Below are 60062 nucleotides of genomic sequence, written 5' to 3' on the forward strand. Positions count from 1 at the left end.
ACCCAATGACGTGTTGATAGAGCAATCTCTGAGGTTTGCCTTTAAAGCCAGCAATAATCAGGCGGAGTATGAGGCTTTGATCGCTGGTATCTTGTTGGCAAAGGAGATGGGAGCAAAGGTGCTGATAGCCAAGAGTGATTCGTTGTTGGTCACGGGCCAGGTAACCGGCGTGTTCCAGGCCAAAGATCCGCAGATGGCGGCTTACTTGGAGTATGTGCAGGAGTTGAGGAGGTCTTTTGTTTTGTTCGAAGTGGTGCATGTGCCAAGGGAGCAGAACGCCCGAGCTGACTTGCTAGCCAAGCTCGCCAGTTCGGGCAAGGGGGGCAGGCAGAGGATCGTCATACAAGAAACCCTGAAGACACCTCGAGCATTCGTAGCAGACCACCAGGTTCTTCAAGTTTGCAAGTCAATGGAAGGGACGGCGAGGGATCATAGATCTTTAACTCAGGAGACTTTAAGGACACCGAGAGTTAGAGCGCATCCAGTGGGAAAGACAAAGATGACGCAAGTTTGCGCTGTCCACGAGCCAGATACATGGATAACACCATACCAGCGCTACATGGCAGATGGCGTACTCCCAATGGACCCGACGGAGGCTAGAAAGGTAAAGAAGAACTCCAGCAAGTTCACCCTCATCAATGGCGAGTTGTACAGGTTTGGGTTTACACACCCTCTTTTAGTATGTGTGCATGGAGAGAAGTGCACGAGAATTATGGCCGAGCTCCATGAAGGGAATTGTGGGAGTCACATTAGAGGTCGAGCTTTGGCAACAAGAACTATCCGTGCAGGTTATTATTGGCCAACAATGAGGGAAGATTGCAAGAGATATGCCCAGCGTTGCAAGCAATGCCAGCAGCACGCCGATTGGCACAAGGCACCCCCAGAAGAGCTAAAGTCAATCTACAGCCCCTGGCCGTTCCATACGTGGGGAATCAATATTCTGGGACCCTTCCCATTGGCGATCAGGCAAATGAAGTATTTGGTTGTGGAGATCGAATACTTCACGAAGTGGATTGAAGCAGAACCAGTGGCCCAGATCACCGTGCACAAGATTCAGAGTTTTGTGTGGAAGAGTATTGTGTGTCGTTTTGGTGTGCCCAAGCGTTTAGTATCAAATAATGAGACTCAGTTTGCAAGTCACCTGTTGAAGAAGCTGTGCGAGGATATCGGAACACAACAGGTGTTCGCTTCTGTGGAGCACCCACAAACGAATGGGCAAGTGGAGTCAGCTAATCGGGTTTTGCTGAGAGGTTTGAAGAGGAGGTTGGAGAAGGCCAAGGGGTCTTGGGCTGAGGAAGTTCCCCGCATAATATGGGCATATCATACCACTGAGCAAACGGGAACCCATGAAACCCCGTTTAGCTTGGTGTATGGGTGCGATGCGATGATCCCAGTTGAAATCCAGGAAAGCTCGCCGAGATTCCAGAACTTCGTGGCGGAAGACTCGAATGCAAAAAGGAGAATGAACTTAGATTTGTTGGATGAGGTCAGGGAGGAAGCAAGGGTGAAGGCTGAAGCAGTAAAGAGAAGAGTTGAACGCAAGTACAACTCTAGGACAAGGCCAAGGCAATTCAGAGATGGCAACCTGGTGATGAGGAAGGCCCACCAGTATGAGATGAAGAACAAATTGTCACCCAAATGGACATGACCGTTTAGAATAACCGAAGCACTCGGGAACGGCGCCTACCGCTTGGAAACACTGGAAGGAGGGGCAATTCCTCGCACTTGGAACGCCACCCATCTCAAGTTTTATTACAGTTAAAGCATTGTAAGTAGCAATTAACTCGAATAGTTTGAGACGTTTAAGTTAAAATAGTTTTTCAAGGGGGCACTCTTTTTCCCTAAGGAGGGTTTTTTAACGAGATCACCCAATAAAGAAGGTTTCGAAAAGTTATCAAAGTTTCCCAATTATTAAGTTTGCATGCTCATCGTTTTTTAAGCTTTTGGAAAGAGACTTTATCGTCCTTGTGTAATTTAGGGAAAATTCAGATCGCATGCATTCAGTACAAAGTTTTAAAGCATAAAGTTTTAAGTCTTCATCGCCATCTGGCGATCGGAGGCGCAAGTATGATGTTTTTAGTTCTCGTCGCCGTGAGCGAGTGTAGGCGAGAAGAGATTAAAAAGTCCTCCTCGCTGTGAGCGAGTGTAGGCGAGAACAGATTGCAAGTCCTCAGTGCATCCGGGGAAGAGGAGATGTAACCCCTGGGCAAAGTTGAGGCACCAGAGAAAGTCCTCCTCGCCGTGAGCGAGTGTAGGCGAGAACAGATTGCAAGTCCTCAGTGCATCCGGGGGAAGATGAGATGTAACCCCTGGGCAAAGTTAAGGCACCAGGAAAAGTCCTCCTCACCCTCGAGTCAGTTCAGGCAAGAACAGATTGCAAGTCCTCAGTGCATCCGGGGGAAGAGGAGATGTAACCCCTGGGCAAAGTTGAGGCACCAGAGAAAGTCCTTCTCACCCTCGAGTGAGTTCAGGCAAGAACAAATTGCAAGTCCTCAGTGCATCCGGGGGAAGAGGAGATGTAACCCCTGGGCAAAGTTGAGGCACCAGAGAAAGTCCTCCTCACCCTCGAGTGAGTTCAGGCAAGAACAGTTTGAAAGTCCTCAGTGCATCCAGGGGAAGAGGAGATGTAACCCCTGGGCAAGTTGAGGCACCAGAGAAAGTCCTCCTCGCCTTGAGCGAGTTTAGGCAAGAACAGATTACAAAACCTCTTTGCTAGGCAAGAACAGATTACAAGACCTCTTTGCTTAAGCAAATTGAGGCAAGTTTGAAAGTCCTCAGTGCAGAACCAGGCCAGCAAAGTTTTAGGCGGTAACCTAGAAATACACATGTCACTTAGCAGATCAGGCAAACGAGATTTCAGATACTAAGAATAACCCACGCCTACTGCTCAGTAAGTGATTTCGTGTCAAATGTTATTGCTATAGACTAACCGTTTGTTCAAGTTAAGTTGATTACCAGAAAATTAAGCATCAGTTGTGCTAAGTTAATTGGGTTGAGTGAAAACCAACCAAGTTATCAGGTGATCGTGCAACGGATAAGTTAAAGCCACGTAGGTCGTCGAAAATGCAACCTCTTAGTCTTTTCGTTGAACAAGTCACAGCTTAAGACTGGGGGGCTTGTGTACCGATCAGGTCATCGGGTGTGATGACGTGGACAAGAGAAAGGCGGGTGTTCAAGAAGTCAAAATAGTCGCCGTTTCTAGAAGTGGCGCTCTGCAGTATACATAGTCGGTTGTCGCCGAGTTGGCGTCATCGCCGTGTTAGCTAACGGAAGATCAGGTGGTCTGGCATCGCCGCAAGAAGCATATCGCCGCAGTAAACTCAGTTGAAGTTGTTGGGGGTTCAGGCGAGGAAGTTCAAGCGTGTGAGTTTAGTAAAGACAAGAATGCCATGTGGATAATGGGCGAGGCCTTAGTCTTTTCGCTGAAACAAGTGTCAGCTCAAGACTGGGGGGCTTGTGTACCGTCCCGTTCCCGGGCGTTGACCAGAAGTCAAAGTCAACACATGGTGGGACCCCTCAAGGGACCCAAGGAAATGTCAACAGGTCGACCGCTCGAGGCATCGCCCGAGAGGAGACATCGCCCAAGTAAGACGTCGCCTAAGTAAGACATCGCCCAGAAAGACGTTGCCTAAGTAAGACATCGCCCAGAAAGACATCGGGCCTCGACAGTTCAAAACAGTAGCAAGGAGAAGAGAAAGGTGGCTTCGAGGCCATAAGTTCTAGTACCAGAAGGGGTAAACCTGACTCGTGAAGTATCCACGCCACTACTGGGAGACCCTGGGACAGATACGACCCATGAGAGGGCCATGACCAGGGGAGAACCACGTGCATGATACGAGAGAAAGGTAGATACACCCCCAGGGCAAGTGACTAGTGATTGGGGCGCATGAGTTGGCACCCAAAAATTCAAACCACGTGACAGAAGCACTTCGTAGAGAAGAGGGCTCACATGATGGAAAAACCCTAAGTTGGGTGGCGGCGCTGTGGGACCCTCTGCACATAATAACGATCAAGTCAAAGGGGCACGTGGCAATGCCCACGTGCTCATTAAAGGTTTCAGGGAAAGTTTGCCAAGGTACGTGTTAAGTAAGTTAAGATTCGTATATTCCAAGGAATGTTTTTATACGCTTTCAATGCGCTTTAATGCGTTTTAATGATGAGAGATGTATAAAAAGGGACCTTGGGAGCATTTGAAAAGGAGGAGAGTTTTAACCTAATTCTCACAGTTACACAGAGCATAGACATACAGAGCACAAACCCTAATTGTTCTTTACGGTGCACCCAGCTGTGAGCACAAGGAAATTAGGGCAACACAGTTTTAGCCCTTCAGTACAGTTTTCGATCACCCTCAGAGCATTCGTTCAAGTGTTCCGATACGGGGGTGTGTCACCTTTTGATGTTTCTCGCTAGTTGACTTGATCGTCGGAGTGCAAACGGCCGCGAGGGCGCCCCTTTGTTCACTTCTTTTCAGGTACTCACAGACAGAGCAAAACGAAGGTGCCCTAGCTCGCGAGGACAAGCCACGCACAAAGACGATCCCGGTCAACCGGCCGGAACAACAGCTAATGTTGGGCTGCGATTCAATACATGCACGGTCCAATTGACTGCTTTAGGCAAAAAACTATTTGGAAGTTTCTTTGCAGAAATCATACTACAAACCATATTCATAATAGTTATATTCTTTCGTTTCGCAACTCCGTTTTGTTGTGGTGTGTATGCAACTGTCAATTGTCTACGAATACCATTTACTTCACAAAAATTATTGAATTCTTGTGATGTAAACTCTCCTCCTCAATCAGAACGTAAGGCTCTAATAAATGAGTTTGTTTCCTTCTCAACACGGGCCTTAATTTTTAAAAAACAACAAAGGCTTTTGATTTCTCTATTAAAAAATAGACCCATGTTTTTCTACTAAAAGCATTAGTGAAAGTAATCAAATACCGTTTCTTGTTGTTTGAAATGGGTGTGATCGGTCCACAAATGTCAGCATGCACCAATTGGAGAAGTTGTGAAGCTCGCCAGGTGCTCTTGCTTGGAAACGAGTGTCGTTGTTTCTTACCCCCCAGGCAATCTTCACAAAGTCTTAAGGGAGACTTAAGTTGTGGTAATCCATTCACCATCTTCTTCTGTTGTAGAGTCTTCAAGCCTTTAAAGCTCAAGTGGCCATTGATGACTTTTTACGGCAAGTGCACCGCGTTTGTCAAAAGTAATAATTGTCCCTAAGGACGGATATCGATCCCACAAGGAACAGTGAATTATCAAGTACAATATTCGCTAAATATAACAACAGAACAATAAAAAGAGTGTTGAATTGAGTGTGTTGGCAATGATCAATAAGAAAACAAACAAAGCATTAGTTGCTTCAGTTGGAAAAATAGGGATTAGGTTTCACCTCTCTCACTCTCATGTATTTTGATTAGCATGTCAATATTAAGTTCTTTTATTGAAATTGATGCTCGTAGAAAATTCATTTATATCGATCTCTCGCATATAAAATTCCTAAGAATGTTTCCCAAAAATCGATCTCTCGCATACTTATAAAAACAACCTAGACATCACAATCAGAAGTTAATGGCAATTAACATTTCAAGTCTATCTCTAGCACTCAAATATGTTAAGTATTGATGTTTAGGTCTGAACCCTAAAAATACCTCTCGGTCATTAAAATTCTCAATTTGTCACGAAAAGTTAAAAGTAAAACAACAATACTAATAATCAATCAAGAACTGAATATTAATATATAAGATATCACCTCAATACATAAGAGTTTGAGCAGATTACTCCCAATCCCAAAGGGTAGAATTAGCCACACATACTTCTAGCACCTTCCATTCTCCCAATTGGGTTACAATTCACTCTATGGTGTTTTCCTCTCAATCTGGCACACTAGGGTTGAGCCTATAGCCCTCTATTTATCCTAGTTTTCTAGGATTAGGTTGCTTCCTGTGTCGCGCTAATGGACTAAATGATAAAAGATAAAAAAGGCCCAATCTTTCTTTGCATCTTTTTCCATTCTGGGACCTTCCAACTTTCTCTTTTTAGCTCAAATTATTCTCCTTTACTCTAAATCTTCAATCTTCCCTGGAAATCTTCAATTAACACCAAATTTTAGAATAAAAGGTTCTTATTCAAATAAATCTTATAAAAAATGTAAAAAGGTATAAATTCATAAATTAAGGATTATTTTATATGTAAATTAGCAATAAATCCTCATAAGTGCCTATATTTTAATATGAAATATTACTGAAATTAGGCACTTATCACTCTCCCCAACTTAGAATCTTGCTTGTCCTCAAGCAAAGTAAATGAATATATTTGAATTTAAATATCAAATAGATTAATTCACTAAACAACTAATCAAATTAGAAACTTATGATGCTTCCAAATTCAAATATATTAAAATATAGACACAAACAACTTCTAGGATCAAATCAAAACAAACAAATGACAATTCATCAAGGAATATCTTCTCATATTCTCACGGGTAAGTGTTTCTCTCTATTTTCACTGAATCATAACAAATCACAGTTGCTTTTTATTTCATCTTCAAATCACAAACATATTAGAAACATGAATCTTGAGGTCTTTTCCAGTGTTGTAATGAGGTCTAGCTTCCAAAAAATATTGGTTTTTCTTAAATAACAAAATGCACATCTTAAAGAAGAAGAACATACATACAATTCAATTATAGAGAACATATATGTTATCTAATTACCACTTTCTTTCGATGTCACCTTTTTCCTCTTTTTCTTTCTGACTTTTCATGATTTTCATGATGATTTTTTTTTCTATTTCTTTTTCTTCTTCTGTTTCTCTTTCTTTTTTTTCTTTTTTTTTTTCTTTCAATAATAGGAAAATATTCTTCCTACATTTTAACTTTTTGAGATTTCACAATAAGAACCAACCATTCCCTTTGGTATATGTATTTCATCTATGTTCTCCTTTCTTAAACATGCTCAAGGGTAGAAAAATATATCATCAAAGGTTAAGGTACAATAATAACAAAAATCTTGACCCAAAGGGGATACATAAAAAAAATGGAATTCTAATAAGATAAAGGTTGACTATTTGGTCCTGAGTTCCTAATTAACACAAACAAATGCCTCAATCATCTTCATGTTCTTTTATGATGTAACAAAAATAAAAATTAAGCAACCACAACTATCAATTCATCAACAAAACTCTCAAAACTATTTAAGGTTCACACACTCACTTGGTTTAATTGGCCTCATTCCTTTTTGTCCTGTCATTCTCTATCTTAATCAATCATCCTGTTAAATTTTCATGTATCATAATTTCAACTACATTTGAATAGGGATTCAATCTTTTTTTTTTCTAACCTGTGTCTAATTCATCTCATTATCTAATATTTAAACACAAATTCTTTTTTCCCACAATTCAAAATTAATATTCTAGTTTTTTTTTATTTGAGAAAAATAAATTAGAAAACAAACAAATTAAAACTGAAATTTATTTAAGAAAATTAATTCAAGACATAAAACTAACAAAACCAAATTTATTCAAATTACCAAATAAGAAAATAAAAAAAATAAATAGAAAACAAAATAACCGAAAAATAAAATAAAAACTAAACAGAAAATAAAATTCAAATAACTAAAAATAAAAGATAAAACCATATTTTTTTTTCAATCCTCTCTTCTTAAGAAATCATCCAGCTTTTTGTTAAAATCTTTATCTATAGTTTTGCTTCATTTGTTGGATCTGCCCCCTGAATAATAGAACATGTCCCAGGTCAAAATACATAACCTGCAAAATGATTACGAGGCATACAAGATTTTTTTATTTTTTATTTTTGAAAAATAAAATCAACAAAGGTAACAACATAAAACTAAAATGTGGACTGGGTTGCCTCCCAGTAAGAGCTCGTTTAACGTCATCTTGCTTGACACCTGTTTATTTCAAGGTGGAAATCTCTCTTTGATCCATCCTCTGTACACATTCTTCCCCTGCATTAAAATTTTTTAGACCACCAAAAAGATTTAAAGTTACCTCCTCACTTGAGTTCTAACTTGAAGTTCTCCTTTGTCAACATCAACTATGATTCTAGCAGTCTTCATAAAGGGTCTTCCAAGTATCAAGGGAACCTCCTCATCTTCTTTCATGTCCATCACAACAAAATCCACAAGGAATGTGAATTTATCCACCTTGACGAGAACATCTTCAACCACACCATATGGATACTTGATCAACTAACTTTAAAGTCATCTTGGTGGGTTTAATCTCCAAATCACATATTTTCTTCAGCATTGTCAAAGGAATTATATTTACGCTTGCTCCCAAATCCAATAAAGCATTGTCTACAAATAAAGCACCTACAGACACAGGAAGGTTAAAACTCCCTGGGTCCTTGAATTTTTTAGGCAAGCCTTTTCGAATAATAACATTGTATCTATCCTCCAACTCTATATTTCTTTCTTCAATATAGCTCATATTCTTTCAAAATCTTTCAAATGTTGAATCTTGCTTCAAATTTCTTGCAAAATAATTTTTAGGGAGCAATTTATCAAAGAATTTTCTTTCCTTCTCTTTTTTTAAAGGAGGATGAGGATATGATAAATTTTTTTCAAGAACACCTATCTCCTTATCACTTTTTTCTTCCTCACTTCTTTTCTTTTCTCTCTCTAACTCCTCAGTCTCATCTTCTTTTTCAGTTACTACATTATTGCAATGCTCTTTTGGGTTGGTTTGGTTGTCAACTGAAAACTGGCCACTTTGTATTTCTTCAAATTATTTGGCCACTTTTTCCATCTGGATCTCTATATTCCTAATCGTTGCCATGCTATTTTCTTCCATTATCACAAGTTTTGTTAGGGCGTCTTCAACTTTACTCATTTTTTCAAGCATGGATGGATCCTCAACTTCAGGTGAATTGTTCTGATAAGAACAGTGACCATTAGGATGATCACCTCCACAAAAATCACACCAGATTGATTGACTCTGGCTTTGAGATGAATGAACAACATATAAATGTTGGGGCAACTTATCCATTTGTGTGGTTAATTGCTCAATCTGTTGTGTCAGAATTTTATTTTGAGTCAAAAGTGCATCTTCTAACAACCCTTCCTTCTGAGTGTTTTGTCTATCATGTTGGGCTTGATAATCAGTTGACGTCAATGCAACAATAATCCTTGTCGCTTGTTCTACATCAAGAGTCATCATTGTGCCGCCAACTGCAGCATCTAGGAGCATCCCTGTGTCAGATCTGAGACCGGTGACAAATATGCTCAGTTGAGCAATATCTTCAAACCCATGATTTGGGCATTTTTTAAGTATCATTTTAAATCTTTCCCATGTCTCACAGAATGATTCATCTGCTCCTTGTCTGAACACAAAAATTTCAGACTTTACTTTGATGTAGCGAGAAATTGGAAAAAATCTTTGCAGAAATATTTCCTCTACATCCTTCCAACTAGTGATAGTGAGACTCTGATTTGGAAGTGATCTGAATCAATCCTTAGCCTTTCCTGCCAATGACAAAGAAAACAAGCGCATATAAACATTTTCAAGATCACCTGATTGAAAGCCCATTGTTCCCACTAATTCATAGAATGTAGACAAATGTGAACATGAATGTAGACAAATGTGAACATGAATCCTCATGATCCATTGCTTTGAATTGATGGGTAATGTTGAGAGTGAGAAAAGTGGGTTTTATTTCCAAGGCCTTGGCAGTAACAGGTATTGCAATACTAAAAAAATGCATTGGCCCTTAGTACATGACATAATCTCCAAGTGTCCTCCTTGGAGGTGATGCTTGTTCTGCTGCCATGTTGCTTTCTTCCTAAAACATATTAGTGTAGAGAAAAAAAAAAGTGTATTTTTTTTTCTTTTAAAAAAAATTCAAAAAAAATCTGAAGATAAAAATAAAACAAATTAAAAAAATCTGCAAAATAAAATAAAAATAAAACAAAAACAAAATAAAACACTAAAATGACTTTAGGAGAAAAATAACAAAAATATCCAGAGAGAAAAAAAATATAAATAATATAATAACTTACGTAAAATAAAAACTAAAAACAAGATAAAAGAAAACAAAAATAAATAAATAAATATAAAACAAAAAAAATAAAAACTTAAAAATACAATAAAATAACTAACTTAAACTAACAAATAAATACTATAAGTAAAATAAAAATAAAATAAAATAAAATAAAAAAAACCAAAACACAAAATTATAATTGCAATAACTAACTAAAATCATTTAAAAATAATGCAAACTTACGTAAAAATAAAACAGAAACTAGTAATAATAAATAACTAATTAATATAAATAAATAACCCTACGCAAACTCCAACTACTTAACTAAACGTAAAAACAAAAAAACTGAAATAAAATATAACAAAAAAATTAAAATAAAAATAAAATAAAATAAAAACAAACTAAAATAAATAACGTAAAGAAAAGGAAAAAAAACAACTTTCTTTTTAAAACAGAAAATCTATAAATTAAGATCAAATCAAATCTGTAATAAAATAAAATAAATAAAATCAAAACAAATCAAAATAATTAAAATATTTACAATATTTAGAAAATTATACTCCACAAATCAAAATTATTTCCAGCAACGACGCCAAAAACTTGATGACTTTTTACGACAAGTGCACCGCGTCGTTTGTCAGAAGTAATAATTGTCCCTAAGGACGAATATCAATCCCACAAGGAACAATGAATTATTGATCAATAAGAAAATAAACAAAGAATTAGTTGTTTCCATTGGAAAAATATGGATTAGGTTTTATCTCTCTCACCCTCAAATCCAAGTTGGAGATGCAAAACATCTACTCCCAATTTAAGATGATAAAGCCCAATAGTATTTTGTAATGGGCCTCTGTTGGGCCAGTTCTGCTTTTTGTAACCACCACAGTCTTAGGCATAGTTTACTTATATATACACCTACTTTTTGCTTTTTGCACCGTGTATTCATTTTCAAATCTTACGAAATACAATTCTCATATTTGCTTTTCATTCTCTTCTCTTTTTTCCTCTCTTTCCATTAGGATTCTTCGCGCTCAGTTCTTTCTTTCTTTATTACATCGCTTATACAGTTCTTGATATGTGAAACCTAGAATTCTCTTTGTCATCTCCGAGCAATCGTATTAATTATAGTTTTAGTAGTTATAAAAAAGTTAGAATTTTAAACAATTTTAAGTTAATATATTGTCTCCATGTTGTTTTTTTTTTCAAATAAAAGAGAATATGCTCTAAAATAATTTGATTTGTATAAAACACAGTGAAAAAGATTGGTGTTGACTCACCTTAAAAGCATCATAATTTTTTACAGAAAATTAAAAAAAACTATTATAATCTTTTTATTGTGTAAAAAAATTCAAGGAAACGAGGTCAAAGTAAGGAACTTATAACTTTAGAAAAATGCCATTTTCTCTTTCTCTCTCTCCACACACACACACACATATATATATATATATATATATCTCCTATTTTACCTAATTTTTTACAATTTTAGCACCTAGTTCATTTAGTACCCTGTTTAATTATATATAATTTTTTTAATTATACGATTCATGGTAAATAAAAAATATTATTATTATTTTGAGAAAAAACATTTTCCATTTGTGGTCAACAAGTAATGTAGAATGTAGAAAGTTTTTTTCATGCTTATTTGAATCAAGTGTGAAATATACAACATCAATTTAAAAAATGTGACATCTTTACTTTCAACACCTTTTTTTTTCTATGTTTACTTTCTACACCATTTTTTTCTATATAAGACATCCAACTGATATAGAATATTTAAAATAATTTATAATGTAAATAATATATTTTTTCTATTAATATCACGTGGAGATAACTTATTTATCCAATGCTTGTTAAATTGTTGTATATATAAACTTTATTCTTCATAAGAATTTGTACATATATTTTTACAATTTATTTATTATTTACGGTACAATTGTAGTCGAAATAAGATAAAAGAAAAGAGAACATGTTTAAAATTATAGGAAATGTTCATTTTTTTTCTTTCGGAATTTAGTAGGTATGTAAAACGATAAACTCCTCCTTTATTCCATACTTATAATCACTTAGATTAGTGAGAGTTACATTATGTTCTTCCATTAGATATTCAACGTTTAGGGTTTAGGGTTATCCCAGTTGCCACCACCAACAAACACCAGATTTTTGCGACATCACCTAATATAAGTTCCACATTCAAACGATTTTGAAAATTAAAATGGTTTATAAATGTTTGTCAGATATGAATAGTTACGACCTTGAACAGAATGTGTTTCATAGGATTATATTTCGTTATCCCATTGTTTTAAACAAAGTTTGTTAAATAAATTGGGACTTTGTAATTTGAGTTTCCTCTTAATGATGTTTATAGATGATTTTTTATAATTAAGTATACGATCAACCACATGGGTAAACCTTTTGATAACAACATCATGTTCTTGTTCTTCTATATAAAGATTTATAACTCTATCTTTATCTTGTAATTATTATACTTTCTGCACCATTTTTTCTACGTTTATTTTTTACACCATTTTTTTTTCTATACCAGGCACACAATTGATATAAAATATTTAAAATAATTTATTATGTTACAAATAATGTTTTTATTGAATGACATCTAAATTGTATATACATAATATTCTTTATTTTTCATAAGAAATTATACATATTTTGACATTTTATTTCTTATAAGCGGTAAAGTTGTTGTAGACAAGGGTGGGAAAAAAATCTGATTGAACCAAACTCCTCTATTTTTTTGCATTGTTTTGCTCCACTAAAAATTCATTTATCTAAAATCTGGTTTTTATTTTAATCCAAATTTTATAACATTCCTGATCAGATTTCCATTTTAGTTATACAGATTTAAAAAACGAAAATCTAAATTCCAATCCAAATTTTATTTGTTTGAATTAATCACGTTCTGATTTACTCTTCGTCTCTCGGCACAGATTACTTCTTACTCAGATTCTATAACAAAGCAATGCCCGTCATTTATTTTCTTTTTCCACGACATCACAGTGCCATTTCTATTTTTTTAGTACAGTACATGTTTTTATATAAGTTTAATATATATATATATATATATATATATATATATAAGGCAATTACAACCATTTTCAAAATTTCAAGTCAACTAAAGAAAGTAATTCAACTGAAATTTTTTGTTAAAATTAATCAAATTTAAATGAACATTTAAAGGTTCTAATTTTTAAAAAAATAAATTCAAGATTAATTAAAGTATTATAGGTAGATATAGTTAAGAATTTATGGAATATGTTATCTTTAAATTTTGGTATTATTAAATTATAATTTTATTATATTTATTTAATGTTTTTATAATATTAAAGTTTTTTACATATAACTATATTAATATTATGTTAATTTTTTTTTAAAAGATGAATTTGAATTTAAAATCTAATTTAATTTTTTTTTATAAAAATATGGATTTGGATTTTAAATCCATTCCAAATATTTAGATTTGGATTTATAAAAATCCAAATTAGTTTTATAAAAAGATATAGATTTGGATTTAAAATCTGATCCAAATATTTAGATTTAGATGACCACCTTAGTTGTAGTTGTAGAAATGAGATAAAAGGGGTGAAAATATTTAAAATTTTAGAATATAGTGATGTTTGATAAAAAATTTAATAAGAATTTTCAAATTTTGTTACTGTATAAACCTTTTTTTATTAAAAATTGTACCGAAACTCAACAACATAATGTTCTTATATAATATTTAACCTTAGACGAAACAACGTTATATCTAAGTTCTGTCTGAGGATATAAAGCTCTATTTTATAGGTAATTATTTTACTTTCTGCACCATTTTTTCTACGTTTATTCTATACACCATTTTTTTCTATACAAGACACAAAATTGCAATAGAATATCTAAAATAATTTATAAAGTAAACAATAATGTCTTTTTCTATTAATATCCAATGTAGATAACTTGATTTATCAAATGCCATCTAAATTGTTTGTATATGCATAATATTCTTTACTTTTCATAAGAACTTATACATATTTTAACATTTTATTTATCATATGCGGTAAAGTGGTAGAAGTTACATAAAAGAGGGGAGAAAATGTTTAAAATTTTAGGATATATTGATGTTTGGTAAAAAAATTAATAAGAATTTTCATTTCAATAACTTGATATTGAAACTATGCTTCCGATTTTTTATATACACTTAAAAAAATTAAATGTTTGCAAAATATTGATATGATGTAATATAAATTAAATAGGTGAAACATATAATATAAATAAAACATGGAAAAAGATAATATAATATAAATAAAACATGGGAAAAGATAATATAATATAAAGAAAACATTGAAAAAGTATAATTTAATTGAATATAATATAATGTGTAGTGTAAAAGTAAATTAAAAAACAAATAATATATAAAATGTATGCAAAATCTAAGGATATGTGGAACTAATATAAGTTTCACAAAAGATTTTGAAAACAAAAAGAGTTTATAAAAGCTTGTGAGATATCATTGGTTACGACCCTGAACATGATGTATTTCATAGGGTTGTACCCCGTTGTCCCATTGTTCTAAACAGAGTTTGTGGGATGAATTGTGACTTTGTGATCTGAGCTTCTACTAGTCTGCATGTTCAATCGGATATAGAGCTTTATCTTTATCTGTAATTATTTCTATACACCATTTTTTTCTATACAAGGCACATAATTGCTATAGAATATCTAAAATAATTTATAAAGTAAACAATAATGTCTTTTTCTATTAATATTCGATGTAGATAACTTGATTTATCAAATGTCATCTAAATTGTTTGTATATGCATAATATTCTTTAATTTTCATAAGAATTTATACATATTTTAACATTTTATTTATTATATGCGGTAAAGTGGTAGAAGTTACATAAAAGAGGGGAGAAAATGTTTAAAATTTTAGGATATATTGATGTTTGGTAAAAAAAATTAATAAGAAATTTCATATCAAGAACTCGACATTGAAACTATGCATCCGATTTTTTATATACACTTAAAAAAATTAAATGTTTGCAAAATATTGATATGATGTAATATAAATTAGATAGGTGAAACGTATAAAATAAATAAAACATGGAAAAATATAATATAATACAAATAAAACATGGAAAAACATAATACAATATAAATAAAACATTGAAAAAGTATAATTTAATTAAATGTAATATAATGTATGGTTTTAAAATAAAATAAAAAACAAATAATATAGAATTTATATGCAAAATCTATCTAAGGATATGTAGAACTAATATAAGTCCAACATCGAAAAGATTTTGAAAACAAAAAGGGCTTGTGAGATATCATTGGTTATGACCCTGAACATGGTTACGACTCTGAACAGGATGTGTTCCATAGAGTTGTACCCCAGTGTTTTAAACATAGTTTGTTGGATGAACTGTGACTTGGTGATCTGAGCTTCCTCATAGTGACATCTGTATCTGACAGACTCTGTAATTCTTTTTGTAAAACTTTTCAAGTTTTGTTACTTACGGTCAAATACATGGATAAACCTTTTGATAAAAAATTGTACCGAAACACACAACATGTTCTTAAATAATATGTATCCTTAGATTGGTAGAACACAATAATGTTTGTTTCTCTTAATATCCGGTGGAGATAACTTGATTTATCTAATGTCATCTAAATTGTTGTATATACATAATATTCTTCATTTTTTATAAGAATTTATACATATTTTGACATTTTATTTATTGTTTTTGCTCTCATGCTTGCTCTCTTCTTTTGTGACCCTTCATTATCTTCTTCGTGCCATTGTAAGTTCATTTCGAGCTCTCTTTCTTTTTCACCATTGGTTTATATATTTGTTTTGTTTCCCTTATTTGTTTGTTTTCTTGTATTGGCGAATGTCACCATTGCTCTGTCGTTGTTGCCTCCGTCATTGTTGCCTTAGGGTTTAGGGTTTAGAGTTTTAAGTTTTTTTTTTAAATAAAAAATTATATAAGAATGTGGCTATTTACCATAACAACATTTATAAATGGCATTTAAGAATGCGGCTAAATAGTCATCTTCTTATCTCTTGTATTTACGACTACGTGTACAAGAAATGCGACTATAAAGTCGTCATTTTAAATAAAAAAATAGTCGTCTTTTAATATTTTTGCACCAGTGATAATAAATAAAACATTAAAAACAGTATAGTTTAATTAAATATAATATAATGTATGGCGTAAAACTAAATTAAAAAACAAATAATATATAATATGTACACAAAATCTATCTAACGGTATGTGGAGCTAATATAAGTTTCACATCGAAAAGATTTTGAAAACGAAAAGGGTTTATAAAGACTTGTGAGATACTATTGGTTACGATCCTGAACAGAATGTGTTCCATAGGGTTGTACCCAATATTCTGTATGAGGATATAGAGCTTTATCTTTATGTGTAATTATTTTACTTTCTGCACCATTTTTTCTATGTTTATTCTCTATACCATTTTTTTTCTATACAAGGCACACAACTGATATAGAATATCTAAAATAATTTATAATGTAAACAATAATATTTTTTTCTCTTAATATCCGGTGGAGATAACTTAATTCATCCAATGCCATCTAAACTGTTGTATATGCATAATATTCTTCATGTTTCATAAGAATTTATACATGTTTAGACATTTTATTTATTATATGCGGTAGAGTGGTAAAGGTGATGTAAAAGAGGGGAAAAATGTTTAAAACTTTAGGATATATTGATGTTTGGTAACAAAATTAATAAAAATTTTCATTTCAAGAACTTGATATTGGAACTATGCTTCCGATTTTTTATTTACACTTAAAAAAAATTAAATGTTTGTAAAATATTGATATGATGTAATATAAATTAAATATGTGAAACATATAATATAAATAAAACATAGAAAAAGATAATAATATAAATAAAACATGGAAAAAGATAATATAATATAAATAAAACATTGAAAAAATATAATTTAATATAATATAATATAATATAATATAATATAATATAATATAAGAGGAATCTATATTGCACATATTTGGGGGATTTATCGAATGTCATCTATATTGTACATAAATTATACTTTTTTCCTTGTTTGATTTATATTATTTAGTTTAATATTTTTTTTTCACTTTTTAAAGTTAATATATATTTTTCTTAAATTTAGCGTCAATAAATTTTATTGACATTTTTCAACTGAATTACAAAGAATACATTATTTAATGTTTTAAAAAAAATTATTTAGGTTAATTTTAAAGGAAAAGAAGATGGTAGATGTGTTTTGGTACAAATTTTTATCCAACAAATTCTCTCGGTTTAGAATTCTGGAAAACATGGGTACAATCCCATGAATGGTAACCAATTATATCTAACAAACATTTATAAACTCTTTTTCTTTTCAAAATCTTTTCAATGTGGGACATACATTAGGTGTTGTCATTGGGAAAATCTTATGTTTGTTTGTGGTGGCAAGTGGGATGACCTCTTATACGCAGGGGTATGTTGAACAGAATGAACCTCAGAATGTAAGTGATTAGAAGTATGGAAGAAATGAGAAGTTTATCGTTTTGCATAATATAGGTTCAATTTGTGAGCTGTATAACAAAAGCAGTAATTGTTAAAGTAACTCTATACCTGCTGTACCGGACGATCGTGACGTGCACATTAAATAAATAAACATAGTTACACGTGGAAAATAAACAGTTATAACTTCCATTGAATGAGTCAAACACATTTTGTATAGCACTCCCTTGATATCAGGAAGCCACCAGACATGACCCAGAGACCACTAAGCATGTCTTTAGCATTCGGTTACTTGGCCCACACAGCCAAGGTCCATGTCAACCTACTAAAGGATCTTCTGAAAGGAGGAAAAAGTACGTTTTTCATACTATTAGAGAAACCTAACAAAACACTAGCACTGACTTGAGCGTTGGAGTGCAATCGAAGGTACCCCGCCGACCGGTCGAAGCACGCGAGAAGAAAGAAAGATTTGAAGAATTGGACAGCTAAGGACACGGAACCCATTGCGTATCGACGTGGATCAATATTACTCAGCCCCTAACATCCATACAGGTACAATTGGCGCCCACCGTGGGGTCAAATAATCACTTTTCCCAGGCCTAAGGATTCCAACAAGTGAAGATGGTTTCAACAGCAAACAATACCAACAATGACAACGCAGCGGAAGAACATAAGATGATGCTCCAAACACAGATGCAGGAGTTGCTTCAGAAAGGAGTTACTGACCAGTTGCGTCAGGAGGAGGAGAAGAAAAGACAGGAAGAAGAACGCCAACGGCATGCAGAAGAAATGGCTCAGTTAAAGGAGCAAAACAAAAGATTAATGGAAAGACTCGAACAGTCTGAACGTGAAGGACATTCACGTGCACCCACACCACCGCCACATCAATCTGGGGCAAGGGCAATAGCCTAGACAGTGCCTCACACATCACTCGTCCAACAAACCCACCAAAGTGTGAAGCAGGTAATCCCAAACAGAGTAGCAAACCCAAGGGGCCATCCGTTTACGGATGATATCATAGCCACACCTCTCACTAACAAATGGAGAGGTCTAACCATGAACCTCTATGATGGTTCCACGGATCCGAACGAGCACCTGAATATCTTCAAAACACAGATGACCCTCTACACGATTGATCGGACGGTGTGGTGCAAAGTCTTTCCTACATCTCTCAGGGAAGGGCCTCTCGGATGGTTTTTTGACCTTCCCCCTAATTCTATTGCCAGCGGTATGCCACAAATAGACCTCATCAGACGTCCTCCATGTCCCTTCTTAACGTCAAACAAGAAAGAGGAGAATCCCTAAGAGCTTTTATGGACAGGTTTAGTAAAGTTTGTATGGGCATACGCAATCTGAATCCAGATATAGCTATGCATCACTTAGTTTTCGGCCATGCTGCCCGGAAGGTTCATAGAAAGCCTTATCAAGCGACCATCGTACAATATGGACGAATTGAGAACAAGAGCGACAAAATTCATGCAAATTGAAGAGCATGTCGATTATCATCGAAAACGCATGTCGAGAACACAGACAGAAACAAGGGAGTTCGTCCTCCAATAGTACCGGCCGACTGAGACCGATATCACCCCAATAGGGGTCCCCACGTCCACAATTATACACCGTTGGTCGTACCCAGTGGAAAGATTTTGGATGAAGCACTACAAACTGAACTGATCCCAGCACTGAAACAGTCACAGACTCCTCCCAATGCCGATACGGGTAAACACTGTCAATACCATCGCAACTACGGTCATACGACCGAAGGTTGCCAAGCATTAAAAGATAAAATAGAAGAACTTGTCCAGGCCGATCATCTTCGCAAGTTTGTGAAGACAACAATAACCACACCCAGATCGCCCCAGCGCGATCCTGATTCCCGATAACGTTCGGGACGAAGTGAAACAGTCACCTACTACTCCCAATGCCGATACGGGTAAACACTGTCAATATCATCGCAACTACGGTCATACGATTGAAGGTTGCCAAGCATTAAAAGATAAAATAGAAGAACTTGTCCAGGCCGGTCATCTTCGCAAGTTTGTGAAGACAACAATAACCACACCCAGATCGCCCCAACGCGATCCTGATTCCCGAGAACGTTCGGGACGAAGAGACGGCCGAACCCGCTACGATCATCGACGCTCAAACATAAGGAAACGAAGTGAAAGTCCAGTCAGACGGACAAGACCCAAAAGTGAAAGTCCCGAGCGTAGAAGTCGAACTAAGCAGAAAGTTCGTGAAGTTATCAATACAATCGCCGGACCAGTGTCTCTCGGCGTACCTCCTCAAGAGGTTAGTTACATTGCAGGTGGTTTTGCAGGTGGAGGATGTTCCAATTCAGCAAGGAAGAAGCACTTAAGAGTGATCCAATCCGTCCATTTGGCCTCCACACATCGCCGACCGCACATACCGCCGATCACATTTACTGATGGCGATTTCACAGCAATTGATCCCGCTCAGGACGACCCCATGGTCATAACAGTGGAGATAGACAAGTTCGCAATCGCTAAGGTCTTGGTGGACCAAGGTAGCTCGGTCGACATCCTTTATTGGGAAACATTCAAGAAAATGCAGATTTCGGAGGCAGAGATACTGATGACATTGAGCTCTTCTCTTTTACGGTTTTTGTGGTGGTTTGCGGAAGCTTCAATGGGTTGTAGGTGGATCAAGGCTCTCCTAGGAGTATCCTCTCTGATAGAGGTCTTGGTCAATGAGTATGTATCGGGCGGCCTACTGTTTCATCGTTTTCTCCAAGTGCGGGTCACATACTCCTTCGGTTAGGTATTGCTTGATAGGGGTCATCCAGTTAAGCTGAGTATCGGTTGCCATGCATTCTTCGGCACCAACACTTGGTTTAACCAGGATCACGTGTATGACCGGTCGATGGACTCCTTTCTGTTTGACAGTAGCCAATCTTGATAGAGCGTCCGCCCGAGTGTTATTTTCCCTCCGGACGTGTTGGAACGAGATTTATTTGAACCTGCTTAAGAGATTTTTTACAAAGTGAAAATATTGTTGAAGCAAAGTCTCCCTTACCTCATATTCTTCAGTGAGCTGTCCGACGACTAGGCAGGAGTCGCTTTTGCAAATTAGAGTAGTTATCTCTAACTCGATTGTCAGGTGTAAACTTGCAATTATTGCTTCATACTCGGCCTGATTATTTGAAGTTTTAAATTCAAACTTCATGGCTTGTTCAATAACGATCTCTCGTGGTCTTTCGAGTACAACTCCCGCTCTGCACGAACGACTGTTTGAAGATCCATCTACGTACTATGTCCATCGAGATGTCTTCTCTTCGGTCGGATAAGGAGTGAGTTCTGCTGTGAAATCAACAAGTGCTTGGGACTTAATGGCCCCCCTAGGTTGGTATTCGATATGGAACTCTGACAATTCGACTGCCCAACCTATCATTCGTCCGGCTAGGTCAGGTTTTGTGAGGATCTTCATAATGGGATAGTTAGTTTTAACTATGACCCTATGATTCTGGAAATACATCCGCATCCGTCGTGCGGTAATGACCAAAGCTAGTGTGACTTTCTCTACCATTTGGTATCGGACTTCCGCGCCGTGCAAGACTTGGCTAACGAAGTATACCGGCCGTTCCTCCATTTTGATTTCCTGCACTAGAACAGAACTTACCGCTTCGTTGGAAATAGCTAGGTATACTATGATAGGCTCGCGTGTGTTGGGTTTCTAGATGATCGGTGGTGATGCCAGGAATGTCTTAAGCTGGAGGAAATTCTGCTCGCATTCATCTGTCCATTCAAACTTAGTTGTTTTCTTCAATAGTTTTATAATAGGTCTCATTCGTTCGACAAACTTAGGTACGAACCGAGACAATGACGTAAGACGACCAACCAACCGCTGAATCTCTTTAAGTCCACTGGGACTTCTCATTTCTGTGATTGCCTTGCATTTTTCTAGATTAACTTCTATGCCTCGATGGGTGAGCATGAAGCCTAGGAATTTTCCACCTTCTACGCTGAATGCGCACTTTCCCGGATTTAAGCGCATGCGATATTTGCGCAAGGCCTGGAAAACTTCTTTCTGATCGGAAATATGTTGTTCGCATGAATCTGATTTAACGACAATGTCGTCAACGTATACCTCCACGTTCTGTCCGATCATATCGTGGAAAACGTGATCCATTAATCGCTGGTATGTGGCTCCGACATTTTTGAGGCCGAACGACATGACCTCATAGAAAAAATTGTCGGAATCTGTTCTGAATGGTGTCTTCTCCCGGTCGCGATGGTACATTTGTATTTGATTATACCCTAAGTAAGCATCAAGGAAGCTTGAGATTTGGTGTCCGGCCACGCCGTCGACCAGTCGGTCGATAGTAGGTAGAGGATATGAGTCCTTCGGGCATGCCTTGTTAAGGTCTGTATAGTCTACACACATTCTCCATTTACCATTCGCCTTCTTGACCATTACAACATTGGCCAACCACGTTGTGTAATGGGCCTTCTGAATGAAACCAACTTGTACTAGTTTATCAGTTTCCTCTCGTGCGGCCTTACGCCGCTCTTCACCTAATTTTCTTTTCTTTTGGGCGATCGGCCTAGCTTCTTTGTAGACAGATAATCGGTGGGTGATAACATTTGATTTTACCCCTGGCATATCTGCAACGGTCCAAGCAAAAAGTTCAGCATTTTTGGTTAATGTCTTACCAATTGCTTCTCGATCGTCCGACTTGAGGGACGTTCCCATGTGCGTTTTGCGGTCTTTGTCACGGAGGAATATGGGTTGAAGATCTTCCCCTGGTTCCATCCGAGGATCATCCAGCCGGGGGTATAGGTCGACCAGAGCAACCAAGTGCCTTCTAGATCCTCTTCCTTTAGAACGTCTTTCCGACGATTGACCTCTCCGTTATGGGGATCGGTCGGTCGATGTGGTATAAAGCCTTCGGATTGGCTCTAGTTTCAGGCTAGCTACATAGCATTCTCGCGCTATCTTCTTATCTACATGCACTATGGCTATATTCCCATTGACCGAGGGGAATTTCATGGCTAAGTAAGAGGTTGAAACAATGGCTTTTAACCTGTTGATGGATGGACGACCGAGCAAGATATTGTAGGATGTATTAGCATTGACTAGCAGGTATCGTATGTTAATAGTCTTGCTGAGGTAGTCATCGTCGAATGTAGTGAATAGGTCAATGAATCATCTTGTATCTACCCTTTCTCCTGAAAACCCAACTATATGTTCGTTGTAAGGCTGTATCTCTGCCTCCGAAATCTGCATTTTCTTCAATGTTTCCCAATAAAGGATGTCAACCGAGCTACCTTGGTCCACCAGGACCTTAGCGATTGCGAACTTGTCTATCTCCACTGTTATGACCATGGGGTCGTCCTGAGCGGGATCAATTGCTGTGAAATCAGCATCAGTAAATGTGATCGGCGGTACGTGCGGTCGGCGATGTGTGAAGGCCGAATGGACGAATTGGATCGCTATTAAGTGCTTCTTCCTTGTCGAATTGGAACATCCTCCACCTGCAATGTAACTAACCTCTTGAGGAGGTACGCCGAGTGACATTGGTCCGACGATTGTATTGATAACTTCACGAATTTTCTGCTTAGTTCGACTTCTACGTTCGGGACTTTCACTTTTGGGTCTCGTCCGTCTGACTGGACTTTCACTTCGTTTCCTTATGTTAGAGCGACGATGATCGTCGCGGGTTCGGTTGTCTCTTCGTCCCGAACGTTCTCGGGAATCAGGATCGCGCTGGGGCGATCTGGGTGTGGTTATTGTTGTCTTCACAAACTTGCGAAGATGACCGGCCTGGACAAGTTCTTCTATTTTATCTTTTAATGCTTGGCAACCTTCGGTCGTATGACCGTAGTTGCGATGGTACTGACAGCGTTTACCCGTATCGGCATTGGGAGGAGTCTGTGACTGTTTCAGTGCTGGGATCAGTTCAGTTTGCTGTGCTTCATCCAAAATCTTTCTCCTGGGTACGACCAACGGTGTATAATTGTGGAAGCGGGGACCCCTATTGGGGCGATATCGGTCTCGGTCGGTCGGTACTATTGGAGGACAAACTCCCTTGTTTTTGTCTGTGTTCTCGACATGCGTTTTTCGATGATAATCGACATGCTCTTCAATTTGCATGAATTTTGTCGCTCTTGTTCTCAATTCGTCCATACTATATGGTGGCCGCTTGATAAGGCTTTCTGTGAAACTTCCTGGCAGCATGACCGAAGCCAAGTGATGCATAGCTATATCTGGATTCAAATTGTGTATGCCCATACAAACTTTACTAAACCTGTCCATAAAAGCTCTTAGGGATTCTCCTCTTTCTTGTCTAACGTTAAGAAGGGACATGGAGGACGTCCGATGAGGTCTACTTGTGGCATACTGAGTAGTAAACTTTAATTCCAAAGCATCAAAGCTGGCAATGGAATTAGGGGGAAGGTCAGAAAACCATCCGAGAGACCCTTCCTTGAGAGATGTAGGAAAGACTTTGCACCACACCGTCCGATCAATCGTGTAGAGGGTCATCTGTGTTTTGAAGATATTCAGGTGCTCATCCGGATCCGTGGAACCATCATAGAGGTTCATGGTTAAACCTCTCCATTTGTTAGTAAGAGGTGTGGCTATGATACCATCCGTAAACGGATGGCCCCTTGGGTTTGCTACTCTGTTTGTGATTACCTGCTTCACACTTTGGTGGGTTTGTTGGACGAGTGATGTGTGAGGCACTGTCTGGGCTATTGCTCTTGTCCCAGATTGATGTGGCGGTGGTGTGGGTGCACGTGAATGTCCTTCACGTTCAGACAATTAGAGTCTTTCCATTAATCTTTTGTTTTGCTCCTTTAACTGAGCCATTTCTTCAACGTGCAGTTGGCGTTCGTCTTCCTGTCTTTTCTTCTCCTCCTCCTGACGCAACTGGTCAGTAACTGCTTTCTGAAGCAACTCCTGCATCTGGGCTTGGAGAGTTTGGAGCATCATCCTATGTTCTTTCGCTGCGTTGTCATTGTTGGTATTGTTTGCTGTTGAAACCATCTTCACTTGTTGGAATCCTTAGGCCTGGGAAAAGTGATTACTCGGTCCCACGGTGGGCGCCAATTGTACCTGTATGGATGTTAGGGGCTGAGTAATATTGATCCACGTCGATACGCAATGGGTTCCGTGTATTTAGCTGTCCAATTCTTAAAATCTTTCTTCCTTCTCGCGTGCTTCGGCCGGTCGGCGGAGTACCTGCGATTGCACTCCGACGCTCAAGTCAGTACTAGTGTTTTGTTAGATTTCTCTGATAGTATGAAAAACATATATTTTCCCCCTTTCAGAAGTTCCTTTAGTAGGTTGACTTGGGTCTTGGCTGTGTGAGGCAAGTAACCGATTGCTAGAGACATGTTTAGTGGTCTCTGGGTCGTGCCTGGTGGCTTCCTAATATCAAGGGAGTACTATATAAAATGTGTTTGACTCATTCAATGGATTTATTTATTTATTTAAGTTATTTAATGTGCATGTCACAGTGCCCGACCGGTACAATGAAGAAAAGGAATTTTGCTCTACATTATATATTAACTTATCTAACCATGACAAATGATTAAGGCTTTCACTCATCATGGTTATATAGGGCACGGTTAAAACTTTTAGAAATTTAAATGTTTACCACATAAATAGCAGGACAGGGAACATGCTAGAAGGAGAAAGAAAGATTACATTCAAAGCATTAGTTGCTTTGTCCATTCATTAAATCAAGCTTTGTTTGTCAGCACTCCAAATGTCCTCTCACCTGGATTTATTTACATTCAAGGATTTCAGTGACAAATAATGACAAGAGCAAAGGTATAAACAAGTCATTATTCTACAGAAAAATTATATACCTGTGGGATCCACCTCCTTTGAAAGCTTAATAGTATTAGAAGTTGCTATGTCTTGGTTGAATTAGGCTGTCAAAGAATCAAGTATAGCAACAGTTAAAGTCCATATGTATCTTAACACCATCACCACTTGCTGACTAATATATAAATAAACATTTCAACAAGGTAATCAATTACCCATATCACCATAGAAACAGAGAAAGGAGAGGTAAAAGTACAAAACAAAAGAGTGCACTAAATGAAATAATAATGCAGCATCCAATCAAGTTATTCAATAGGAAGAGTGAGAAGAAATTAAGCAAACACAGAAAATTTCTTTTACCTTCTCAACAACGTAAGATCGAACCATATTTTCAATGTCTTCGACAATATCCTGGTGATCCATCTACATCACGACTGAGAACTTCCATACCTCTTTAATTGTGAATGATCATCTACAATATTATTAAGAGGAAACTTAGTTTCAGATCACAAATTCGCATTTCATCTAACAGATTTTGTTTAAAACTCTTGGATCACTGGAAGATGTTTCATTCGTCGTATACTTCTCGACTCCACCCTCCACACTCCTCAGCTTCCTCTAACTCTTCCCACATTCACCAAATTCACCAAAACCTACCCGAATACTTTTTTAACCCAAATCACACACCCGCCAGGCCCACCAACGATACAACAACGCCCAATTCAACAATGTGTATTTTCTTTTTGTATAGTCCAGAGCATCACCTATTTAATTTATATTACTTTATATCAATGTTTTCCAAACATTTAATATTTTAAGATTATATAAAAAATCAATATTCCCTAAATTTTTAAACATCTTCTCCCCTCTTTTATCTCACTTCCACCTCAACTATACCGTAAATAATAAATCAATTGTAAAAATATGTACAAATTCTTATGAAAAATAAAGAATATTATATATATATATATATATATATATAACATTTTAGTAAGCATGGGTTAAATCAAGTTAACTCCACGGACATTAATAAAAAAAAATTATTGTTTACATTATTAATTATTTTAGATATTTTATATCAGGGTATGCCTTATATAGAAACAAAAGAATGGTGTAGAAAGTAAATATATCTAATTTTTTAAATTGATGTTCTATATTTCACACTTGATTCAAATAAGCATGAAAACAACTTTCTACATTCAATATTAGTTGTTGACCAGATATAGAATTTTTTTTTCTTCAATAATAATAATAATATTTTTTATTTACCTTTAATCCTACTTATACAATTAAAAAATTATATATAATTAAACAGGGTAACAAATGAAATAAGTGCTAAAATTGTAAAACAAAATAGGTAAAATAAGAGCTTAATATATATATATATATATATAATGACATTTTTCTAAAGTTCTAAGTTTCTTCAATCTACTTTGTGACATCGTTTCCTTTAATTTTTGTACACAATAAAATAAATAATAATAGTTTTTTTTTCTGTAAAAAATTATGATGCTTTTAAGGTGAGACAATACCAATCTTTTTCGTTGTGTTTTATATAAATCAAATTATTTTAGAGCATATTCTCTTTTATTTGAAAAAAAAACAACATGGAGCCAATATATTAACTTAAAATTGTTCAAAATTCTAACTTTTTTACAATTACTAAAACTATAATTACAATATACAACCTAATTACCTGAAAGTGATAATGGATCACACAATGACAACAACTTGTAGTTCATGGCATAAGATCTTATCGGATTAGCGGAAGGATTGAAGATGGACGAGGAAGAATAAAAATAGACAAAGAAAAAGATGAACAAAGAATAATGAAAATAGACAAAGAAGAATAAAGGAGAAGGAGTTCATAAAAAGGTGAAGAAATTAAAAAGAGTGATTCATTAGTGTCCTAGAATTATAACAGTCATAATATTTATATTAATTAAAATCAATATGGTTTATGTGATAGTTAACATATGAGAGATAAGGCCATGTTGTTGAGGGGGAACTAAAGATGAAGTAGGTTATAAATGATAACAAAGAACGTTATCAAATAAATGACAACCTTAATTAAGTGTTGCTGGAATTATAGAAATTCACAGGGTTTAAATGAATTAAAAAAAGGGGTAAATATTATATATTAAATAGAATCTGATTAAAATTGAGAAAAACCTTTAGATTTAGACAACAGGAATTGTATTATTGTATAAGAATTTCAACATCTCTAAAATACTTCATTTTAATTTATTTTATTCTTTGCTGACAAAGAAAATAGTATCTAATGTAATAAAAATTTATAATTAAACACATGTTTAGTCTTGTGTTTGCTAAAAGAAAAAGTAACATTAATACATCAATGTGCAATTAACCTCATGTCTTTGCTAAAAAAAAAATAACATTAATACATTAATGTGCAATTAACCTTGAATGGGACATTTTATCCTTTATTTTATTTTTTTCTTTGTAAATTTTAAATGATTAATATTATTTTTAAGAGTTGATGGTTAAAGACATGAAAAGACACATGGGAAGAGTAACTTCCTCCAACATGTCACTTTCAAACCTATGTGATAGTTGCAACTACTTTCATATATCACTTTCAAGTGCATGTGAAAGTTGTAACTATTTCACATAGGGTTCCACTATGGGTCATACGACATAAGTTTTGAAATTTATGTCAAATCCTATGTGGTTCGACATAAAACTTTTTGTTTTATTTTCAAATTTGTCAACACACTTTTTTTTATGTTATGACTAAGGATGTCTGACATAAAAACTATGACGTAAATTACCCATTTCAACCAATGATAAGAATATTGTTGTATTCATTTAACAATCTTGAAAAATGTTTATACTTCATATACCTTGAAAAACGTTGATTCTCTTTATAGTGAATGAACCTTATGATAATTTAGATCACACCTTACAAACCTTGTTTGTTTAGTCGAAAGTCATTATATTCCAAAGAATACTCAGTTTTAACCACGAGTGGTTGTTGTAAAAAAATACTCTTGGTTTTTAATCAAGAGTGGTTGAGTTCCAATAAATAATCAAGTTATTAGTTAGGAGTGACTAAGTTCCAAATAATACTTAGGTTATTTTTAGTTAATAATAATTGAGTTCTAAATAATACTCGTGTTGTAACTTGCAGCGATAGTTTGCATAATGAAATTCAATCATTTGATTAGGAACTAAACATAGTTTGCACTATCAAACTAACTAGTATAAAATTTCCAACATAAATTTTTCTTTCCTTTATATAATGTTCATTACATATTATCACATTGCACTAACGAAAGAATGAGAGTTTAACAAACTAAGTTTTTCAACAAAATTTGATAGATCATATGCCATATAAAATTATTGTTTGAATATGCAACATACGACGATACATTGTGAAAAAATTAAATTTAAAATACACAATTCAACCCTCCCTTCTTGTGTATTTGATTAGTTTTCATAGCCAAACATCGAGGTTGGCATCATCAATATTGGGTTTGGGTGATTAACAAATCCTTCATCATCTTCCAAGGTCATCTACTCCTCATTTGGATATCCTTGACTATTACTAAGTCACCTTCACAACTGAATTTCATCAAATTTTCCTTAATCTAAAAGGTATTTGATGTAGAAGAATCACCTACCTAAGATCCTTGTTGAAGCTTACCTCATGTTGACCAAGACAAAACCTTTTGAACTTGTCAAGATTTTAGTTAGCCTTTTCTAGAGCCAACAACTCCTTATGATGAGCCAATTTCATTCAATTTTGCTTTGCTCTAAATCGTTTAACTTGACTTTGTTGTCCTTTTATTTATCTTCTGATTGCAGGAATCCAATCTTTCATAAGGACATCTCAGTAAACAACTCAATGTTCTTTGTTTAGAGGTCTTTTATTGAAGTGTCCGTATATAAAAAAGTTAGCCTCCAAGCTCCATGAACCGAACAATTCTTTCTTCATATTTTTTAGTTTAGTCAAGGTTCCACCTCACACCAACTTAGAACCCATTGAATGGTTGAGTATTAGCACTTGAGTTTGTATCCTGGCACAACCACATCATAGTTGGCAATATATCGGTACTCAATGTATAAGAGTGCCAATATATTCACTTACAAATTATAGGCATATCACGTCTTTATTGTGCTTTAGGGTGTACCTGCATGTGTGTCTCAGTGGTAAGTCTTGAAATCACACCCTCCTTACTGCACTGCCATTGTTATTTGGTCTTAGTTAAGTTGTGGTCAGTATGTAGTTGGTTATATTAGTTTACAAGTATAAATTTTGAAATTCATGTTTTTTTAGGATAATGGAGGGACATGCAAGTGAAGTTGATGATTTAGTTATGGAGCATAAGGTCTAATGGAACAAAATCATAATTTGTTCACTACACATCATGATTTTTATTTTTCATGACTTTTTATTTCCATTTCATATGTAGGTGTTTAGGCATTATTGTAGGACAAGTTTTTTGGGTGTAGTGAATAAGAGTTTAACTCATGAACATAAGAGTTTAATTCAATCAACTCAATTTGCATGGCTAACGTTGTTGGGTGACAAGGTAAAACTGAGTCAAACACTACTTAGGGAGTTGTGTTCTAGGTGGGTGGAGAGGAGACAAAGTTTTGTCATAAGGTTTGAAGTTGTGTCATTGTCCTTGTTAGATGTTTGTTTAGGTTTGGGGTTGATAGGTGTGGGAGAAAAATAGACATGCACAAAATAGTAGACGAAACTCATACTATGACTTTATTTGAAACTAATAATGTAATTGTGAAGATGATTTTTGATGAAATTATAAAGTTTGACAATGATGGTTGCGTTGAGGACTTATGTAGCTTGTACATATTGTTAAGGCTTTCAAAGTTTTTACTACCAAATAGAATGGGTATTGTTCATTCTGGGTTGTTTAGCGTTTTGGAAGATTTAAGGAAACTAAATAGGTTTAATTGGGGGATTGTAGTTTATGAGTACTTGGTAGATAGTTTGTGTTCAACTTCTATGTCTATTAGGAACGAATCAAGTCAATCACATATCCACATTGCTGGATGTGTGTACTTATTACAGGTACTTTGAAATGTTTATGGTTATATAATTTAGTTGATATGTGTAATATAATTCATATTTTATTGACCATGATTGAAATTTATAATATTCATGGTATATAGATATGGACATTGCAGCATTTGTTCTCATACAAGACAAAAGTGCATCCCACAACAATTAAATTTCCTAAAAGTTTGAATTGGATGGACTTTAGACTCATGACCATGAAATTGCATATGCTTTGAAAAACAATTTGGTAAGGCATTCATTTCAATTAAAATATGTAGTCAAATATTGTTGTTGTTAATGTAGTATGCATTGATTTACTTTTGTCATTGTTATTTGCATAACCAGGTAATTATTCATTTGTATGTGTCTCAGGAAGTGTGTAATGAAAGAAATTGTGTGCCTTACCTTGTCTTTGCCTTTTCAATCAAATCATGGTACTTTAAAACAATTAATGTTAATGTGATGCACTGATATGTCCAGATCCTCCAGCAAGAAAGTAACCCATTGAACTTCACAACAAGTTGCAGCTAACGCACGGTATTCTGCCTCAAAGGAAGACCTTGATACGGTGTTCTGTTTCTTGGTTTTCCATGATATTAGAGATTCTCCAAGGAAAATACAGAAACCAGTGATTGATCGACGCGTCAAGATGCAAGATGCCCAATCAGAGTCACTGAACGCTTTGATTTGGATATCTGTGTCTTTTGGGTCAAAAATGCCTTGAGCAGGGGAGGATTTGATATACCGGAGAATTCCCTGTGCAGCTTGATGGTGTTGTTTTGTGGGTGCTTGAACAAATTGACTTAGGCATTTAACAATAAAACTGATGTCAGGTCTTGTGTTCACCAAGTAAAGCAAGCGGCCAATGATCCTTCGATATGCGGAGACATCATGCATAACAACTTGTTCAAACAACTTTTCATTTTTCTTGACCATAGGTGTAGAAACTGGTTTCGCACCAGCCATCCCTGCATCAGCTAGTATTTCAAGAGCATATTTCCTCTGGCAGACGTGGATCCCTTTCTTTGTTTTAGCAATCTCTAAACCTAAAGAAAAATGTAATTGCCCAAGGTCTTTGATGGCAAAAACTGCATTCAAAGAACTCTTAACAGCTTGTATCTCTTTCATGTTATTCCCAATAATTAGTATATCATCAACATATATGAGAAGTGCTGTAAAAGTGTTCTCAGTTTTTCTAATGAACAAAGAGTTGACAGCTTTTGAATGAGTGAAATTAATTGAGTAAAGAAAGGTAGTAAGTTTATCATACCATTGCTTGCTTCAAACCATATAAGGATTTAGTCAAGCGACAAACCTGGTTTTCTTTTTTAGTGGTGATCCCGGGAGGAATGTCCATGCAGACTTCCTCTTGTAAATCCCCATGCAGAAAAGCGTTATCCACGTCTAGCTATTCAAGGTGTCAGTCCATAATGGAAGCAACTGCAAGGATGCATCGCAAAGTGGTGAGTCTCGCGACTGGTGAATAGGTCTCCATGTAGTCTATTCCTTCCCATTGTGTATATCCCTTCGCAACAAGACGTGCCTTGTACCTCTCAATCTTCCCATAACTCTTCTCTTTATTTTGTATACCCATTTACATCCAATGGGAGTTTTGTTTGGAGGAAGATCTGTGATTTCCCAGGTTCTGTTGAATTCGAGCGCTTTTATTTTAGATTCCATAGCCTTCAACGACTTAGGGTGTCCCTTTGCTTCTTCAAAATTTCGAGGCTCGATTTGTGATGAAAGGGACAAAGTGTATTTTAGCTATTTACAAGATAGTTTATTGTATGAAATGACAAAATCAAGAGGATAATGTACCTTTGAGTTTAGATTCTTATTGCATGGTGCAACCATCATTTGGTGATGATAATCTTCCAGATAAGTGGGTGGTCTCCTAATCCGTGTGGAACGCCTCAGATCATCATGAATAACATTGTTCTCGTTTTGTCTCTGTTCTTCTCGTTCGAAATGGCTCTCTTCGGGTTGTTTAAGACCATCATTCAAATACATCATAAAATCGTCTCCTTCTCGAGTAATGGGCTGACTGGGTTGACTATTCCTATTTTTCAGATCACATAAACTAGTTTCATAGAAAACAACATTTCTAGATACATAAATCTCTCTAGAGTGTATGTCAATGACAATATAACCTTTCACTCCTTGTTTGTAACCAAGGAAAATACACTTACGTGCTCTAGGATCAAGTTTGTGCCTATTTTGTTCCAAAGTGGAGGCAAAACACAAGCAACCAAAATTTTTAATATAAGCTAAAACAGGCCTGCATTTGTACAAGAGTTCATAGGGACTTCTATTCTGAATTATAGGTGATGGTAGACGGTTTATCAAATAAACAGAGTGTAAAACAGAAAAAGACCAGTATGCATTAGGTAGATTTGATTGAAACATTATGCACCGAGTGACGTTAAGAATGTGTTGGTGTTTTCTTTCCACAATAGAATTTTGTTGTGGAGTTTCATTGCAAGAACTTTGATGTATGATACCATTTTTATCATAAAAATCATTCCAGCAGAATTCTTTGCCATTATCCGTTCTAATGGTTTTAATACTCTTATCAAATTGGTTCTTAATGTGAATAACAAAATGCTGTAAAAGATTTCAAGTTTCACTCTTATTTTTCATAAGATGAACCCAAATATGTCTACTAAAATCATCCACAATGGTTAAGAAGTACCTGTGACCCTGAATAGAAGGAACACCAAGAGGACCCCATATGTCAATGTGAATAAGATAAAAAACAAATTTACTAAAACTTTTACTAAGCTGAAAAGGTAATTTGTGTTGCTTTGCAAGATGACAGGGAGAACAGATATTATCATGATTGAAATGTATATCATTGTGTGTTTTGGCTAAGTGTTCTAAGACCTTATTCGAAGCATGGCCCATCCTACAATGCTAAATGTCAAGTTTTTCAGCAGTTTTAAAAACAACTTCATTATGTACAGAGTTAACAAGACTATCCTTCCTATCTGCATACATGTGATAAAGCCCATCCTTGATTTCAGCTTGACCAATCGTCTTCAAGGTAAGCTTTTCCTGTATCTGACAAACATCATGTGTGAAAACAAATTGACACTTCAAGGATTTTGTTAGTCTTTGCACAAATATAATATTTAGCATGAATTCAGGTATGTACAAAACGTTATGCAGTATAATATCTTTGGTTAGGAAAACAATTCCAGCAAAAAAAGCAGTGACCCTTTGATTGTTGGGAAGCTTAACCATTACTGGTTTTATTTTGTAGTAATTTGTGTAACCAGAAATGGAGCAGGCCACATGGTCTGTGGCTCCAGTATCAAGAATCCAACAATTCATAACTTTTCTACCTGTGTTGTTGTCAGTTGTTGGGAAGTCTTCTATGGTGTTGTTAACAACCTTTTCTGTTCCTTTTGAATTCTGTATCATGTCCAAAAGATGTTGAAGTTGCTCTGGATTGATAGCTTTAAAATTTTTCTCATTGACAGCGTCATTGAATATGTGTTTTTCTCTCTCGTTCTCATGATCTCTATCTTCTTCAGTAGTGCCTGCATTGTAGTTGACTCTATGCTTCATCCATGGTGGGTATCCGTGCTTCGAGTAGCACTCATCTGCGGTGTGATTCATTTTGTGACAAAAGGAACATTGTTTTCCATATCCTTTTCCCCTTCCTCTGCCGTAGTTGCGTCAGCCTTGTCCATAGTTATTGGTTTTAGTGATTTTTTAATGTTGTTGATCGGTACTGTTTGCTAGAATCTTTGTATCCATTCCTATACTTTCACTCAAGTGTCTTTCTTGTTGCAGAACCAAAGAGAAAACATTGTTAATACCTGGCAGAGGTTCTGTTAGCAAGATCTGTGTTTTGACAGCATTGTAAGCTTCTCCCAAACCCTTCAAGAAACTCATAATGCGCTATGAATCCCTGTATCCTACCATGATTTTCATCATATTGCAGCTATATTTTGTTTTACAAGAGCAGCTCAGTAATGGCCTTAAAGAATCCGATTCTTCCCACAAGATTTTGGAGTCAGTATAATACTCTGTTATGCTTCTTTCTCCCTGCTTAATAGAATTTATTTCTTGCAAAAGATTAGATAAACGGAAATGGTTCCTTTTTGAGAACCTTTCTTTGAGATCTTCCCATAGTTCCTTCGCATTATCAATGTAAACGATGCTTTGTGCAATTTGTGTTGAGATGCTGCAAGTGATCCATGATATAACCATAACGTTGCATCTCTCCCTTGCTTCGTATTGGTTCTCACCGTGCGATGGCTCAGGAATATCCCCGTTGACGAACTTGAATTTATTTTTCAAAAGCAGAGCGCGTTTCATCGCCCTACTCCATAAGTGGTAATTTGAACCATCTAACAGCGGAGTTACAAGGACCATACCTGGATTTTCCCCAGGGTGTAGATAATACGCACTGGTTGGGTTTTGTTGATCATTTTGCTGTGAAGGTTTTTCTTCAACCATGAGTTGCAGAAACAGCGAGGATAACGAAAACAGAGGAAAGGAAGAACAGTAATGGCAGCGGAGCAGAGCAGGTTTAAACCACCTTGAATTTCTGCATAATGTGCAAAGGAAGATAGGAGGTGATAGCCACCGCTTGGAATCAGAGAGATGAAGGAAGAAGATAAGGGGAGATGAAATTGTTTTTGGAAAAAGGAAAAATAGTTATCTTGTCTTATTACGTTTTGTTATGTACAATATATATGAAATACAAAATACAATAGGTTGGGCTTCAGCCCAAGAAACAGAATTAGAAAAGCCCAAAACTCAATAATATAAGTATTCAAATTCAATTGTATTAAGTATGAATGATTGATTTACATAAGACATTTAAAAAACATCTATCATGTATGTAATATGATGCAAATCTATATGAAAAAAAAGCAATCAAACTTAAAAAAAAAGGTGCAGGTGTATAACTTTCTTTTATTTTCCATATCTTTTAATTTTCGGAAGATGACTATACAAAAATTTTGTATTAAATTTTTTAATTGAGTCGCTTAATTTTAAAATCAACAATAATTTGATTTCTTTTCTAAAATTCTCTGATAACATTGCGATTTGTAGCAGTTGAGAAGGAAATAAAATTGATGTTAATTTAAATATTAAAAAATTAATTATATAATTTACTAATATAGAGTCAAAATCAAATGAATTATATAAATGTAGAACCAAAACCATTTTTTAAAGTAAATATTAAGTATCAGTTATAAACCGTTATATCATGCTACTACTGTGTGATTACAAAATCTTTTCTAAATAAAAAAAATTAATCCAACTGAATTTTCACTTTTTGAAAAGATTGATTTAGATATGATAAAGGGGCAATGATATATGGACAACTTGCTTCACTATATAACTCTTCATTTATGATATAAATACAGGATATTTTTATCATTTCATAAAAAATTGAAATTATATAACTCTTCATTTATGATATAAATACAGGATATTTTTATCATTTCATAAAAAATTGAAATTTTAGATAAAGAAAGAGAGTTATATACTGAAATAAGTTGTCATTGTATATTTTTCATGATAAAGATATAGAAAAGGAGAAGGTAAGAGTAGAATTTTGTAACAGCCTGTGAAACATTGTTTGTTATAATAACCTCGTAGCAGTTAATGTTCACTTGGACCAGTTCTTTTTATATGTTATCAGTCAATCTCATCACTTCACTCACGTTCATACTCTCTCTCCTCTCTTCAATTCCAATGAACCCCAAACCAGAGACCTTTGAGCTCAGCAATGGCAGCATGAAGATTTTGCATAAAAGTTCTTTACGAGGGACAATGTCATTGCCACTTTAATATGTTTTGTCAGTTTAGATTTCTACTGAATCTTTGTTATAATATATTTTAAAATATTAAATTTAATATATTTTAAAGATATATAAAAAATAAGAAAATTTAAGTTTTATTTTGTCTTCTTTTTAGGAGAGTAGATAGTGTTTTATTAGTGAGACATTATTATAACCAATCTATTGTATATTTTTGTTAGTTGACTGAGCAACTTCTCCTTCTTTCAAACTTTGTTTTAATAAAATAAATTTATATAAAATAAAAATCATGATTCAATAAAATTTACAGGTTATAAAATTTAATGGAGAATAGTAGTATTTTCTACACCAATACTTACAAAATTAAATTTTCTATAATAATTATGCAGAATAAATTATTTTGAGTGAATTTTCTTAAATAAAAAAGTTACACATTATTTATTAAATAAAAGAAAAAAAACATTATTATTTTTTCTAATTAAAATTAAAAATATATTTTGTTACCTTTTATTTTAAATTTTACTTCCAAATAATCCTCAAAAAAATGATCTTTAATACCAATAATTTTTTTTTCTATAACATCAAAATATATTAAATTTTCAAAATAATATTAATTATTTATTTTAACACATTAAATGTATTACATTAAAATATTATTCTTATCCATGACGAAAAATAAATGTTTCAAAAACTCATATTTTAAATTAATATTAAATATTTATTTGAACGTAATAAAAATACTACCTTAATAATCAGGATCCTTTTTCTACAAAATCGCAAATAAAAGAACAAATTAAAAAAAACAATAAATAATAAACTTGTATCTATTATTTTTTTTATCAAATTCTTTTTGTTTTAAAAAAAATAAAATCTACTAACCGTTTCTTTCTGGTATTATACAAATATTAAATATACACATTTACATATTATAGAAATATTAAAGCTATAATCTTAACAAAGACTTAACTGATCGAGGAGTACTCAAACCAATTTTCGAATCATTCTCTTGATCGTTGGAGAATAATTAATATTTAAATAATAAAAAAACAGATATAAAAATATACCTTTTTTAATAAAGATAAAAATAAAACAAATTTTTTATATCCGTTAAATCTGAAAATAATATTTTTAATGAATGGAATAACAAACCGTTACTCCCTAGTAATGATAGGAACGAAACGATAGATAAAGATATAGTATAATTTTAAAAAAGATAATTTTTTAAAATAGCAAAATGAATTAATAAAAATAATTTTGAAGTGAGCAGCATGGAAGGCACCGGGTTTGGGGTCGGCCCAATAATTAGTTCAGAGTATTTATTTAGTGTATTCCTCTTTTTGTGTTTCCGTGTAGATTCCATCAGCCCCAGTGAAGGAGATTGCGCAGCACCCAAGTTACTTCAAATCACTTTCACATATTCTCCTCTTCACAAACCCTTCTCACAGACTCTTCATCGTCATCAATCATTCATCGCCCTCTTCCACGACACACTTCTCAAGAACCCTAATCCCAATTCAACCAGCTGCAGTCAGCGATGCAGCAAGGAGATTACACCTCCGCTCCCTATTATCAATTTTCTCATCACCAAAACCCCAACCCCAACCCCAACCCTTCCGATCCCCACCCCAACAACCTCTACGCCTCTGCTCCTCCCTTCACCCCCAATTACGCTCCTTCCGATTACACTAACTATCATCCTTCCTACCCTCAAAATCCCGATCCTATTCCACCCACTGCTCCTCCTTCCTTCGCTCCCTCTTCCTCCACCCCTAATTTCAATTCGCCCTTCGAATCAAACCCTTCCTACCAACAACCACAACAACAACCCTATTTCCCACCCTATGATCACCATCAAACGCCTTCCAATTACGCCCCTCCCAACCCCAATTCCGCTCCCTCCCTATACAATTCTGCTTCCTTCAGCTACACCGGAGGCTCCTCCGTTCCGCCAATTCCGACCTACGAACCACCCGCCTACGAGCCTCCCGTCAGGCCCGATCAGGGCGGCGGCTATTTAGACGACAGGTACGGAGGAAGCTTCAATAGGAGTCGTTCTTCTGATTTGGGATCCGATTATTATGGAAAGAGCGGTGGTAATTCGAGGTACGAAGCTAGTGGCGGTAATTTGAGGTACGAAGGTAGCGGCGGCAGTGATGATGGTTACGGAGATGGGGTGTATGCTTATCAGGGAGGCAAAGTGGAACCCTATGGGGCGCGTGGCACGGCGCCGAAGTCATCGAATTGGGCGGCATTTGATGATTATGGGAGGTCCATCAGTTTCCCCTCGCAGAAGGAATCTTCTGCTGGGGTTAAGATTGTGAAAGCGGTGCCCAAGGTTGACACCCATGAAGACGTGAAAGGTGGTGGCGTGCAAAAGTTTCGGGTCAAGCTGTTGGCAGAAAGTGGGGGTCAGAGCACCATGGATGTTCTCTGTCAGGTATGAGGAGAATTGCAGCTCGAGCTATATGTTATGGTTGTGTCTTATTCTGCTGGTTTTTGCTTCAATATCACATGTTCGTTGGATTAAATCCAACGTGTTCATGTTTAATGTGCATTGAAAAAGTGTAATTGGCTTAAGTCAAACAAGCTAACTAAATTGTTTCCTTTAGTCTGTTATTGTAAAAATTAGTCAGGCTTGGGAGTTGGGGCACAGGACATGGGTTTTGAGTTAGCATTTTTTGCATTTTTTTTTAAAGATAGCTTCATTATTTGAAAGTTACCTTAAGCTATCAAAAGAAACAGCCACGCTTAAAAAAAAAAATTATTCTTCGTTACCTATTATATTTTTTCTCGTTAATAAAGTGGTATCATTTATCTAATTGTTATAGAGTTTTTTCTTTTCTTGTATGGGATTTGAAATAATAATTGCAAAGTCTTGTAATGACATTTATTTTGACGTGTCCACGGTTCTTAGCTGTGGGGATACGGTTTATTGGTGGAATCTTTCCTAAACTCAACTCGCATTAATGCTAAATAAAATTAAACTTTACATAAATGATCAGATTATATATAAATTCATAAAAACTTAAGTTCTTAAAGTGAAAACATTTCAAAAAGGAGCTAAATTCTTCAAATAGTTTGTGTGATAATAAAATACTATCACTTCAGGGTCAATGCAGAGCCCAAAATTACATTAATTTCAAATTCGTTGACCTGTTTTTGTGACTCAAGAGTTTAAAGACATCTGAATTTATTCAAAACAGGTTTTATGACCTAAAAATCATACATTCGTAAGAGTTTAAGAGGTAACTTGGGGGTTTGATAACTTTGACTAGGGGTGCTTCATCTAGTTTATGACCTTGACCCAATATAGTAGTAATTTCTGTCGAAATGGGTTTGCTGATATATACTCTGACTAAAGGATTACTTCCTTTTCATTTTAATGTGATACCCTCTCTCTTTCTCTCAGTTTAGATTCTCTGTTCGTTTTTTGCACTGTTGAACTAACCAACAAATCTTTGGGTTGCCTATATGTCTGTACTACTGCTCAGTTTTTACTAACTATAACTGCAAATTTATTAGAAGACTTTAACTTAGAAAATTCCTGATTTTATGCTTTCCTAAAAAACTGTTAGTCACATTAGTTTATTGATGCGACCTGAACTGTATCAACCTTTGTCTGCTCAGATTGGCTTGGATGGAATTCGTATGCTGGATCCAAATACCAGCCGGACATTGAGGATTTATCCTCTAGAGAACATAACAAGATGTGATGTGAGTTTCTTTATTTCTTAAGAAAACTTCAATACATCCATGAAATTAGTTATGCTAGTCAATTTCAATATAATATTTTGATGATTGCATCATGCAGAGAGTCGATTCATCCACCTTTGCATTTTGGTCGAAGAGCCCTGTGGATATTGAGCCAATAAGAATCAGATTGCAATCTAATAGTTACACCACTAACACACTCCTGGATACAGTGACTGCTGCAACAATACAGGTATTCAAAATTTTCAACTTTCTCTTATGACAGTTATTCATGTTTTTTATGATAAATTAGGCTAGATCATGTTTTCTTTTGAAAAATTGTGGAAAGACTCTGACTCTTTTTTTTTAAAAGGTTACCTGGAGATAGAATTTTGTTTTAATATAAAGTTGCTTTCCCAGTTTGAGTTACCATGTGATATGTCCAGAAATAAATGAACTCAGAGAACAAGCTGAGTTATGTCTGCTCTACTGTAGTAATGTCTGAAAAAATGACGGTAAAAGTAGGTTTTATATGTGAAAGGATAGAGGGACAGGAATAGAAAGATATAGATGGCTCAAGCCGTTTCAAAAGTGCCTGATTCTCTCCCTAAACCTTGTGTAGTTTTCATCCTTCAGTTAGTACCTGATAGTGCTAATAACGTAGCAGTGAGAACAAACTGATTTCTATTGAATGGAACTAGGAAGAAGCCTCCTTATTGAACCCATTTTAGCAATTATTTATTTACTATAAATAGTTTAATTTGCTTATTTTCTTTATCAAAATGCAGTTCAAGGAAATGGGTGGAAGCAGGAGGCCTGCTGAACCATTGAAAACAAATGAACAGACTCAAGACAGAAAGAAAGTTTTTGGTGATTGGATGAATCTGATTAAACCTGCCAATGAAGAGAAGGATCATTGGGTAAAGATTAGATGCAATCTTTTTGGTTTCTGTGTCATTGCATTCCTTCCTGACTTGAAAATAGGATTTTAAGGTTTTAGAAGACATGTTCTCTTTCAAACCGTTTTCATTTTTCCAAGGAGGCAGTGTTCTGCTGGTAGAGGATTTTGATTGGTTGAACATGTTTTGTTGCTTCAATTGGTATTTTAGTGGGCTTTATTTTCAAATGTTAATTTTTTTCACTGCTTCAAAGTTTTGAGCAGTTTACTTTATTTTAATGAAAATTAATTGACAAAACATGTTAACCCGCTTTTGTTGGATTGTGATCTTTGTTAATTCTTGTTCAAAACTTGAGCTGCTTACCAGGTTTTATTTTTTGTGTAGGTACCAGATGAAGCTGTGACAAAATGTACAGCATGTGGCACTGATTTTGGGGCTTTTATTCGCAAGGTTGATTTTTCTGTTTTGTTTCTCAACCAATGTTTTCTGTTTTGTTTGCTCTGTTGCTAATGCCATGATTCTGTGCTTCTAACAGCACCACTGTAGGAACTGTGGTGATATTTTCTGTGACAAATGTACACATGGTAGAATTGCTCTAACTGCCGATGAGAATGCACAGCCTGTGCGAGTTTGTGACCGGTGCATGGTATGTCTAATATTTGTTTTCTTGTTAGGGACAATGAACATAGGGATACTATCTATGAGGCTCAGACACTCCTCTTAAATGGTGTATCCGTATCATATCGGACACCGACACTCGTACGACACTTATAGGACACGTATCGGTGAAATGTTCGATTCAAAAAATATTTATTGGATTTTTAACAATTATAGCACGATTCTAACACAATTTTAAAAAAGGAGACATACTTTTGCACATGAAAACATCTTTCTTCTAAAAGAAAAAACTGAGACATACTTGTGCACATAAATTTTTATTGTCAATTTATATAATTCATAATTATATAATATATAGATCCGTGTCCTACATTTTAGAGATTATACGTGTCGTATAAGTGTCTATGTGATATCCAAGTAGCAACTTCAACCCTACCTCGCTTCTGTCAGTGGGCCTACCCCATACCTCTTTTTTGTTACTCTTCTTTGTCCATTAAGTTAGTGTCTGAAACAGTTAAAACTGAAGAAGTGATGTTGTTGAGTTAAATATAGTTCCATTCCTGTCTAGGCAGAAGTGTCTCAGCGGCTGACTAGTGCCAAGGAGTCATTGAGTAAACCTGCGGTGCAGAGTCATGAGGATCTTGCCAGGAAACTTCAGGTAAAAATGATTGGGACAATAAGACATTTGTGTTGTTTTTATTGCCAGTGCAAGGCTATAATTCTGTGAATTACTAGAGTAATACTTTTGGTTTGTCTTGGCAGGAGGAGCTGGAGAGAAATCGAAAGACTTCAGGTAGTAATGAGTTCAATTTTGGTAGTTTGAGTTAGTGAATTGTGAAATTAAACTTGAAAGGTAATATTTTGCACTTAATTGAAAAAAGATACAAAGCAGCTCCTAGAAAAAAAGGGAGCTAAAAAGTAGGGTGTCGTCATAGCAAATCCCTATGAAAAAAGAAATAACGAATTTGCAAATCCCATATTTATGGAAGAGTTTATTATAGAATTGATTTTAGATACTGGAGCAAAAGTTTTCCCATAGTCAATTCTGCTTCAGGCAGACCCCTTTTACATTTTGTGGTGAATACCCACTTTCAACCTTTTGGTAACTCAACAATTTCCCAAGTAACGCCTTTATAAAATACGTTCATTTCTTCCATAACAGCATCCTTCCAGGTGGGATCATCTACAGCTTCCTGAATGTTTCTAGTGACAAACAAGTTTATAATTCTAGAGTCGAAAGCTATATGCTTTAGGGTTTGGTTCTTTATGTGATTATTTTATTGCATTTCTCCCGACTTAGAAACATCCAATGTTGTCATTTCTTTACCAAGCTCTGAAAGATCTAATGTTGTCATCTTTTTTTTCATCATTTGAACATCATTTCAGGTATGGATATAGTTTCACTAATTGTCTGAGGCATGAACTGGTGAATGAGATCATTTTTGTCAGCCCTTGTTTTTCCCTGAAAATAATCTTTATAAAAAAATGGTTGTTCTTCCAAAAAGGCCATGCCATAGTTTTTTGTTTGTAGGATCAAAACATTTGTACCACCTATGATTGGGAGCATAACCACAAAACACTTTTCAGCCCTGGGATCAAGTTTAGATTATGATGTATGGTCAACATGTGCCCGTAATATAGTTCTAATAGCTTTTCCTGCAATAGGGGAGACACTACCATCTGCAATTCTAACCTTTTCATGTCCAGGACAAGGAAAATGTTTTGAATGAAGATGTAGTACTAGTCATATGGTCAGATTACCCTGAATCAATGATCCATGGGACTGACTCTATAGCACATGATAAACCTTTTACAAGATGTACTGGACTGCAAAATCTTAATTGTTCAGCTAGCTGTTTACTGAGAAGGGTTTTATCAGCTTCACGTGGCATTGCCCTTAAAATGAGCTCGTTTTCCATTTAGTTTCCAGCAATTCAAGCAAGTCTCTTGTGTGTGGTGGGGCTTCTTGTATTAATCACAACATACTCGAATTGATTCATCACCTTTTTCTGGTGATGACTAATAATTTTATTTTCCATAGAATAATCAGCAGCAACAGGAGCGGTGCTATCTGCAGTTATAGGTTCTATTTTTTTGTTCTTTCCTAGTAAATGCCTTGTTTTCTCTCTTCTTGCTTTAGATAAAAACTCTCAAATCGATGGTAGGGTTTCTATACCCATGATCCATGCTTGAACATCATCAGCTTCATTATCTTGTTCATCCAAAAGTTTGAAAATCCTCCCTTCAGTCACTTGATTGTGATATTGAGTCTTCAGCTGTTCTCCATTCATGAGTGTAATAAACGTCCAAATCCTGCCAAATCCTCTTTAGATTATTGAAGTATTTGGTCATGCTATCTCCCCCTTGTTTGATCTCCCCAATTCTCAAGTTTAGTTTATACGCTTGAGATTTGTTTCCCATAACAGAGTACATTTTATTTACACTATCCCAGAATTCCTTGGCTGTTGTGTAGCAAATGTAATTTTGCACCAATCTCTTCTTGACCAACCAGGTCATGATCATTGAATTTTCTGCATCCCAAACTGCATATTGAGAAGCTCATTGAGACCAACAGAAGAAATTTGATCCATTGAGACAAAATCTTGTGATTTGGATAGAAGAGGATTCACCCAAAGTCATTTTGGGTTCAACCCCTTGGTTCTGCAATGCCACTAACCACCCACTATGGGGAATGACTGTTTTAGCTGAGGCATCACTGTGTAACTAGGAAGCCATTTCTTGATAAAATATAGGGGAGCAAAGCAGATAGTACCCTGCTTTGGTGCCAACTTGGAAAGTAGAAATTTGCATAATTGGAAAACGATACAAAACAGCTCCTCTTATGGAGTAAAAGGGAGCAAAAAATAGGGGCGTCATGATAACAAATCCCTGTGAAAAGGAAATAACGTATTTGCAAATCCTATATTGGAAAGAGATAAAACAGTTTCCTAATTACAAAATAATCTATTGCTACCTCTGATTACTTGTAAATACAGAATATTTACAATGAATGAGAGATAAAAGATAATAATGTAGACATTCAACAATTACTGTATAGACTTTGAATTTTTTTCATAACTTAAAAAAGGCAGGTTTGAGTCAATATGTTGTGTGGACAATGTAGTTGAGATGACTAATTTTTGTTGTTGTGATTCTTAAATTTATTTCTTGGTCTCAGTTAAGTGGTCTGGTTTGTAGGTTCCAAGTCTGATGGATCTGCAAGGCGGATGAAGGAAGTTGCATGTCCTATTTGCACTGTCCATCTGCAGGTTTGAATCTAGTGACCATTGCCCCGTCTTTTCTCATATACGCACATCATTTCATCATCATTATGTGGAGCTATTTTGGGTGTTATTGCAGGTTCAGGTGCCTAGCTCGGGTTCAGAGACCATTGAGTGTGGAGTGTGCCAGCACCCATTTCTTGTGAGTGCTCATTGAGTTCAGATAAACATTATTGCGGATGGAGGGTGTCTATATGCTTGTCAAGTTTTAAACTCAATTGTTTTACGGATCTATCTATTTCACATTAATAATGACTGTGGTTGCCTTTTTACTATTATCTTTGGGTTTGTTGCATGACCTAATTTTACCTGCATCCTTTTATTTTTCTTCTTTTCGTGCTTCAACTTGGTGTGCTTTTTTAGATTACTTCTCCCTTCAATTTATTTGCCCCCTTGTATAAAGTAGATGCTAAACATATATATACATGTATAGGAATGGTGAATTCATTCTGGTTTATTCATTGGTTCAGCTCTGAGTATATTGTTTGGCTCGAGATTATAAACAACTAAAGATCGGAAGGTTAACATTGTCTAGAATGTTAAGATCAGATCACCCGATATTTTATAATTGTTTTTTCATCTCAATCTTTTATATCTCTGATTAAGTGGAATCACAAAACTTTAATAGAAATAACAAGGGGGTGATATCCTTGTTTTTTCTCGTATTAACAACTCCATGCACAACATGTGAACGTTTTAATGGTTTTGATGTGCGCAAAATAAATGCAGGATTTATATAAAAGCAACCGTTATATTTCAACATACTAAAGTAAATTAAATTAGACTTTATATTATTGATCATGTGATGAAAATGTTATTTTACACAGTTACTGATTATAAAAATATTCCCCTATGGCCGTAAATCTGAATATTCAGTTCAATAGACTATCGTACCATCCAATCTGAATATTTACTTAGTTGACTAAACCTTAAACTAATGGTCACTGCACCCTATTCTTCTTGTCACTCCTTGTTGCTGCAAAATCATCTTCTGCTTGCAGTTGTTATATTTATCCATATGAATATCATAGATGAACTTAAGAAAGGAATTGTTATTGTATAATTTAAGTAATTTTTTTATATAAAAAAACTTTTAAATTGTACAATGAAAGAAATCTGAAAATAATAGTTTTAGATTATATAGTCCATAAACAATAATAACTTTAAAGGTAAATTGTACAATCTAAAAACCTTTTTATACTTAAAACTAGTTTTTAAATTGTACAGAAGCTACTTTTAATGATAAAATTATAATTTTTATATTTATAGAGCTACACAACGAAAATGAGGTGAAATAATAAATCTACTATTGCTATAAAGACCTTCCACTATTTTGAGAAACATGTTTCTTAAAAAAAAAAAGATTATGTTATTTTCCACTTTCTTAACTCAGTGTGTATACTCAAATATATTTTCTATGCTATCGGTAAGTTAGTACGTATTTAAGGTGAATGCATTTTTTTTTTTTCATTTTCAAATGAATTTTTTAAAAGGGAACCAAAAATTATTTTAAAATCAAATTTAAAAAAAAAATTTGTATTCACTTTCAAAATCAATACAAAATTGTGAATTTTATTTTAGGTTTTAAACAACAGTCATGCTATTTTATATAATTGCATAACCGCGGTGTTAATTTTAAGAAGATTTTTGCTTCTTTTTTGTCACAACTACATATATTTTAAAAATTGGTTTAACGATTCAATCTGAGTTAAAATGGAACAGAATTGGTATTATAATATTTTTAATAAAAAATTAAATATGTTATTTATAATATATATAATATTACAATTTTTATATTAAAAATAAATAAAATATAAACTTACATGTTCTTTAACATTTAAAAATATACAGTACATAACAATTTAAATAAAACATATACATCATAATTTAAATTTTTGATAATATACATCAATTTATAATAATAACATCACTTATAATAATTTATAAGTATAATAAAATGTTATTAATCTTTTATTGAATTTTTTTTAGAAAAAATGTTTAAATTATTATTTTTATATTTATTCTAGTTGAATCTATTTTTTTACCGTTTTACACAAATTTCGTTTATTACTAATTTTATATAAACCCAATTCTAAATTTTGGTTGTCATTAGAATTTTTATTGATCCAAAATCTTATTGGTCCATCAAATTATTGTTTCTAATATCATTCTTGTCATTCTTCTTCTCACTATACTAACATATTTTAAACTAAATTATCAAGATAATAACTTTTTAAATTTTTATATCGAAACTAAAAATTAAAAAGAGAAAAGAATACTTTTTTTTATTGTTAACGCAACAACAATAATTTTTTTGCATTAAATTTTCCAAAAGCAAATAATAAAATAATACAATACAAATAGAATATTTTATGTAAAAATTAACACGCTTATATCTGCTGTGTAATGATTGTATATGCATGATATTATTTTAGTTCAAAGTCTTTAAAACGTTACAAATTATTCACTTTATCCTGATTGATTAATAGTAAGATAATTTTAAACTATCTTCATTCATTATAATATAGAAAACTTACATGAGATTGTTGACAGAAATATAAAAAAAAAATACCAAGAATGGATACTGTTATGCTATATTTAGTTTTTTTCACAAAAATTGTGTAATTTTTATTTATTTACAAAAGATATATACGTTTTCAACAATTATGTTTTTTTATCAGCTTTAACAATTATGTATATAGGTTAGTCTGTTTAAAAACATAAATCTATTATAAATAAATTGAGTTTTTAATCATGATTTATGTTCTTTTAACTTACAACGACTTTCAGGTTTCAAACATGAACTTTGTTTTTCTTTTAGATTCATTTCAAAGGGAATATGATTTATCAATTTTTTCTAAAAGTAAAATAAAAATATGGTTACGATCATTCTGTATTTTTTAATTGAAATTAAATTTTTAAGATTTTTAAATAAATATCAAGATAATACAATAACAATGGAGAAATGGTTATACGAGTCTTTAATATGTTAGATAAACAGACATTTAATTTGACCCGATATAATCTAAATAGATTGGATTAAATTTTTGTTGTAATTGATTTAAATTCAATCTTTTACCAAACAACATGTTTATATGTATTTGTTAATAAATATATAAGAAAGTAAGTGTGTATAAAGGTTAAGAAGATATTATTTTTAAACATCACCTGTGTATAATTATTTTTTTATAATGCGCAAAGACAATATATTGATAAAGTTATGTGTATTCTAATTTATTATTTATAAACCAACATTTTTACATAACTATAAATAATTAAAAATATACTGTGTATCTTTCAATTTATTAAAGAAAATGACACGACTTTTATTTGTTTTTACCATACAATTAAAATTACAAATTTTATATTAAAAATAAATAAAACATAAACTTACATGTTCTTTAACATTTTAAAAAAACCAAATATAATAACACCTTAACGCGGGGTTAAATACAATTTGAAAGAATATTCGCAAAGAGGGCCACAAAATGCTAAAGAGCTATTTAATCTTCGACATTCATCACTTAGAAATGTAATTGAGAGAACATTTGGGTACTAAAATAAAATTTTCAATTATAGCCAGTGGGACTGAGCCACATTATGATGTCGATACTACGACAAAAATTGTTTTAGGTTGTTGTATTCTGCATAACTTTCTTCGTGGGGGGGTTGGTTGTGAATTGTTTAACACAAGATTTTTGCAAATAATAGTTAAGAATGCAGATTTATGAAGAATTACAGAAAGAGCAATCAGGGAAGCCAAAAAATCAAAGTTGTTAAAACTGTTTGCAGAAAAACAATCGGTTGAAATTTCGATTTAACCGGTTGTTTATAGCAGCAAAGACAAACACCACATCAAACAGTTTGTAATGAGTGTGAGAGAGAGAGATAAAAAATCATACAATCAATTTATACTGGTTCACTCCTTACCAGAGTTATATCCAGTCCCCAGAAAACCACTGAGTATTTCACTAAGCAATCAGCAACAAATTCCAATCACACAACACCACAAAGAGGTGATCTTGATCACACACCCTCTTTTCCTTTTCACACAAACACAGTCAGAACAACCTCTGACCTTACAAATTTACTATTTTACAAGTATATAATATGAAAAACAATTACGAGAATAGAAGGAACAGATTACACCTGGTGTACAGGAAATCATATAGCTCCTAATTCACTTCTTGAACCAATTGAACAACCTTAGGCAATCTTGCAAAGCTTGAATCAAATATCTCTCAAAATAGTTTCGTAAACTCTCTTTCTGTATTTTCAAATATGGAGGGTAACCCAGTTTTATAGCTCTTCAAACTAGCCGTTTTAGGCAGTTAAACACGGGCAAAAACAGTTTGGTTGTGAATTGTTTAACACAAGATTTTTGCAAATAATAGTTAAGAATGAAGATTTATGAAGAATTACAGAAAGAGCAATCAGGGAAGCCAAAAAATCAAAGTTGTTAAAACTGTTTGCAGAAAAACAATCAGTTGAAATTTCGATTTAACCGGTTGTTTATAGCAGCAAAGACAAACACCACATCAAACAGTTTGTAATGAGTGAGAGAGAGAGAGATAAAAAATCATACAATCAATTTATACTGGTTCACTCCTTACCAGAGTTATATCCAGTCCCCAGAAAACCACTGAGTATTTCACTAAGCAATCAACAACAAATTACAATCACACAACACCACAAAGAGGTGATCTTGATCACACACCCTCTTTGCCTTTTCACACAAACACAGTCAGAACAACCTCTGACCTTACAAATTTACTATTTTACAAGTATATAATATGAAAAACAATTACGAGAATAGAAGGAACAGATTACACCTGGTGTACAGGAAATAATATAGCTCCTAATTCACTTCTTGAACCAATTGAACAACCTTAGGCAATCTTGAAAAGCTTGAATCAAATATCTCTCAAAATAGTTTCGTAATCTCTCTTTCTGTATTTTCAAATATGGAGGGTAACCCATTTTTATAGCTCTTCAAACTAGCCGTTTTAGGCAGTTAAACACGGGCAAAAACAGTTTGGTTGTGAATTGTTTAACACAAGATTTTTGCAAATAATAGTTAAGAATGAAGATTTATGAAGAATTACAGAAAGAGCAATCAGGGAAGCCAAAAAATCAAAGTTGTTAAAACTGTTTGCAGAAAAACAATCAGTTGAAATTTCAATTGAACCGGTTGTTTATAGCAGCAAAGACAAACACCACATCAAACAGTTTGTAATGAGTGAGAGAGAGAGAGATAAAAAATCATACAATCAATTTATACTGGTTCACTCCTTACCAGAGTTATATCCAGTCCCCAGAAAACCACTGAGTATTTCACTAAGCAATCAACAACAAATTACAATCACACAACACCACAAAGAGGTGATCTTGATCACACACCCTCTTTGCCTTTTCACACAAACACAGTCAGAACAACCTCTGACCTTACAAATTTACTATTTTACAAGTATATAATATGAAAAACAATTACGAGAATAGAAGGAACAGATTACACCTGGTGTACAGGAAATCATATAGCTCCTAATTCACTTCTTGAACCAATTGAACAACCTTAGGCAATCTTGCAAAGCTTGAATCAAATATCTCTCAAAATAGTTTCGTAATCTCTCTTTCTGTATTTTCAAATATGGAGGGTAACCCAGTTTTATAGCTCTTCAAACTAGCCGTTTTAGGCAGTTAAACACGGGCAAAAACAGTTTGGTTGTGAATTGTTTAACACAAGATTTTAGCACATAATAGTTAAGAATGAAGATTTATGAAGAATTACAGAAAGAGCAATCAGGGAAGCCAAAAAATCAAAGTTGTTAAAACTGTTTGCAGAAAAACAATCAGTTGAAATTTCGATTTAACCGGTTGTTTATAGCAGCAAAGACAAACACCACATCAAACAGTTTGTAATGAGTGAGAGAGAGAGAGAGATAAAAAATCATACAATCAATTTATACTGGTTCACTCCTTACCAGAGTTATATCCAGTCCCCAGAAAACCACTGAGTATTTCACTAAGCAATCAACAACAAATTACAATCACACAACACCACAAAGAGGTGATCTTGATCACACACCCTCTTTGCCTTTTCACACAAACACAGTCAGAACAACCTCTGACCTTACAAATTTACTATTTTACAAGTATATAATATGAAAAACAATTACGAGAATGGAAGGAACAGATTACACCTGGTGTACAGGAAATCATATAGCTCCTAATTCACTTCTTGAACCAATTGAACAACCTTAGGCAATCTTGAAAAGCTTGAATCAAATATCTCAAAATAGTTTCGTAATCTCTCTTTCTGTATTTTCAAATATGGAGGGTAACCCATTTTTATAGCTCTTCAAACTAGCCGTTTTAGGCAGTTAAACACGGGCAAAAACAGTTTGGTTGTGAATTGTTTAACACAAGATTTTTGCAAATAATAGTTAAGAATGAAGATTTATGAAGAATTACAGAAAGAGCAATCAGGGAAGCCAAAAAATCAAAGTTGTTAAAACTGTTTGCAGAAAAACAATCAGTTGAAATTTCGATTGAACCGGTTGTTTTAGCAGCAAAGATAAACACCACATCAAACAGTTTGTAATGAGTGAGAGAGAGAGAGATAAAAAAATCATACAATCAATTTATACTGGTTCACTCCTTACCAGAGTTATATCCAGTCCCCAGAAAACCACTGAGTATTTCACTAAGCAATCAACAACAAATTACAATCACACAACACCACAAAGAGGTGATCTTGATCACACACCCTCTTTGCCTTTTCACACAAACACAGTCAGAACAACCTCTGACCTTATAGATTTACTATTTTACAAGTATATAATATAAAAAACAATTACGAGAATAGAAGGAACAGATTACACCTGGTGTACAGGAAATCATATAGCTCCTAATTCACTTCTTGAACCAATTGAACAACCTTAGGCAATCTTGCAAAGCTTGAATCAAATATCTCTCAAAATAGTTTCGTAATCTCTCTTTTTGTATTTTCAAATATGGAGGGTAACCCAGTTTTATAGCTCTTCAAACTAGCCATTTTAGGTAGTTAAACACGGGCAAAAACAGTTTGGTTGTGAATTGTTTAACACAAGATTTTAGCAAATAATAGTTAAGAATGAAGATTTATGAAGAATTACAGAAAGAGCAATCTGGGAAGCCAAAAAATCAAAGTTGTTAAAACTGTTTGCAGGAAAACAATCGGTTGAAATTTCGATTTAACCGGTTGTTCATAACAGCAAAGACAAACACCACATCAAACAATTTGTAATGAGTGAGAGAGAGAGAGAGATAAAAAATCATACAATCTATTTATACTGGTTCACTCCTTACCAGAGTTATATCCAGTCCCCAGAAAACCACTGAGTATTTCACTAAGCAATCAGCAACAAATTCCAATCACACAACACCACAAAGAGGTGATCTTGATCACACACCCTCTTTGCCTTTTCACACAAACACAGTCAGAACAACCTCTGACCTTACAAATTTACTATTTTAAAGTATATAATATGAAAAACAATTACGAGAATAGAAGGAACACATTACACCTGGTGTACAGGAAATCATATAGCTCCTAATTCACTTCTTGAACCAATTGAACAACCTTAGGCAATCTTGCAAAGCTTGAATCAAATATCTCTCAAAATAGTTTCGTAATCTCTCTTTCTGTATTTTCAAATATGGAGGGTAACCCAGTTTTATAGCTCTTCAAACTAGCCGTTTTAGGCAGTTAAACACGGGCAAAAACAGTTTGGTTGTGAATTGTTTAACACAAGATTTTTGCAAATAATAGTTAAGAATGAAGATTTATGAAGAATTACAGAAAGAGCAATCAGGGAAGCCAAAAAATCAAAGTTGTTAAAACTGTTTGCAGAAAAACAATCAGTTGAAATTTCGATTTAACCGGTTGTTTATAGCAGCAAAGACAAACACCACATCAAACAGTTTGTAATGAGTGAGAGAGAGAGAGATAAAAAATCATACAATCAATTTATACTGGTTCACTCCTTACCAGAGTTATATCCAGTCCCCAAAAAACCACTGAGTATTTCACTAAGCAATCAACAACAAATTACAATCACACAACACCACAAAGAGGTGATCTTGATCACACACCCTCTTTGCCTTTTCACACAAACACAGTCAGAACAACCTCTGACCTTACAAATTTACTATTTTACAAGTATATAATATGAAAAACAATTACGAGAATAGAAGGAACAGATTACACCTGGTGTACAGGAAATCATATAGCTCCTAATTCACTTCTTGAACCAATTGAACAACCTTAGGCAATCTTGAAAAGCTTGAATCAAATATCTCTCAAAATAGTTTCGTAATCTCTCTTTCTGTATTTTCAAATATGGAGGGTAACCCATTTTTATAGCTCTTCAAACTAGCCGTTTTAGGCAGTTAAACACGGGCAAAAACAGTTTGGTTGTGAATTGTTTAACACAAGATTTTTGCAAATAATAGTTAAGAATAAAGATTTATGAAGAATTACAGAAAGAGCAATCAGGGAAGCCAAAAAATCAAAGTTGTTAAAACTGTTTGCAGAAAAACAATCAGTTGAAATTTCGATTGAACCGGTTGTTTATAGCAGCAAAGACAAACACCACATCAAACAGTTTGTAATGAGTGAGAGAGAGAGAGATAAAAAATCATACAATCAATTTATACTGGTTCACTCCTTACCAGAGTTATATCCAGTCCCTAAAAAACCACTGAGTATTTCACCGAGCAATCAGCAACAGATTACAATCACACAACACCACAAAGAGGTGATCTTGATCACACACCCTCTTTGCCTTTTCACACAAACACAGTCAGAACAACCTCTGACCTTACAAATTTACTATTTTACAAGTATATAATATGAAAAACAATTACGAGAATAGAAGGAACAGATTACACCTGGTGTACAGGAAATCATATAGCTCCTAATTCACTTCTTGAACCAATTGAACAACCTTAGGCAATCTTGCAAAGCTTGAATCAAATATCTCTCAAAATAGTTTCGTAATCTCTCTTTCTGTATTTTCAAATATGGAGGGTAACCCAGTTTTATAGCTCTTCAAACTAGCCGTTTTAGGTAGTTAAACACGGGCAAAAACAGTTTGGTTGTGAATTGTTTAACACAAGATTTTAGCACATAATAGTTAAGAATGAAGATTTATGAAGAATTACAGAAAGAGCAATCAGGGAAGCCAAAAAATCAAAGTTGTTAAAACTGTTTGCAGAAAAACAATCAGTTGAAATTTCGATTTAACCGGTTGTTTATAGCAGCAAAGACAAACACCACATCAAACAGTTTGTAATGAGTGAGAGAGAGAGAGAGATAAAAAATCATACAATCAATTTATACTGGTTCACTCCTTACCAGAGTTATATCCAGTCCCCAGAAAACCACTGAGTATTTCACTAAGCAATCAACAACAAATTACAATCACACAACACCACAAAGAGGTGATCTTGATCACACACCCTCTTTGCCTTTTCACACAAACACAGTCAGAACAACCTCTGACCTTACAGATTTACTATTTTACAAGTATATAATATGAAAAACAATTACGAGAATAGAAGGAACAGATTACACCTGGTGTACAGGAAATCATATAGCTCCTAATTCACTTCTTGAACCAATTGAACAACCTTAGGCAATCTTGCAAAGCTTGAATCAAATATCTCTCAAAATAGTTTCGTAATCTCTCTTTCTGTATTTTCAAATATGGAGGGTAACCCAGTTTTATAGCTCTTCAAACTAGCCGTTTTAGGCAGTTAAACACGGGCCAAAACAGTTTTAAATCAACTGAAAACCAATTTAACGGGTTTTTGAAAAGCGGTTAAGAAATTCTAAAATCAACCGATTGAAATGTTGTTTTAACCGGTTGAATTGGTTTAGACAGTTAGTCAACTAAGTCAAAATCAGTTTGAAAACTCTCAAAACAAGCTGGGTGTAAAACAACTGCCTAAACCGAGAAATCAATCGGTTGTTTTTCACTTAGCTTAGAAAAACACTTTTCATTTTCAAAACCAAATTGATTTAGCTGTGCTTTGGATTAAGAATGAATTTTACAAATTCTAAACTACATAGAACTAAGCCCCAAACATAACAGCACATGCATCAAGTTCTCTTCACAGATTTGGAGGCATCAAAGCTTCATTTTCAACAACTTTTCATCCAGCGCACTCTCTTACCCACCTCCCCTCACTCACTCTATTTCCTCCACTCTCAAATGAGTAAGTTTCTCAATTTTTTTTCATAAGACATTACAACTATAAACCTAACCACGTTTTGTTTTTTGTGTTTCAAATATCGACACGACGTATGTTGCTTATTTATTCACTATTTCCTCTCTAATTCCTTTTTTCTTATCAAAGACTCAAACATTTTTTTTTTTTTATCAAGAGCACTAGAATGATTGTTTTGTAAACATTAAGCATTCACTACTTCTTTTCTATCTTCAAAAATAATTTTTTAAGCCTTTAAAACTAAAAAGAGATAAATGTTTTATTAAGCTTATTTACATGTTTTTGTTTTGTTCTCAGGCTTCTTGGATACGAAGGTGTAGATTAATCCAGAGATAAAGAAGACCCAGATGATAAAGCACAAAGATGAAGATGGAAACAAGAGTGTTTATTTATTTATTCCCATTAACTATTTTATCTAAAGGAAAGATGGTTTCTAAAAGATGATGCAATCTTATATTTGTATTTGTTTATATGTAACATTATTAGTGACACTAAAGTTATTAAAATATTATTTCTCATTTGTATATTTAATTGATGGATTTAGTTTTAATAAATCTTATTAAATATATAATAAATACATATAACCTCTTTTATTCAATTTTTAATATTAAACATAATTATATATAAATAATAAAATAAAAATTACAGATACATAATTATAAGACTTGTGTTCTCGCTAATGATAATAATGTGAAAAAAAGTTATATTACTCAATAGTTATATTGTAGAGCAAAACAAGAACAAATGAAAACTACTCACCAATATAAAAAGAAAAACATAACAACATACTATAATAGCACTACAAATTTTTTTTATTTTTAACGAAAATTATTTTTGGCGTTTTTGACGATTTTAACCCCCGTTAAGTATGTTATCCGTAATTTGATTTTCTCCTGGAAGTCCAGCGTAGCTAACGGATTACCGACGGTTTTTACGAACCTTTGGAAAATAATTACTTTTCGGTGATTCTTTGAAACCCCATTACTCCCGACAGTTTATAAATCATTGTTATTCTCGACGGTTTGGAAACTCTCGTTATTCCCGACTTTTCAAACCCCCTTTACTTTTAAGAGGTGCATATATAAAAAAAATAGGTGACAAATAATAAAAATGTTGAACTAAAATAACCCAACGATTTTCTTAGACCTGTGTTATTACTTTTGGGACATTTATGTTACCTGGACCCATTTATGTAAACTCATCTCATTACTAACAATTTTATAATTATAACACAACATATTACTTATTAAGCTAAGCTCATTATATGACAGGTCCTACTATGATATAAAATAATACAATTATTTGCAAATATAACCTTTCATACTTTTTTTATTATCTTGAATTAACAATTTTTTCCTTCTAATAAAATCACAATCCTTTATTTTACTTATAACATTAATACGGATTTGTTTATTAAGTCCTTCTCAGGTCAGGTATCAAGATATAAAATAATATAATAATTTTAAAATTATATTAATTTTTTTCACATTCATGCACCACTTTATTAGTTCACCAACAACTGTATGCACCAACATGTTCTAACTAATTAGCTTAGTGAATGATTTGAAATTCTAAGAGGTTTTGAACCGCAAGTCACCTCAATCAAATGATATTTTCCCCACTTCATAAGTTCCCAAACAAATTCATATATCAATTAAATTTAAATATAAACACAAAACAGAATGAAAATTAGTTTTGAACAAGTTTGAAGGGTAAGTTGTCATAACTAGTAAATAGGTGTTGAAACCAAAGTATACTAGTAAATGATTCTATAGATGCAAGACCAAGTTTATGAAGTCTATGCACATTGTGAATAAATACTGAAAGAGTTGGGAACATTCAAAAAGAGAAAAATGAGATGACACTGTCATTGTCATAATTAATTCCAACCAAACTTGTTGATGCATAATGTGACTGTCATTAGAGAATGTGATGGAAACCGTCCAACCACACACAACTCCATAATAAGGAGGATGGAGACCTAGAGGTTGTTTATTGATTTAATTGCAAATATGGGTCTAATTGAGCTTTTGTTTATTTTTGTAGGCCCATTCAAGAGGACAACTCTAGGGTGAAGGAATGTACAAATATATCCAAGAAGACCTCCAAGTAATCAAAACATAAACTAAAGCTTTAGTCAGAAGAACACAAGAAGACTGAGTTTTTGCTGACTGGTCAACATTATTTGTGGGTCAAGATTTAGCTTAAATAAATTGTATAAAGTTGTTTAGGATTTCATGGGCTATGTATTGAGCTTAGTAGCATAAAATAATTGGACCAAATATTTGGGCAAGTAGCATAGGTTTTTGGGCTTGTATTTGAGCCAATAGTAAAATAGGTCTAGTTATGGTTAAAAGTGACTAGTTAGGGTAACAATCGGGCTTCTTTGAACCCAATATAACCCTAAAACGTCTAGGGTATATTGGAGGACGAAAATCACCTTGGCATGGAGCACATAGACGTCCACATGGCAACCTAGGAGTGGAGAGGATTTAGCATGGAAGGTGTGAGCTAAACATGGAAAACATGACTCCACATGACACCTTCTCATTGGAGAGTTTTATTTTGAATTTTCAAATTTTGGCTCCAAAATGTTCAGTCCTCTCTCCTATAAATTGAGGTGCTTGGCTTATGTTTTTGTAAGATTAATGAATGAGTGAAACTGCTGCCAAAGTTGCTAGCCAAATTCTCACTCTTGTCTTGCCTCCTTAGGATAGACACTTTAGTCTTCTTCTCCACCTAGCTCAAGTGATATGGCCCAACCAATCACTCTCCATACTTAGCATCCACCTTCAAGGAATCCATAGCTCCAAGTGAGCATCCTTGCACGCCTCCTCAATTAAAGCTTCTGCAATTCATCTCAACATTCAAAGAATTTCAATCAGCTATGAAGGCACAATCCATCATTTGGTATCATGAGTCATGGTTCTTCGAGAGCTAAGTTAATTTCATTTTAAACAATATAAAAATACTGGTCACAAAATAATATAAAAAAGTTAATTTCATTTTATAATTACATTACTGCAACCACAATTTTCTTTTATTTTCTTAAAATTGAATATAAACAATCGTATTCAGTTTCAAATGTATTAAAAATAACGGAAATTATGCTTGAAAATGTGACTTGTTTTAATTGAAAAAAAAAACTTGTTTGAAAGAAATGTCTTTTATAATGAAGTCGTAGTTTGAAGTACGATTTAACTTTTTTTTATAAGTACTTTTAATGTTATATATTTTCGTAAGTAAAAACATAAATTACTCAATTTTTGTACATTAAAAGTAAACAACCCATTAGCTTTCACATGTGTGGGCTTAATATAGACGCGTTTTTCGACGACAAAATCGACGTAAAGTAATTTTTTCGTGGATTGTCTGACACATAACGGATACAGAAAGAGATTTAAAAAAAAATTATTTTGTATCGACCACGATCGATGCTTAATTTAAATTGTGCGTCGGCCTAACCGATGCAAGTAGTAGGAAAAATAATTGTACTTGGGTTATAGCCCACGCATAGTTATATTTTAATATTTAAATTTTAGAATTTATTGATTTTATATTTATTTAATGTATAATATGGTAATAAATATTTTAATTTTTAATAGTTTATTGTATTTATGTTAAATTTTATTTATTTTAATATTATTATAATTTTTTAATTTTAATAATTTTGATATATGTTAGTCAAATTAAATTGATTAAGTGTTTGATTTTAAATTATTTAAAGAAATTATCTTAAAAAGTTTAAAAAGAATTGAAAAATAATAATTGAGTAAAAAGAAATACTTATTTTAATTTTGTAAATATTATGTAAAATATACATAAATTTAATAATATGAATTTAACATGAAGTAATTAGTTAATATAAAATATAATGGATCTGTTTAAAATAGAGAATCAATTTATCCTAAAATTTGAAAGTAAAGTTAAGAAAATAAAATAAAACTTTTTATCGATAACTTAAATAAATTTGAATGTCATATTTGTGTAATGGTTAAATGAACTGGTAATTTTACTTTGATATTCATTGTGATTTAAAAGATGTTACTTGTTATAAATGAAGCATAAGATCATTTTAAAGATTTATCGAAAATATTTATGATAGAAACATATATATTAAGACTAAGTGTGTGAGTAAGTAACTTATTCCTAATTCTTAGATTACCCCAAATTTGACCACATGTTCTATAAATGTAATTCTTATAGTTATTGGATATGATATACAAAAGAAATTGATGTTTTCCAACTGAAACACATAATAATGTAGTAAGTTTTGAGTCACGAGATGACATAATAATGTGCAATATTCTATATAAGTGTGTTCATATAGTTTCCCAATACACTAAAGAACAAATTCATAGATTTAGGTTATTTTACTGTATGTCATTGACCTTGTATTAAAGAACATGTAAAACAATTCTCATTGCATGAATAATAGGTTTTTGACATAGTAATTTTAGTAGACTTAGTTCTTAATAAATGTAACATATATACCTCCATTTCGATCGAGTCTGGTATAGAATAAATTTATAATCATGGAATAGAGTTGATCATTAGATTTTGGATTATAAGTTCATAACTCTAGCCCATTAACATTTTGCGTGGAGCATATGTACTTGTGTTTTTTATTCTAGTTAATAAGGTAAGAGTTGAACTAAGAACTCGATTATAAAGGCTAAAAGAGAACTTCATGAGCAATTTCAATAATAAGATTCATTGATATTCGTGATAGTAGATGTTATGACCCGTACAAATTATACTTAAATTGATAGAATGGTTGATAGGAAACTTTTTTTTTTCAATTTTGCACATTAAAAGTTATTTTTTGATTTCGTCGAAGACATTAATAAATTGATTATTTTTAAATCATAATACATATAAAGAACACTTGTAAGGATAAATGGTTTTCTAAACCAAAGTTTAATTTAATTATGTATTTATTTTTGTTGTATAAATTAAAAGAAATTTTGGTTGTATAAATTAAATATAGTTTTTTTTGAATAAATTAAATATATATTATGTTGTATAAATTAAATTAACTTTTTATTGTATAAATCAAATGAATATTTTTTGTATAAATTAAATTAATTTGTTATAAATTAAATTAATTTGTTATAAATTAAATTAATTTTTTATAAATTAAATTAATTTGTTTT

General features: G+C 33.7%; 5 protein-coding genes, 1 long non-coding RNA gene and 1 pseudogene across 6 annotated transcripts; 2 read left to right on the forward strand and 5 right to left on the reverse strand.

Moving 5' to 3' along the window:
* Positions 1-7919: 7919 nt before the first annotated feature.
* Positions 7920-8451, reverse strand: LOC137820745 (uncharacterized). The gene is made up of 3 exons (XM_068624981.1): positions 8253-8451; positions 8031-8179; positions 7920-7967 (listed from the first exon to the last, which is right to left on the reverse strand). Exons 1-3 carry the CDS (start codon positions 8449-8451, stop codon positions 7920-7922), a joined length of 396 nt encoding a protein of 131 aa, XP_068481082.1.
* An 814-nt stretch (positions 8452-9265) lies between these two features.
* On the forward strand, positions 9266-9372 carry LOC137823233 (small nucleolar RNA R71; annotated as a pseudogene).
* Positions 9373-22688: 13316 nt separating this feature from the next.
* LOC137820750 (uncharacterized) lies at positions 22689-24086 on the reverse strand. Its single transcript, XM_068624988.1, has one exon. The coding sequence runs from the start codon at positions 24084-24086 to the stop codon at positions 22689-22691; it is 1398 nt and encodes a 465-aa protein (XP_068481089.1).
* A 64-nt stretch (positions 24087-24150) lies between these two features.
* On the reverse strand, positions 24151-26015 carry LOC137821518 (uncharacterized). The gene is made up of 3 exons (XR_011082823.1): positions 25677-26015; positions 25358-25423; positions 24151-25266 (listed from the first exon to the last, which is right to left on the reverse strand). It is a non-coding gene; the product is annotated as an uncharacterized lncRNA (long non-coding RNA).
* Positions 26016-30792: 4777 nt separating this feature from the next.
* On the reverse strand, positions 30793-31491 carry LOC137820753 (uncharacterized mitochondrial protein AtMg00810-like). Its single transcript, XM_068624993.1, has one exon. It carries the CDS (start codon positions 31489-31491, stop codon positions 30793-30795), a length of 699 nt encoding a protein of 232 aa, XP_068481094.1.
* Positions 31492-34269: 2778 nt separating this feature from the next.
* LOC137820755 (uncharacterized) lies at positions 34270-34830 on the reverse strand. The gene has a single exon (XM_068624996.1). It carries the CDS (start codon positions 34828-34830, stop codon positions 34270-34272), a length of 561 nt encoding a protein of 186 aa, XP_068481097.1.
* Positions 34831-37416: 2586 nt separating this feature from the next.
* Positions 37417-45091, forward strand: LOC137823171 (protein FREE1). Its single transcript, XM_068628322.1, has 10 exons — positions 37417-38583; positions 39774-39860; positions 39958-40089; positions 40625-40756; positions 41120-41185; positions 41271-41381; positions 41922-42011; positions 42116-42146; positions 44552-44622; positions 44714-45091. Exons 1-10 carry the CDS (start codon positions 37681-37683, stop codon positions 44789-44791), a joined length of 1701 nt encoding a protein of 566 aa, XP_068484423.1. The 5' UTR covers positions 37417-37680; the 3' UTR covers positions 44792-45091.
* Positions 45092-60062: the final 14971 nt, after the last annotated feature.

This window comes from Phaseolus vulgaris, chromosome 9, assembly GCF_000499845.2.
Source record: "Phaseolus vulgaris cultivar G19833 chromosome 9, P. vulgaris v2.0, whole genome shotgun sequence".
NCBI classification, from domain to species: Eukaryota; Viridiplantae; Streptophyta; class Magnoliopsida; order Fabales; family Fabaceae; genus Phaseolus; species Phaseolus vulgaris.

Coding starts and splice junctions, on each gene's coding strand:
- LOC137820745 (XM_068624981.1), bottom strand. CDS start 8,451: ATGAGCTATATTGAAGAAAGAAATATAGAGTTGGAGGATAGATACAAT. Junction 8,180..8,252: donor GACAATGCTGAAGAAAATAT/GTGATTTGGAGA, acceptor GTGTGGTTGAAG/ATGTTCTCGTCAAGGTGGAT. Junction 7,968..8,030: donor TTGACAAAGGAGAACTTCAA/GTTAGAACTCAA, acceptor ATTTTAATGCAG/GGGAAGAATGTGTACAGAGG.
- LOC137820750 (XM_068624988.1), bottom strand. CDS start 24,086: ATGAACCTCTATGATGGTTCCACGGATCCGGATGAGCACCTGAATATC.
- LOC137820753 (XM_068624993.1), bottom strand. CDS start 31,491: ATGAAAGAGATACAAGCTGTTAAGAGTTCTTTGAATGCAGTTTTTGCC.
- LOC137820755 (XM_068624996.1), bottom strand. CDS start 34,830: ATGGTTGAAGAAAAACCTTCACAGCAAAATGATCAACAAAACCCAACC.
- LOC137823171 (XM_068628322.1), top strand. CDS start 37,681: ATGCAGCAAGGAGATTACACCTCCGCTCCCTATTATCAATTTTCTCAT. Junction 41,186..41,270: donor TTGGGGCTTTTATTCGCAAG/GTTGATTTTTCT, acceptor TGCTTCTAACAG/CACCACTGTAGGAACTGTGG. Junction 44,623..44,713: donor TTTGCACTGTCCATCTGCAG/GTTTGAATCTAG, acceptor GTGTTATTGCAG/GTTCAGGTGCCTAGCTCGGG.